The sequence below is a fragment of the Salmo trutta genome, chromosome 28 (genome assembly GCF_901001165.1).
Source record: "Salmo trutta chromosome 28, fSalTru1.1, whole genome shotgun sequence".
In the NCBI taxonomy this organism is placed as follows: domain Eukaryota; kingdom Metazoa; phylum Chordata; class Actinopteri; order Salmoniformes; family Salmonidae; genus Salmo; species Salmo trutta.
Window position 1 is genome coordinate 15,641,971 of NC_042984.1, and position 55,894 is coordinate 15,697,864.

The 55,894-nt window shown below is 43.3% G+C and overlaps 2 protein-coding genes across 4 annotated transcripts; both read right to left on the reverse strand.

Annotated features, from left to right (window-relative positions):
- Nucleotides 1-324: 324 nt before the first annotated feature.
- Nucleotides 325-2,014, reverse strand: LOC115166414 (iroquois-class homeodomain protein irx-3-like). The gene is made up of 2 exons (XM_029720317.1): nucleotides 1,635-2,014; nucleotides 325-1,401 (listed from the first exon to the last, which is right to left on the reverse strand). The coding sequence occupies exons 1-2, from the start codon at nucleotides 1,839-1,841 to the stop codon at nucleotides 628-630; spliced, it is 981 nt and encodes a 326-aa protein (XP_029576177.1). The 5' UTR covers nucleotides 1,842-2,014; the 3' UTR covers nucleotides 325-627.
- Nucleotides 2,015-3,794: 1,780 nt separating this feature from the next.
- On the reverse strand, nucleotides 3,795-48,353 carry LOC115165603 (ankyrin repeat domain-containing protein SOWAHA). Of its 3 annotated transcripts, XM_029718814.1 has the most exons (16): nucleotides 48,062-48,353; nucleotides 45,708-45,769; nucleotides 45,064-45,345; nucleotides 37,026-37,124; nucleotides 34,383-34,442; nucleotides 33,983-34,084; nucleotides 33,749-33,760; nucleotides 33,558-33,560; nucleotides 31,801-31,803; nucleotides 30,014-30,100; nucleotides 29,411-29,413; nucleotides 25,300-25,302; nucleotides 25,047-25,119; nucleotides 18,561-18,662; nucleotides 17,972-18,163; nucleotides 3,795-3,917 (listed from the first exon to the last, which is right to left on the reverse strand). In XM_029718814.1, the coding sequence occupies exons 1-15, from the start codon at nucleotides 48,183-48,185 to the stop codon at nucleotides 17,976-17,978; spliced, it is 1,203 nt and encodes a 400-aa protein (XP_029574674.1). In that variant the 5' UTR covers nucleotides 48,186-48,353; the 3' UTR covers nucleotides 3,795-3,917; nucleotides 17,972-17,975. The 3 variants fall into 3 exon arrangements, with proteins under 3 accessions (XP_029574674.1, XP_029574673.1, XP_029574675.1); XM_029718813.1 differs by lacking the exon at nucleotides 3,795-3,917 and having other exon boundaries at nucleotides 17,787-18,163; XM_029718815.1 differs by lacking the exons at nucleotides 3,795-3,917; nucleotides 37,026-37,124 and having other exon boundaries at nucleotides 17,787-18,163.
- Nucleotides 48,354-55,894: the final 7,541 nt, after the last annotated feature.

Here is a 55,894-nt window from a genome sequence, read left to right on the forward strand (position 1 = left end):
GAGTTAACCTAATACATGAATTTTAACAGATCTAGGTTTGATATGTAAATTCTATAATGTTTTATCAATGAAATTATAACCCACTTTTTGTAGATGGTTGTTAATCAACAACAGTCAGCTTGCTTAAACTTCCTAACATTAGATATATTGGCAATATGCATGGTTACATGCGTCTGAAACTACAGTATAATAAGCTACACGAGAATGTAAAATAATGTAACATTTCATAACTCGAAATCAGACTGTGGCTTTACCAGACCTTTCCCAACCCAAATAGCCTGCTGTAAGAACTGATCCTTGAAAATAGTGGAACACACACGAACATTGTATTTTATATTTTGAGGGATTTTATTTTACCAAAATATTTTTGGGTGATAAGACAAATGAAATACGAATTTACAGATTGTTCATCGAAAATATATATACACATATGTACACAAAACATAACATGTTCTGTAAGAGTCTTTGGTCTTACAAGTAGCCTAACAGACATATACCCAGCATTTTCCTAGCAAATTAGTCCATGTTTAAACGTCAAAAAGTAGACCCACACCATGGAATTTGGTATTGTAAAGTGCATAAGATGTAAAAATGTGTCCTTGACTGTTTTAAATAGTAAATGCTCTGTTAGAGAATGTGGTGAGCAGGGTATACGGGAATGTACAGTCCGTTCCTTGATGCCCATTCTGCCCAGAATTTGCCAACTTGTGTGCCAGGATGACAAGCACTGTACTGGGGCTTTTTCCCCGTTTCCGATGTCGCCGTTTCTGCCAAAGACCATATTTTGGGTTTTTGACACTCAACGTTATCTTTACTTTCCAGATTAGCTGGAAATGATTTGCGTTCTGTGTCATTCTTTACCACATTTCCCGCGTGCGCCGCGAGCCTACCAGCTCTATTGTCGTCGTTTGACTGTTTCACAAGGCGCGCATCCACCGGCTCTGTCGTTGAGTTGGATACTCTATGTCCAATATCCTCATTGTCATCTACGGTTGGAGGATCAATCTCATCTTTGTCGTCCAAACGGCTTTTCTGAAGAGAGCCCTCGCCCTCCTCGTCGTCGCTCTCGCCCTCCTCGTCAGATTTCCCCTTGGACGCCCAGTTTACCCTATTATCCTTCTTCAGTCGTCGCCTGGCGTTGGCAAACCAAGTGGAAACCTGCGTGAGGCTCATCTTGGTTACAATAGCAAGCATGATCTTCTCACCCTTCGTAGGATACGGGTTCTTAAGATGCTCGTTCAACCAGGCCTTGAGCGCGCTGGTGCTTTCCCGGGTAGCCACCTTGGCGACTCTGATCAGGTCATCGGTTGCGCCTGGTCGGTATTGCGGGTAGAATGGACCTCCTCGGCCGAGAAGCGCTTGATGATATGGAGAGACAGCTTTCAGGTCGAAAGAGTTGTTCTGGAAACACAAGAGAACATGATTAGATTATATGTTTAAATTCGTGCGTAACTGACCACATTGATTTGTTAAGTGTGTCATTACGCATTACATTTAATTGGTGTTAAAAAGGTCTGTAGAATGCTTTCTTTTCCCGACATTGATATGATAAATGATGAATACATTTAGATTATTAGCTGGAAATGTTATTGATTAGGTATACAATAGAGAAAACATATTGTCAAATAACTTACCATGTTCGCAATGTATCTGTGGTGTGGATAGGGGATGAAGTTGTATCCCTGTAGTCTGGAATATGCCAAAGGTACCCCAGCCATCGCAGCAAGATAAGGGGCTTGTTGCTGTTGTACCCCAGCTGGACCTCCCAAAAACGGTATCTGATATCCAGCGGGCATGTTGATATTTCTCTCAAAGAAGTTGCCTGTTTGTGACGCAGGCATCCTTAGGTCCTGGCTATTAGAGCTTGAATGACAGTAATGTGCACCCTCACCACCTCTAAATATACCCCTATCCAGTCATGGGCGGTTCTTAACCGCGGTGATTGACAGTTACGTTCAAAATACCTCGCTTTCCCTCGCACCAAATCCCATCAAAGGAGAACTCCGCTGTTTCTTTTAACGGTTTCTTAGAGGCCTGTGTAAAACGTATCTCAAACCAATAATTTCTATGGTGAGAGACGAATAATGAAATTTCATTTGAATTTCACAGTTTTGTTCTGATGCGGAGGATACTAGAAACGGGAATCTCTCATAATTCACTTAGCCTACTATTTGTTGTCACAATACCAGCTATAATGTTAGGTTCTTTATAGATCCTTAACTATTAATTTATTGTAGGCCACCAGTTTTATCAATGCCATCACCCGTCCTCATACATATTTTTTCAGTTACAAATATGCCAAAAAGTAAATTACTTTATTTAAAAAATCTAATTGAATTAAGTGCATTTCAGGCAAAAAATAAACAACTGCATTTACAAAATAAACAATAATATTGGAAAGTTGAGAGAAACTGTTGTAAACGTACATTCATTGTTAATATAGCCTAATAGCATATTACATCTTAATATCGATAGTTTCCCATCGAATTTGACATTATGTTTGTGCAACACTCACTGTAGGATAATAAAATGATTTAGGATTAACACCAGGCAGACCCTATGTCTCTTGTCTGACGATCAGACTTCTGTTTGAAATTGAAGTCTGAACATGTAGCTGTGAATTGAATTAGACAACTGAATTAGCCTAATGACATTAACACATTTCCAGGCTTCTTTCCATGACCATTGACGGAAACTGTGATGTCTTCAATATAGTTTTATTTAGATTTGTCCGAGGTTTCATCTAATGTTTTTCGATTGAATTAGGCTATTGGTTTCTGTATCCTACATTTCCCTCAACGGAAACAAAAACATGTAGGCGTTATGCTGATATTTATTAATATAACATCGAAAAAAATCGAACATATTTTGTAAGATACCAATTTACTATTCCTATTTAACAACTGTGGGGTGGTTATGTTTTGGCTGTCATTGGGGCAATGGGTTACCTGCCTTAGGCTGGCGATACCCCAGAACTATTTTGTTAATGTATTGTGATTGAACAATAACAGACCTCCCTTTACATGTCGGATGGTTTTGTTGTGGCTTCAGCATATCGTTTCAATGGGGCTAATTAAAAGCTGTTAAGTAAAACAGGTGTTATTAATGTATATGATAATTACGAGATAACAAATGGTAATGTAGGGAGCTTGAAGGCTTGTTAAAGATACGAGAAAAATATTACAATTCTTATTCCACTGCCCTTTCATCTTCTCCAAAGGGACATTGGTTGAAGAAGAAGTTTTTACTTGACGATGGTCGTATTATGTGGTGGTTTGGTTTCAACCTTTTGAGCGTAGCTCCCGCTAAGTAGGTCTCTCTAGGTCATTTCTAAAAGGGTGAATTGTTAAAGTATAAAAGAATCAGAGGAAAAGTGTAGCCATGCATAAAAGTCTCAAATAAATTAACAATCCATAGACTAACTACATACCCTATGACTTCTTTATTTATCGAAATAATTTAATTAACGTAAGATCAATTTGAAACAGAAGACTTGACCGGCATCTGCTATTAGCAGAATGCACTTCACTCATCATCTTGATTTACATTTTCACATTATGCTGAACGTGGATATCCAATATTTCACAGATTTTGTTATAAAAATATGTTTTTTATTTGTGTGTGTGGGGGTGGTGGGGGGGGGGGGGTGAGAAGATATGTATAACTGGTACAATGGGTTGACTGGAGAACAAAGAGTCAGAGGCTTAGCTAATGTCATCGGTACATCTCAGGAGACAAACAGCTCAGGGCAGTGGCTTTTGTCTGACTTGTAGACTCTTTCAAATATTTTCCTCTTTTGCAGCTACAACGCAGGTTTTGGTCTCCTTCTGACAGGTTGGATAGGTATTGTTTGCTCTCAGGATGTCCCTCGATTGCGCAGAAAAGTGTCCAAATGGAGGAGGATTGTCCTCAGTTCCCTGTGAGATACAGTATACAAGATAAGATTGATGATAGTCTATTGTGAGCGTTAAATGACCAGCACATGCAACTTTTGGCTGCTTACAAGATCAGGTGAATGGAAATGTTTCAACCTCTGTCCTCTGTTTCAACCCCCTTTAGACAAGACAAGTACCTTAGTCCATCAGAGATGGATTGAGGGTTCCCCTCTAGTCGACTGGAAGCCTCAATGATGCCTTTAATTTCCTATTCTCATACACACACATAGTTATATATATATATATATATATATATATATATATATATATATATATATAACTGGTACAATGGTTTGACTGGAGAGCAAAGAGTCAGAGGCTTAACTATGTCACTACAGTTAACAGTGGGTCTAAACCGTGGGCCTCTGATTGAGGCCAGTTGAAGACCCATGCAGGACAACAGTACGAGCCCCCTTTCTCTATTGGAACTCTCAATGATGCCTTTAATATCCCATTCTCATATATAAAGTATCCTATATCTGTGTTCAGGGTGGAAGGTATCCTAGCTGTTAAGAGCGTCGGGCCAGTAACTGAAAGGTTGCTGGTTCGAATCCCCGAGCCGACAATGTGAAAAATTGGTCGATGTGCCCGTGAGCAAGGCACTTAACCCTAATTGCACCTGACAGTTGCTCTGGATAAGAGCGTCTGCTAAATAACTGAAATGTAAATGTCCTCCTCAAGGGCGGCCTCTGATTGAGGAGAAGATTGCGGACCATGACAACAGTGCGAGTCCTGATCAGCTGGTAACAACAATGGTCTTAGGTGTGAGTTCAACTTCTGGCTATCACCTCCTGCTGAGTTGACCCAACAAAAGGCCTACAGATGTAGGATCTTAATTTGACCAGTTTCTCACAGCAAGAAAATAATCCTCCGGCAACTGGAAATGTGGATTATAATTAATGGATATTTTTGTAAGGGTTGATACATTTTTAGTTAGGGCAAATCAAGTCTGAAATATTAAAGTGGAAATTACAAAATGTAGAACCCTTTTTAAACCTTGAATACACTGCAAGTTAGCATTTCCTGCTGTGCAGGAAATTTCCTGCAACAACAGGGTGATCAAATTAAGATCCTATATCTCTGTAAGTATGTCAACACAACAAAAGCTTGAAGGGAATCCACAGAGTATTCAACACCTAGTCCTTGTTAGTTTAAAAAAAAACATCCAGATACCTGTACTTCTTATAATGGAGAGGGAAAGTGGTAAGTAGAAGGTAAATCTGGATATTTGGCATTAAGAGGGAATGGAATACAATTATAAAATGCTTTCTATTTGAATATAATTAACCCAAATACAGAATTAATCACTACTGATATAATCTAATCATAGGAGGCAAGAGACACTTCCTCTTCAAATCTGACTCAATAAAGTCAGTGTATGAATATGCCCATTCCAGGTCCATTCCATTTCCAGGAAATTAAGTGAATGTCAACCCATGACATGTAAAAAAACTAATATAACAATACATTCTCTTCTAGTTGATAAAGAATCACAACAATTGTTACCAGAAATCTTAAATGGAAATGTTGAAACTAATTGTTATTTTGGTGTGAAAAATCAAAAATCAAAAAGCACCAGTACAAATTGACAACAACCACATAACAACCCCCCCCCCCCCCCCATGAGATTCTATTCTAAGCCAAGCATGAAAGTTACCAAGCTCTCCCACCCACTCCCAGCTATCAACCCCCCCTGACGACCCTCATCCCTCCTAACCCTTTGTCATTACTGTTATCAGCTCCACTCCATCATTATTTTAATAGAGAAGTGGCGCTGAAACCGCTTGCAACTCTAAGTATGTCTTTGTTAGTATCTTGGTGGTGGGCCGGTGTCCCGCCCCTCTGTTCCCTCCTGGGTGTGCACTGATTGACGGCCCTCTGCTGGGTGAGTGACAGGCCACATTCGTTAGGCTGTGACGGACAAGCCGACAGCTGGGGGACTGAATAACTGCTGGTGGTGCTGGTTGGGCCCTCTGCTGCATTGGACATTGGGGCCCTCTGGTCTGCTCCACCACCACCACCCCTTGGGGGCCTCAGTTGGCCCCCAGGACCCCAAGCTTGCCCAGCCTGTCTGTCCAGCAAGGGTAGTTCTCCGGCGGGCTTGCTGTACCAGAGCAGCTCGTTAGCTGTAAGCCACTCCTCCTCAGTGACAGAATCTTGACTAGAACCAAAACATTTGATCATATTACTCCAGTGCTAGAGACTGCTGCCCTACGTACATACAGTCATTGAATACTGGTCATTTTAATAACGTTTACAGACCCACTTTACAGGTACAGTGGGGGAAAAAAGTATTTGATCCCCTGCTGATTTTGTACGTTTGCCCACTGACAAAGAAAGGATCAGTCTATAATTTTAATGGTAGGTTCATTTAAACAGTGAGAGACAGAATAACAACAAAAATATCCAGAAAAACGCATGTCAGAAATGTTATAAATTGATTTGCATTTTAATGAGGGAAATAAGTATTTGACCCCCTCTCAATCAGAAAGATTTATGGCTCCCAGGTGTCTTTTATACAGGTAACGGGCTGAGATTAGGAGCACACTCTTAAAGGGAGTGCTCCTAACCGCAGCTTGTTACCTGTAAAAAAGACACCTGTCCACAGAAGCAATCAATCAATCAGATTCCAAACTCTCCACCATGACCAAGACCAAAGAGCTCTCCAAGGATGTCAGGGACAAGATTGTAGATCTACACAAGGCTGGAATGGGCTACTAGACCATCGCAAAGCAGCTTGGTGAGAAGGTGACAACATTTGGTGCGATTATTCGCAAACGGAAGAAACACAAAAGAACTGTCAATATCCCTCGGCCTGGGGCTCCATGCAAGATCTCACCTCGTGAAGTTGCAATGATCATGAAAACGGTGAGGAATCAGCCCAGAACTACACGGGAGGATCTTGTCAATGATCTCAAGGCAGCTGGGACCATAGTCACCAAGAAAACAATTGGTAACACACTACGCCGTGAAGGACTGAGATCCTGCAGTGCCCGTAAGGTCCCCCTGCTCAAGAATACATATACATGCCCATCTGAAGTTTGCCAATGAACATCTGAATGACTCAGAGGACAACTGGTGAAAGTGTTGTGGTCAGATGAGACGAAAATGGAGCTCTTTGACATCAACTCAACTCGCCGTGTTTGGAGAAGGAGGAATGCCGCCTATGACCCCAAGAACACCATCTCCACCGTCAAACATGGAGATGGAAACATTATGCTTTGGGGGTGTTTTTCTGCTAAGGGGACAGGACAACTTCACCGCATTAAAGGACGGGGCCATGTACCGTCAAATCTTGGGTGAGAACCTCCTTCCCTCAGCCAAGGCATTGAAAATGGGTCGTGGATGGGTATTCCAGCAGACCTTAATCCCATAGAAGGTTGGAGTTGCCAAACGTCAGCCTCGAAACCTTAATGACTTGGAGAAGATCTGGAAAGAGGAGTGGGACAAAATCCCTCCTGAGATGTGTGCAAACCTGGTGGCCAACTACAAGAAATGTTTGACCTCTGTGATTGCCAACAAGGCTTTTGCCACCAAGTACTAAGTCATGTTTTGCAGAGGGGTCAAATACTTATTCCCCTCATTAAAATGCAAATCATTTTATAACATTTTTGACATGCGTTTTTCTGGATTGTTTTGTTGTTATTCTGTCTCTCACTGTTCAAATAAAACTACCATTAAAATTATAGACTGATCATTTCTTTGTAAGTGGGCAAATGTGCAAAATCAGCAGGGGATCAAATACTGTTTTCCCCCACTGTATATATATAATGTTTTCTAATCATGGCTCACCCTAGATCACTACTGCTGTACACACCTTTTCTATTCGTATACTGTCCATACTGAATGATGGCACTGCATTGGATAGCAGCCATTTTACAGGCTGCTGAACAATTCTGCAAATTTGTTTTTTACGCTGATAAAACACAAATACAATGTCTCTACCATCATTTCCAGTGACAGAAAACGTTTCCATACATTGTCAAGACCGGTCGGCAGCCTCGTGTAACATTGGGGGCGGGGGGGGGGTTCTCTTTGTAATCAACAGATGGTGTGTGATCTCTAATGTTAAGGACGTCTGGAGTTGAATCTCGCCTGAGCTAGAAAACCTCATTATAAACTGCAGACCATACTATTTACCAGGAGAATTTATCTATATTTTTCATAGAAGTCTATTTACCACCCCAAACCAAGGCTGGCACTAAGACCACACTTAATGAGCTGTATAGGGCCATAAGCCGCCCAGAAAACACCCAGAGGCGCGCTTCCGTGGACGGTGATTTTAATGCAAGGAAACTGAAATCCATTTTACCACATTTTTACCAGCATGTCACCTGTGCAACAAAATTATAGATCACCTTCCCTCCATACACAGAAATGCATACAAGGCTCTCCCTCACCCCCCCTTTGGCAAATCTTACCATAACTCTGTCCTCCTGATTCCTGCTGACAAGCAAAAACTAAAACAGGAAGTACTCAATACAGAAGTGAAGTGGATGTTAAGCTACAGGACTATTTTGCTAGCACAGACTGAAATATGTTCCGGGATTCATCCAATAACATTGGAGGCGTTTACCACATCAGTCACCAGCTTCATTAATAAGTGCATCAACGACGTCATCCCCACAGTGACCATACGTACATATCCCAGCCAGAAGTAATGGATTACAGGCAACAGCCACACTGAGCTAAAGGCTAGAGCTTCCACTTTCAACGAGTGGGTGTCTAATCCGGACGCTTATAAGAAATCCCACTACGACTTCCAACGAGCTATCAAACAGCCAAAGCGTCAATACAGGACTAAGATTGAATCCTGCTATGCCGGCTCTGACGCTAGTCAGATGTGGCAGGGCTTGCAAACTATCACGGATTACAAAGGGAAACCCTGCCACAAACTGCCCAGTGACACAAGCCTATCAGACAAGCTAAAATTCTTCCATGCTCGCTTCGAGGCAAGCAATACTGAACCATGCATGAGAGCACCAGCTATTCTGGATGACTGTGTGATCTCACTCTCCATAGCCGATGTGAGTAAGACCCTTAAACAGGTTCACAAGGCCACAGGGCCAGATGGATTACCAGGACGCGTACACAGAGCATGTGCTGACCAGCTGGCAAGTGTCTTCACTGACATTTCAACCACTCCCTGACCCAGTCTGTAATACCTACATGTTTCAAGCAAACCACCACAGTCCCTGTGCCTAGGTAACCTGTCTACATAACTATCGCCCTGTAGCACTCACATCTGTAGCCATGAAATGCTTTGAAAGGCTGGTCATGGCTCATACCAACTCCATCAATCCAGACACCCTGGACCCACCCCAATTTGCATACCGCCCCAACGCATCAAAAGATGATACAATCTCTATTGCACTCCACACTGCCCTCTCCCACCTGGACAAGAGGAACACCTATGTGAGAATTCTGTTCATCGACTACAGCTCAGTGTTCACACATCTGCCACGCTAACCAAGTCTGGAACCAACAGGACCCTGAGGACCCTGAATAGGACCCTGAATAGCTTCTACCCCCAAGCCATAAGACTGCTAAATAGTTCCATATTTTGTTGTGTTACAGCCTGAATTCAAAATTGATTATTTTAATTTGACCCATCTACACGCAATACCCCATAATGACGAAGTGAAAACATGTTTTTAGAGATTTCAGCAAATTGAATGAAAATGAAATACAGAAATATCTCATTTACATAGGTATTCACACCACTTTGCTATGGCACTCCAAATTGAGCTCAGTTTCATCCAATTTCCTTTGATAATCCTTGAGACGTGTCACGTCCTGACCAGTATAAGGGGTTATTGGTTATTGTAGTTTGGTCAGGACGTGGCAAGGGGTATTTGTTTTATGTGGTTCGGGGTTTAATGGGATATGTATTTATGTAAGAGGGGTGTTTGATTTATGTGTTCCGGGGCTTTTGGGTAATGTTCTTGTTTTGTATTTCTATGTTTTTCTATGTTGTGTATTTCTTTGTTTGCCTGGTATGGCTCGCAATCAGGAACAGCTGTACATCGTTGTTGCTGATTGAGAGTCATACTTAAGTAGCCCTGTTTTCACCTGTCCCTTTGTGGGAAGTTGTTGTTGTACTTCTGTGTGTTAGCCTGCAACACTGTTCGTTCGATCGTTTTCTTGTTTTGTTTGTTACGTGTTCTAATAAAGTTAAGATGAGCACTCAACCCGCTGCGCCTTGGTCCATGACGTACGACGACCGTTACAAGACGTCACTACAACTTGGAGTCATTCTGTGGCCAATTCAATTGTTTGGACATGACTCAGAAAGAAACACACCTGTCTATATAAGGTCCCATAGTTGACAGTGCATGTCAGAGCAGAAACTATACCATGAAGTCCAATAAACTTTTTCCAAGAGCAAAGTGGCCTCCATCGTTGGGAAATTGAAAAAATATGGAACTACCCAGACACTACCTTGAGCTGACTGTCCAACCAAACTGAGCCACCGGGCAAGAAGGACCTTGGACAGGAAGGTGACCAAGAACCTAGTGACCACTCTGACAGAACTACAGAGTTCCTTGGCTGAGATGGGAGAACCTGCCAGAAGGACAGGTCTCTACAGCACTTCACCAATCTGGGCTTTATGAGAGAGTGGCCAGATGGAAGCCACTCTTGAGAAAAAATGTCATGACAGCACGCCTGTAGTTTGCAAAAAGGCACGTGAAAGACTATGAGATTCTGTGGTCTGATGAGACAAAAATGTTACTCTTTGGCCTGAATGCAAAGCGCAATGTCTGGAGAAAACACCATCCCTACAGTGAAGCATGGAGGTGGTAGCATAATGCTATGGGGATGCTTTTCAGTGGCAGGGACAAGGAGACGGGTAAGGATAGAGGGTACAATGAATGGAGTCAAATACAGGCAAATTCTTGATGAGAACCTCCTTTAGAGTGCAAACGACCTGAGACTGGGGGCAAAGATTTACGTTCCAACAGGACAATGACCCCAAGCATACATCCAAAGCAATGCTGGAATGGCTTCAGAACAAGAATGTGAAAGTCCTTGAGTGACCCAGTCAAAGCCCAGACTTGTATCCCATTGAAAATCTGTGGAAAGACTTGAAGATTGCTGTTCACAGCCACCCCACCTCTAACTTAATAGAACTTGAGAAAATTTGAAAAGAAGAATGGGAGAAAATCCCCAAATACAGATGAGCAAAGCTGATACAGACATACCCAAGATGACTCAAAGCTGTAATCGTCAACAAAGGTGCTTCTACAAAGTGTTGACTCGGGTGTGAATACTTATGTAAATTAGATATTTCTGGATTTCATTTTCAATACATTTGCTAACATTTCTAAAACATGTTTTCACTTTGTCATTATGGGGTATTGTGTGTAGATAGGTATGAAAAACATTTATTTAATCCATTTTGAATTCAGGCTGTAACACAACAAAATGTGGAATAAGTTAAGGGGTATGAACACTTGCTGAAGGCAATGTCTATAGCCAAGTTATCGTTACTCATTTGTGTAATTTTAGGTTGTTTTTATTTTTTCTCTCTGCATTGTTGGGAAGGGCCCGTAAGTAAGCATTTCACTGTTAGTCTACACCTGTTGTTTACTAAGGATGTGACAAATACAATTTGATTTACTTTATATTCCGGGCTCTGACATTGCTCGTAACACCTGCAATAACATCTGCTAAACAGGTGTATGTGACAAATAAAATTTGATTTTTGATTTGAGATCTTAATTTCTTGTTATTTATTTATTACTTTTGAATGCATGTGTGCATTGTTATTATATTTCTAGATATTGCTGCATTGCTGGAGCTAGATACATAAGCATTTTGCTACACCTGCAAAACTGTGTACGCAACCAATAAACTATGATTTGGTAAGGTGGCCCCCACCACGCATATGCAAGTCAACATGCCCTGCTGCCCAGGAGTGTACATGGTTTACTCATTAAAGTCAGGATTAGCAATGTAGACACAGAATGACATATTATAGAAAATGTTATAGTGAACTCCCAGACACACATTTATTTGTATTTTTTTATTGAACCTTTATTTAATTAGGCAAGTCAGTTAAGGACGACGCTGGGCCAATTGTGCACCGCCTTTTGGGACTGCCAATCATGGTCGGATGTAATACACCCTGGATTCAAACCAGGGACTGTAGTAACACTGAGATGCAGTGCCTTAGACCGCTGTGCCACCTGGGAGCACATATTCTACTATACAACAGTAGCTACAGTAGAACATATAACGTCACATGGGAGTACTTCTTCTACATGCTACAAGATTCAAATTATTATCATTAGCAAATAACCATCCACAATATGAGAAATAATTAATTGCTAACATACACACATTTTTGTGGCAAATCATTTCACTGCTACTCGATGTGCATGGGCATGAAACGCTACATTTAAACCATAGTGGAATATGTTTCATTCATTGTAATATCTATAATGTTGCTCAAAATAATGTAAGATTGTTTTGTTAAAGCATTAGGAAATGGAGGAAGCGGAAGAAAGCAGCTCTTCTAAATGTAACAAACTGAAGTTCATGCAGCTCCAGATTGTTTTTACTATACCCTCACAGACAGCATAATGAGCTTGTAAAGCATCTGTGACGTGACATCTACATTTCGGACGATTTGTAAAACAAAGGCTACAAGGAAGCCGGGGGCACTGGTTCTCTGTGTTTCAACCCCTTGATAACAATAGCAAGCAGGCGCTGGTGGGAGGCAGTGCTCTCATGGAAATGAGCAACCAAACCAACAATGTAGCTCCTAATCTCTTCAGAGAGGGGAATCGGTTACACAGCAGTATGCACCCCTGAAAGCTTTTCATTAGAAACAGTGTGCTATTGAAACGCTAACCCTAAGCCCCTCCCCGCTACCCCCCCCCCCCACGCTTATGAGCACACACACACACACACACACACACACACACACACACACACACACACACACACACACACACACACACGTGTGTAGCTACAGGGTCTCCTCATAGATGGGCCAGATACAAGGTAGCCCCTACAACAGAAGGGTAGATGTAAGTGGGGTAAGGGGTAGTTATAGCCGGGCTAGGTGGTGGTATGGGGGGCTAGGCAGTGGGGCAGGAGGTGGTATCGGGGGGGTGGGGTATGTGGGCAGGGGATTGGTATGGGGTGCCTAGGCCTCAAAGCATGGGATTAGAGTTAATGTGCCCTCCCTGGGTTATAATCTCTTCAGAGGGGGACTTTGTTTGAGGGCTTGAGGGCAGTAAGATAAGTATCTATTACAGAAACTCCCCTCTTATCCCACCCCCCAACAACCTCCCCTTCTTCAGAATTGAAGCACAAAACACTTGCCTCTGTGCCTCCATGTCTTCTGATACCCCAAACCCCAAAAGCAAGTGCTGCTGCCCTTTTCGACTAATCTGGAATTAAGGGCTAAAGCCTTATGGAGAGTAACCAGGACCAATATTTACTCCATCTGTAGGCTGCAAAGTGAGGAGGTTGATGTAGATCAAAGGAGGCTTAGAAAACAAGTGAGGATATTACCATTAAAAAAATGTGTTCTCACAAGTTGAATTTCTTGTTGTTGGGGAGGAGTGAGAGATGAACTATGGGGTCCAAAGCTGAAGATTTAATTAAGTGTAATCTTGTTATATTACCCCTATGTATAAGGAACATATTTTATTATGCATTGAGTAATCTTAAAACCATCCCCACAGCTGATATAAGTACCCATTTAAGAACCAAGTTAACTTGGTAAATCTCACCCTACTGTTGCTGTCAAAAAGATTAAAAAGTGAAGATACAACATTTGTAGCACAAAATGGCAGTTTAATATCAAAATATTTACTAAAATATAAATAATGTGCAAAACAAAACAAGCTTGATCAGAGGCATGTTCAGACTGAGGCAATACTGACAACTTGAGAAAAACACGATGCAAAGTCATGGCACATCAATTAACTTGTTTCAAAATCTTAGAAGACAGCCACTTCATTGTGAACTGACTATTCTATGCCAATAATATGTTATTGTTTTGTCCTTCAATAGAAATACAATGTGAATACTGAGGCTGAACTTATACAAAACAACATCCCGTATTAACCAACTGACAACAATGAAATGCAATCAACATATAAACATGGCACTTCAAATCTGGAATGTCACATCAGCCCTTGCAACGAGAAATAATGTTTGCATTCCACCTGCTTGTTAAATTTGTTCGCTTCCATAATAAAACACGGTGTGAGAAAAAGGCAAGTAAAATTCAAACACAGACTAAATTGAAAGAACAAGACAAAAATCAATGCTGCATGCAAAATAGCTCCATATGTAAAGTTTTTGTAACATTTTGTCTCTCTAGAATAAAATGACACTTTTTAAATTGAATAAAATGACAATCAAATAATGTTTGGAAATTGCTACAATAGCGATAAACAAAAAAAAAACAGGTCAATAGTTAGAGCTCTCTATGCCATAAAAGCATACATACAGTGCCTTCAGAAAGTATTGAGACTTTTTCACATTTTGTTACATTACACTGATTAAATAAATAAAAATCCTCATCAATCTACACACAATATCCCATAATGACAAAGTGAAAACAGGTTTTTAGAATGTTTGACAAATGAAAAAAAATCTTAAATAATAGGTATTTACAGTTGAAGTCTGAAGTTTACATACACGTTTTTCAACCACTCCACACATTTCTTATTAACAAACTATAGTTTTGGCAAGTCGGTTAGGACATCTACTTTGTGCACGACAAGTCATTTTTCCAACAATTGTTTACAGACAGATTATTTCACTGTATCACAAATCCAGTGGGTCAGAAGTTGACATACACTAAGTTGACTGTGCCTTCAAACAGCTTGTAAAATTCTGGTTAAATGAAGTCATAGCTTTAGAAGCTTCTGATAGGCTAATTGACATAATTTGAGCCAATTGGAGGTGTACCTGTGGATGTATTTCAAGGCCTACCTTCAAACTCAGTGCCTCTTTGCTTGACATCATGGGAAAATCAAAAGAAATCAGCCAAGACCTCAGAAAAAAATTGTAGACCTCCACAAGTCTGGTTCATCCTTGGGAGCAATTTCCAAACGCCTCAAGGTACCACGTTCATCTGTACAAATAATATTACGCAAGTATATACACCATTGGACCACGCAGCCGTCATACCGCTCAGGAAGGAGACGTGTTTTGTCTCCTAGAGAGGAACGTACTTTGGTGCGAAAAGTGCAAATCAATCCCAGAACAACAGCAAAGGACCTTGTGAAGATGCTGGAGGAAACAGGTACAAAAGTATATTTATCCACAGTAAAACAAGTCCTATATCTACATAATCTGAGAGGCTGCTCAGTAAGGAAGAAGGCACTGCTCCAAAACCGCCATAAAAAAGCCAGACTACGGTTTGCAACTGCAAATGGGGACAAAGATCGTACATTTTTGGAGAAATGTCCTCTGGTCTGATGAAACAAAAACAGAACTGTTTGACCATAATGACCATCGTTATGTTTGGTAGGAAAAGGGGGAGGCTTGCAAGCCAGTGAAACACGAGGGTGGCAGCATCATGTTGTGGGGGTGTTTTGCTGCAGGAGGGACTGGTGCACTTCACAAAATAGATGGCATCATAAGGCAGGAAAATTATGTGGATATATTGAAGCAAAATCTCAAGACATCAGTCAGGAAGTCAAAGCTTGATCGCAAATGGGTCTTCCAAATGGACAATGACCCCAAGCATACTTCCAAAGTTGTGGCAAAATGGCTTAAGGAAAACAAAGTCAAGGTATTGGAGTGGCCATCACAAAGCCCTGACCTCAAACCTATAGAAAATTTGTGGGCAGAACTGAAAAAGTGTGTGCGAGCAAGGAGGCCTACAAACTTGACTCAGTTACACCAGCTCTGTCAGGAAGAATGGGCCAAAATTCACCAAACTTATTGTGGGAAGCTTGTGGAAGGCTACCCGAAATGTTTGACCCAAGTTATACAATTTAAAGGCAACGTGACCAAATACTAATTGAGTGTATGTAAACTTCTGACCCACTGGGAATTCGATGAAAGAAATAAAAGCTGAAATAAATCATTCTCTTGTCACGATTCCTACCGACGGTGGCGCCCCCTCCTGCTCGGGTGGCGCTCGGCGGTCGTCGTCACCGGCCTATTAGCTACCACGGATTCCCTTTTTGTTTTTCCCTTTTTTTATGTTTTCTCACCTGCCCTGAGTTAGTAAATTAAGAGGGCTATTTAGTTCAGCTGGCCCGCTCCCTATTGTGCGGGATTGTCCTTCTGTGTGTCGACTGCGTTTTGTTCGACTGTGCTTGTCAAGTGTATTTTCCCCTGTTGTTGGGAGACCTTTTATTTTGTACATGTGGTTTTATTAAAATTACCACACAGTGTTCGCTGCTTCCTGCGCTTCTTTCCGCCACACCACAGACAAGCCGTTACATCTCTCTACTATTATTCTGACATTTCACATTATTAAAATAAAGTGGTGATCCTAACTGACCAGAGACAGGGAATTTTTACTAGGATTAAATGTCAGGAATTGTGAAAAACTGAGTAAAAATTCCCTGTCTTAGGTCAGTTAGGATCAGCCCCTTTTCTATGATGCTATGAGACTCGAAATTTAGTTCAGGTGCATCCTGTTTCCATTGATCATCCTTGAGATGTTTCTACAACTTCATTGGAGTCCACCTTTGGTAAATTCAATTGATTGAACATGATTTGGAAATGCACGCAATTGTCTATATAAGGTCGTTGACAGTGCATGTCAGAGCAAGAACCAAGCCATGAAGTCGAAGGAATTGTCCGTAGAGCTCAGAGACAGGATTGTGTCGAGGCACAGATCTGGGGAAGAGTACCAAAAAAGTCTGCGGCATTGAAGGTCCCCAAGAACACAGTGGCTTCCATCATTCTTAAATGGAAGATATTTGGAACCACAAAGACTCTTCCTAGAGCTGGCGTCCGGCCAAACTGAGCAATCGGGGGAGAAGGGCCTTGGCCAGGGAGATGACCAAGAACCTGATGGTCAATTTGACAGAGCTCCAGAGTTCCTCTGTGAAGAATCTTCCAGAAGGATAACCATCTCTGCAGCACTCCACCAATCAGGCCTTCATGGTAGAGTTGCCAGATGGAAGCCACTCCTCAGTAAAATGCAAATGACAGCCCACTCTGAGTTTGCCAAAAGGCACCTAAATACTCTCAGACCATGAGAAACAAGATTCTCTGGTCTGATGAAACCAAAATTGAACTCTTTAGCCTGAATGCCAAGCGTCACATCTGGAGGAAACCTGGCACCATCCCTACGGTGAAGCATGGTGGTGGCAGCATCCTGCTGTGGGGATGTTTTTCAGTGGTAGGGACTGGAGACTAGTCAGGATCAAGGCAAAGATGAACGGAGCAAAGTACAGAGAGATCCTTGATGAAAACCTGCTCCAGAGCGCTCAGGACCTCAGACTGGGGCGAAGGTTCACCTTCCAACAGGACAATGACCCCCAGCACACAGCGAAGTCAACGCAAGAGTGGCTTCAGGACAAGTCTCAGCCAGAGCTCAGACTTGAACCCGATCAAACATCTCTGGAGAGACCTGAAAATGGCTGTGCAGCAACACTCCCCGTCCAACCTGACAGAGCTTGAGAGGATCTGAAGAGAAGAATGGGAGAAACACCCCAAATGCAGGTGTGCCAAACTTGTAGCGTCATCCCCAAGAAAAATCGATGCTCGAGGTGCTTCAACAAAGTACTGAGTAAAGGGTCTCAATACTTATGTAAATGTGATATTTTCATTAAAACATTTTTTTTTTTTAGCAACATTTCTAAAAACCTGTTTTTGCTTTGTCATTATGGTGTATTAGGGGGAAAATCTATTTAATAATTTTTTGAATAAGGCTGTAATGTAACAAAATGTGGAAAAGTCAAGGGGTCTGAATACTTTCCGAAGGCACGAGACATACAAGCATACAAACCATAAAAGCATACATTCAAATTCAAATAAACATACACTGACTGAACATGTACTTATAATGTCATCATTGCATGCTGGGGCATTTGGTTACCTACTTTCTCAGCGTGAGAATTTCCTGGGTCTGAATGCGGGGACGATGAGTTGATGGGGTGCTAGTGCCACCCTCTCCTCCTCTACAGGGGCTAGCTCCTCCGCTGATCCCCACTTCTTCTTGGACTGGAACAATGAGGTCAACTTCCTGTTCCTGCTGCGGTCTCTGGCCTGGGCCACATGGAACTCAGGGAATTCTGATGTAACAAAATACGGACCACCATAGCTGTATAATACAAAAAGTGCTATCTATAACCTAAATGGGTTTTTCAGCTGTCCCCATAGGAGAACCATTTTTGTTTCCAGGTAGAACTCTTTTCAGTTCCATGTAGAACCCTCAGTGAAAAAGGTTTTACATGGAACCCAAAAGGGTTCTCCAAAGGGTTCTCCTATGGGGACAGCTGAATAACCCTTTTAGGTCCTAGAAAGCAACTTTTTTTCTAAGAGTGAATGTAAGGCTGAAACCTAACTGTAAGAGTGACCTTTTCGTGCTCTGTCTAGATCTTAACAAAGCCACATACGCTGTTCATTTCTGCATTTAGACAACATTTCAGAGACATTGGAGTCAAAAAGAAGAGAGTAAGAGACACTCACGTATCTCCTCTGGAGCTGCTCTGTCATCCTCTGTAGGCTCCCTGATGTTCAGGTACTGGCATGCAAGATGGCCACTGTAGTCCCGGAGGTTCTGCTTCGCATCTGAGTGAAGAGGAAAGACATGTCAAACATTGACTCAGAAATGTCTTAATAGCTGACCTGTTGCATTGATACCCCATTGTCTCACGTCAGATGGCGTCACTCCTATACAACGCTCGTCCCTCAACCAATCTATATTGTAGGACGTGGAACTCATCTCTAAAAATCACGATTATGCTCATCCGCCTAACACTAGTTACTAATTCTGAAAATCACTCCGCTCTCAGTAGCTATGACGCACTGGCTACTATGACAAACCATGCTCGATCAGCTGAGCAAACTTGCTCCAGCTAGCAGCTAAGTGCAAGCTTGTTTGAATAACCATATGGTAGCTAGTTTGTCAGCTTGTTGATGAAGTTGTACGGCACCAAAGTTATGGAACTGTTCTCAGAAATCACCATGTATCTCACTCTGACAGCTGGCACTGTATCTCGCAACTTTATAACATTTGTCCAACGTGATAAATCGCAGAGAGCAGTCAGCTGTCCTGTAGAACTCAGCACACTAATCACGGGAAAACAGGGTTATCATGAAAACGAATTTGTCCATTAGCTAGAACTTCACTAAACTAGCTAGCTAGCGGAAGTACTCCATGTTTAGTGTGTTAATGGGCGTTGTTAGCATCCCTGCCTTCCATTTTATACGGATTGATTGGTATCATGGTGCAGGAGAAGATGGCTGATGTTTTTCGTGCTCCTAACCAACTGTGTTTTTTGTTAGTATTTTTTGCGTTGTTTGTAACTTATTTTTTTCACTTATTCTGAACATAATGTTGCTGCTACCATCTCTTATGACTGAAAATAACTTCTGGTCATCAGAACAGTGATTACTCACCACTAACTGGCAGAAGCTTTTTCTTCCATTAATAACCTGTTGGGGCTAGGGGGCAGTATTGAGAATTTTGAAAAAAATATGTGCCCATTTTTAACTGCCTCCTACACCAACTCAGAAGCTGGGATATGCATATTATTAACAGATTTGGATAGAAAACACTCTGAATTTATTTTCTAAAACTGTTTGAATGGTGTCTGTCAGTATAACAGAACTCATATGGCAGTCAAAACCCTGAGACAATTTCTAACAGGAAGTGGGTATCTGATGTGTTGAATTACTTTTAAGCCTATGCCATTGAAACACACAGGGACTTATTAATCATTGAGCACTTCCTACGCCATCCACTAGATGTCACCAGTCTTTACAAAGTGGTTTGAGTCTTCTACTGTGAAAACTGACCGAACAAGAGACTTGGAAAGTTGGTCATAAGCGGATGGCCTATACTACTCTGGCGCGCGAGTGCATGTTTGGGTACTCTTGTTCCAATATGTTTTAAAAGAGAATGCAATCGTCCGCCTTGAATATTATTGAAGTTCTGATTGAAAAAGGCCCTAATGATTTATGCTATACAACGTTGACATGTTTGAACGAACGTAAATATTTATTTCCCCCTCTTTGGTGAAGACAAGTCCGGCGGGCGACGTTCATGTTTTTGAGTAGCCTACAGGACGCGCTAACAACACGGAGCTTTTTGGACATAAATTATGAGCTTTTTCGAACAAAACTACATTTGTTATGGACCTGGGATTCCTGGAAGTGCCTTCTGATGAAGATAATCAAAGGTAAGGGAATATTTACATAGTATTTTTGATTTTAGATCTCTCCAACATGGCGCCTTGTCTGTATCGCCAAGCCTATTTTTCTGAGCACAGGACCTCGTTTATTGCAAAGTGTGATTTCCCAGTAAAGTTATTTTTAAATCTGGCAATGCGGTTGCGTTCACGAGATGTTAATCTATAATTCTTTGAATGACAATATAATATTTTACCAATGGTTTCGAATAGTAATTATTTAATTTGTTGTGCTGATTGACTGGCAGTATTGGAGGGAAAATATTTTCTCAACATCAACGCCATTGTAAAATGCTGTTTTTGGATATAAATATGAACTTGATAGAACAAAAAATGCATGTATTGTCTAACATAATGTCCTAGGAGTGTCATCTGATGAAGATTGTCAAAGGTTAGTGCATAATTTTAGCTGGTTTTCTGCTTTTGGTGACGCCTGTCTTTGCATTGACAAAACATTACACACAGCTAACATAATCTAACTTTATGCTTTCGCCTTAAAGCCTTTTTGAAATCGGACAACGTGGTTAGATTAAGGAGATGTTTATCTTTCAAAGGGTGTAAGATAGTTGTATGTTTGAGAAATTTGGCGCTCTTGATATTTCACCTGCTGTTGATAGGGTGTACCAGGGGTGGGACGCTTGCATCTAGCCCATAGAAGTTAACGAGTCCGATGAGCCCGACGTGAAGGACTGCTTTCCCGGGAACAGGCCCAAATACCCGTCATTTGCGGGAAGAGAAGACAAAGAAAAAGAGGACGGAGGTCGGGCTGCCTTCTGAGAATTTGTAGGCAATAGCATAAACCCCCACTGCCTTCCGTTCTACTAGCTAACATGCAATCATTGGAAAATAAATCGATGACCTACGAGGAATATTAAACTTCCAACGGGACATTAAAAACTGCAATAGCTTATGCTTCACAGAGTCGTGGCTGAATGACGACATTATCAACATACAGCAGGCTGGTTATACGCTGTATCGGCAGGATAGAACAGCGGCGTCTGGTAAGACAAGTTGGGACAGACTATGTACAGTTGAAGTCGGAAGTTTACATACACCTTAGCCAAATACATTTAAACTCAGTTTTTCACAATTCCTGACATTTAATCCTAGTAAAAATTCTCTGTCTCTGGTCAGTTAGGATCACACACTTTATTTTAAGAATGTGAAATGTCAGAAAAGTAGTAGAGAAAATGATTTATTTCAGCTTTTATTTCTTTCATCACATTCCCAGTGGGTCAGAAGTTTACATACACTCAATTAGTATTTGGTAGCATTGCCTTTAAATTGTTTAACTTGGGTCAAACGTTTCAGGTAGCCTTCCACAAGCTTCCCACAATAAGTTTGGTGAATTTTGGCCCATTTTTCCAGACAGAGCTGGTGTAACTGAGTCAGGTTTGTAGGCCTCCTTGCTTGCACACTCTTTTCAGTTCTGCCCACAAATATTCTATAGGTTTGAGGTCAGGGCTTTGTGATGGCCACTCCAATACCTTGACTTTGTTATCCTTAAGCCATTTTGGCACAACTTTGGAAGTATGCTTGGGGTCATTGTCCATTTGGAAGACCCATTGGCGACCAAGAATTAACTTCCTGACAGATGTTTTGAGATGTAGCTTCAATATATCCACATAATTTTCTTTCCTCATGATGCATTCTATTTTGTGAAGTGCACCAGTCCCTCCTGCAGCAAAGCACCCCCACAACATGATGTTGCCACCCCCGTGCTTCACGGTTGGGATGGTGTTCTTCGGCTTGCAAGCATCCCCCTTTTTCCTCCAAACATAACGATGGTCATTATGGCCAAACAGTTCTATTTTTCTTTCATCAGACCAGAGGACACTTCTCCAAAAAGTACAATCTTTGTCCCCATGTGCAGTTGCAAACCGTAGTCTGGCTTTTATATGGAGGTTTTGGAGCAGTGCCTTCTTCCTTACTGAGCGGCCTCTCAGGTTATGTCAATATAGGACTCGTTTTACTATGGATATAGATACTTTTGTACCCGTTTCCTACAGCATCTTCACAAGGTCCTTTGCTGTTGTTCTGGGATTGATTTGCACTTTTCGCACCAAAGTACGTTCATCTCTAGGAGACAGAACGCGTCTCCTTCCTGAGCGGTATGACGGCTACGTGGTCCAATGGTGCTTATACTTGCGTAATATTGTTTGTACAGATTAACGTGGTACCTTGAGGAGTTTGGAAATTGCTCCCATGGATGAACCAGATATGTGGAGGACTACAATTTTTTTTCTGAGGTCTTGGCTGATTTCTTTTGATTTTCCCATGATGTCAAGCAAAGAGGCACTGAGTTTGAAGGTAGGCCTTGAAATACATCCACAGGTACACCTCCAATTGACTCAAATTATGTCAATTAGCCTATCAGAAGCTTCTAAAGCCATGACATCATTTTCTGGAATTTTACAAGCTGTTCAAAGGCACAGTCAACTTAGTGTATGTAAACTTCTTACCCACTGGAATTGTGATACAGTGAATTATAAGTGAAATAATCTGTCTGTAAACAATTGTTAGAAAAATTACTTGTGTCATGCACAAAGTAGATGTCCTATCCGACTTGCCAAAACTATAGTTTGCTAACAAGAAATTTGTGGAGTGGTTGAAAATCGAGTTTTAATGACTCCAACCTAAGTGTATGTAAACTTCTGACTTCAACTGTATATTTGTAAACAACAGCTGGTGCACGACATCGAAGGAAGTCTCAAGGTTTTTCTCACCTGAGGCAGAGTATCTCATGATAAGCTGTGGACCACACTATCTACCTAGAGTTTTCATCTTGTATTTTTCGTAGATGTCTACATACCACCACTGACCGATGCTGGCACTAAGATCGCACTCAATGAGCTGTATTCCGCCATAAGCAAACAGGAAAACGCTCATCCAGAGGCAGCGCTCCTAGTGGCCGGGGACTTTAGAGCAGTGAAACTTAAATCCGTTTCACCAAATTTATATCAGCATGTTACATGTGCAACCAGAGGGGAAAAAATTCCACCTTTAAAATCAAATCACATTTTTATTTGTCACATGCGCCGAATACAACAGGTGTAGAGCTTACAGTGAAATGCTTACTTACAAGCCCTTAACCAACAATGCAGTTTGAAGAAAATCCCCCCCAAAAAGTAAGAGAAAAGAATAACAAATAATTAAAGAGCAGCAGTAAATAACAATAGCGGGGCTAACCACAGAGGGCACCGGCACTGTGTCAATGTGCAGGGGGTACCGGCGTCGAAGCAACCGAGGCAATTATGTACATGTAGAAAGAGTAACTAAAGTGGCCATGCACAGACAACAACAGGGAGTAGCAGCAGCAATGCAAATAATTTGGGTAGCCATTTGACTAGCTGTTCAGGAGTCTTATGGCCTGGGGCAAAAGCTGCTCAGAAGCAACTTGGACCTAAACTTGGCGCTCCGGTACCGCTCGCCGTGCGGCAGCAGAGAACCATCTATGACTAGGGTGGCTGGAGTCTTTGACAATTGTTAGGGCCGTCCTCTGACACCGCATGGTATAGAGGTCCTGGATGGCAGGAAGCTTGGCCCCAGTGATGTACTGGGCCATACACACTACCCTCTGTAGTGCCTTGCGGTAAGAGGCCGAGCAGTTGCCATACCAGGCAACTGTTATGCAACCATTCAGGATGCTCTCGATGGTGCAGCTCGAACCTTTTGAGGATCTGAGGACCCATGCCAAATCTTTTCAGTCTCCTGAGGGGGAATAGGTTTTGTCGTGCCCTCTTCATGACTGTCTTGGTGTGCTTGGACCATGTTAGTTTGTTGGTGATGTGGACACCAAGGAACTTGAAGCTCTCAACCTGCCCCACTACAGCCCCGTCGATGAGAATGGGGTGTGCTCGGTCCACTACAGAGGGTAGTGCGTACGGCTCAATACATCACTGGGGCCAAGCTTCCTGCCATCCAGGACTTCTATACCAGGCGGTGTCAGGGTAAGACCCTAAATATTGTCAAAGACTCCAGCCATCCTAGTCATAGACTGTTCTCTCTGCTACTGCACAGCAAGCGGTACCGAAGCGCCAAGTCTAGATCCAAGAGGCTTCTAAACAGTTTCTACCCCCAAGCCATAAGACTCCTGAACATCTAATCAAATGGCTACCCAGACCATTTGCATTGCCCCCCCCCTTATGACGCTGCTACTCTCTGTTATTATCTATGCATAGTCACTTTAATAACTCTACCTACATGTATATATTACCTCAATTACCTCGACTAACTGGTGCCCCCGCACATTGACTCTGTACTGGTACCCCCTGTATATAGTAAGCATTTCACTGTAAGGTCTACAGCTGTTGTATTCAGTGCATGTGACTAATACAATTTGATTTGATTTGAGACTTGCAGAACTAACTAATAACATTTTCGTGCACATTTCAAATTTCATAAAAACTGACTCTACAACCACAAAACATCTTAACTAGATGTAGAATTAGGTAGTGAAGACTTGCTCATGAAAAAACCCCATCAATATTAGCTACAGGTTTATAATTTTGGGTCAGATTAACTGACTGTTTTGAGGATGAAAGGGGGCTCAGTGGACGAAGTCATCTTCGTATATTTTTTGAATGTGAGGACAGCATATTGTACTCAATTTTATTTTTAGCTATTCCATGAGTGTTTGCGAGTTATCAGACAGATCAGTGCAGACAGCCGTCGCGGTATCTGACGTGAGACAATGATTGATACCCTTCATTCCACACCCCAAAGACAAAAAGCAAGTGAGTTAACTTTCTCTGTCATTTACCATATGTTCCAATGAGCAGCTCCAAAATGTTTCGATGGCCATGCAATGCTGCAATATGCAGGGGTGTATAGCCCTGCAAAACAAAAAGGGCAAAATCATGCAAATGTGTCTATACTGTATGTTCCCCACCCAAAAAATTGGGGGAAAATGCAAATGGAATTACACAGCTACTTGAACATAACCTCTGATGTCTACTGTGTGCAGGGTTCAAGGTTCAACCATGGAAAAATATACAAGGCGTTTTAATACCTACCCCCTAGAGTTTCCCATGGCCCCAACACAGCCATTGAAAACATGAAAGGAGAGAATATACAAATTACCAGAGGTTATGGAAACAAAACCTAATGACCAAATACATAATTGGCTAGTAATTCTCTGAAAATTGCCATAGTTGTGAGTTTGGCACGGTAATACATTCAGACAGTGTTTTGGGGAAAGAACATTATGTGGCTTGATTTATTAGTAGTGTGTGTGTGTGTGTGTGTGTGTGTGTGTGTGTGTGTGTGTGACTACTGTAATGCATTCGCAAAGCGGTATCTTCACAGGAACCATTATGATGCAGCATTACATCTAACCCGGCTGCAACCCAGACGCTGCCTGGCCAGCCTCCAAATAGTGTATACAGACAACAACATACAGTACCTATTTTACCAGATCACTTCCTGTGTATGATACACTTAGATGAAAGAGGAGTTACTCACATGCTGAAAGAAAATAAAAGCAGGAGTAATGTTATTACCTGTACAGTAAGACAATATTTTGTAACAGACCATTCCAATTTCTGATACAGAAGAATGGGAGAAACTCCCCAAATGCAGGTGTGCCAAACAGGAGTCATTCCACAAAACAATAACCTGTCCCGGGACTGCAGTTGAAAATGAGCCGGCTTGCTATTTTACTGAAATGTTGATTAATGTGCACTGTCGTAAAAATAAAAATGAACTCAAACTCAAGTCCCTTTTGAGTAGTGCAACAACTTTTTATTTAACTTAGTTTTAAGATTTTGTCATGAAGAGCACATGTTCAACTTAATAAAAAAACATATTTTCCCATGCCTATTAATTACCGAATAAAATAACAGGGTTGACAAGTTCATTTTAAATCAGCAATAAATCTTCTTGTGACAGGGGGAATGGAAGCTTGTTGTGTGCAACACAACAGGAATTAAATGCATGCTTCACCAAAAATATTGAAATTGTTGATTTTTAGCCTGTCTATATATGTCTAGCCTGTCTAATATTGAAATTCTTGATTTTTAGCCTGTCTAACATGGTTGACATTGTCACGTCCTGGCCAGTATATAAGGTTAATTGTTTGTAGTTTGGTCAGGGCGTGACAGAGGGTATTTGTTTTATGTGGTTCAGGGTGGTGTGTTTGGTTTAAGGGTGTTTGTTTTAGTAATTCCGGGTGTTGGTTTGTTTAGGTATTTCTATGTGGAGTCTAGTATGTCTGTTTCTATGTCTGGTGAATTGGTGTTGGGACTCTCAGTTGAAGGCAGGTGTTTTCTATCTGCCTTTGATTGAGAGTCTCATAAATGAGGGTCTGTTTGTGTTTGTGTTTTGTGGGTGATTGTTCTGTGTTCAGCCCTAGGCTTTGCCAGACTGTTTTGTTGTTCGTTTGTTAGTTCTAGTAGTTTTGTTATTTTGTATTCAGTTGTTTTTTGTAAGTTAATAAATCTAAATATGAGCATACACGTACCTGCTGCATTTTGGTCCTCATTCACCAACGACAACCGTGACAGAATCACCCACCACCAAAGGACCAAGCAGCAGAGGAAGGAGCGGAGGATTTTCGAAGAGGACAAACGAGAGAGATGGACTTGGGAGGAGATCTTGGAGGGAGAAGGCTCCTACACTTGGGAGGAGATCCAAGCAGGGAAAGATCGCCTTCCTTGGAAACAGGTGGTACGCGAGAGAGAGGATAGGAGTAAGGCTGGTATGGACCGGGAACGTTTCCGAGGGACAAGACTGGCGTTGAAGCACGAGAGGCACCCCCAAGAAAATTTTGGGGGGGGGCACACGGGTAGTTTGGCTAGGCGAAGGAAGAGCCGGAAGCCAGCTACCCGTGGTTATATGGAGGAGCGTATGAGGTGGGGAGCGCCATGTTTCGCTGAGAAGCGCAATATCTCACCCATACGCACGCACAGTCCGGTGCGAGTTATTCCAGCCCCTCGCAGGTGCCGTGCTAGAGCGGGCATCCAGCCTGGTAGGAGGATGCCTGCGCAGCGCATCTGGTCGCCGGTACGCCTCCGAGGACCAGGCTACCCAACTCCCGCTCTACGCACGGCTACCATCAAGCCCCTGCACAGCCCAGTCTGCCCTGTACGAGCACTCCGCTCGTGCAGGGCTACTAGTTCCATCGAGCCAAGGCGGGTTGTGCAGGAGGTAAGATCTAGACCGGCTGTGCGCCTCCATAGCCCTGGGTTTCCAGCTCCTGTCTCTCGTGCGGACCCGGAAGTGCGTCCACCCAGTCCGACTCGTCCTGTTCCCGCTCCCCGCACTAAACGGCAAGTGCGTAAACCCAGCCTCGCCAGTCAACAGTCGTCGGAGCTGCCCGCCAGTCAACAGTCGTCGGAGCTGCCCGCCAGTCAACAGTCGTCGGAGCTGCCCGCCAGTCAACAGTCGTCGGAGCTGCCCGCCAGTCAACAGTCGTCGGAGCTGCCCGCCAGTCAACAGTCGTCGGAGCTGCCCGCCAGTCAACAGTCGTCGGAGCTGCCCGCCAGTCAACAGTCGTCGGAGCTGCCCGCCAGTCAACAGTCGTCGGAGCTGCCCGTCAGTCAACAGTCGTCGGAGCTGCCCGTCAGTCAACAGTCGTCGGAGCTGCCCGTCAGTCAACAGTCGTCGGAGCTGCCCGTCAGTCAACAGTCGTCGGAGCTGCCCGTCAGTCAACAGTCGTCGGAGCTGCCCGTCAGTCAACAGTCGTCGGAGCTGCCGTCAGTCAACTGCCGGAGTGGTCAGACTGCGCTGAACTGCCGGAGTGGTCAGACTGCGCTGAACTGCCGGAGTGGTCAGACTGCGCTGAACTGCCGGAGTGGCCAGACTGCGCTGAACTGCCGGAGTGGCCAGACTGCGCTGAACTGCCGGAGTGGCCAGACTGCCCTGAACTGCCGGAGTGGCCAGACTGCCCTGAACTGCCGGAGTGGCCAGACTGCCCTGAACTGCCGGAGTGGCCAGACTGCCCTGAACTGCCGGAGTGGCCAGACTGCCCTGAACTGCCGGAGTGGCCAGACTGCCCTGAACTGCCGGAGTGGCCAGACTGCCCTGAACTGCCGGAGTGGCCAGACTGCCCTGAACTGCCGGAGTGGCCAGACTGCCCTGAACTGCCGGAGTGGCCAGACTGCCCTGAACTGCCGGAGTGGCCAGACTGCCCTGAACTGCCGGAGTGGCCAGACTGCCCTGAACTGCCGGAGTGGCCAGACTGCCCAGACTGCCCCGAGCTGACAGACTGCCCAGACTGCCCCGAGCTGACAGACTGCCCAGACTGCCCCGAGCTGACAGACTGCCCTGACCTGCCGGAGCTGACAGACTGCCCTGACCTGCCGGAGCTGACAGACTGCCCTGACCTGCCGGAGCTGACAGACTGCCCTGACCTGCCGGAGCTGACAGACTGCCCTGACCTGCCGGAGCTGACAGACTGCCCTGACCGCCCAGAGCTGATAGACTGCCCAGACTGCCCCGAACCGCCAGACTACCCAGACTGCCTGGAACGGCCAGAACCTGAGCCGCCTCCAAGATAGGTGGGTTGGGGAGGGGGGGGTGTAGCACAGTGCCGTCGTTGACGGCAGCCACCCTCCCTTCCCTCCCTTTAGTAAGGGGGAATTTTTCTTTTAGGTATTGTTTGGGGGTATTTTTTTGTTTGTTTTTAAGGTGCTTCTGGGGTAGCACCTTTAAGGGGGGGGTACTGTCACGTCCTGGCCAGTATATAAGGTTAATTGTTTGTAGTTTGGTCAGGGCGTGACAGAGGGTATTTGTTTTATGTGGTTCAGGGTGGTGTGTTTGGTTTAAGGGTGTTTGTTTTAGTAATTCCGGGTGTTGGTTTGTTTAGGTATTTCTATGTGGAGTCTAGTATGTCTGTTTCTATGTCTGGTGAATTGGTGTTGGGACTCTCAGTTGAAGGCAGGTGTTTTCTATCTGCCTTTGATTGAGAGTCTCATAAATGAGGGTCTGTTTGTGTTTGTGTTTTGTGGGTGATTGTTCTGTGTTCAGCCCTAGGCTTTGCCAGACTGTTTTGTTGTTCGTTTGTTAGTTCTAGTAGTTTTGTTATTTTGTATTCAGTTGTTTTTTGTAAGTTAATAAATCTAAATATGAGCATACACGTACCTGCTGCATTTTGGTCCTCATTCACCAACGACAACCGTGACAGACATGCTATGATCGACCCACTCAGTTTTCCACCACAAAACACCGGCAAATTGCCAAAAAGAATAGAATCAGCTCACCTGATTTTACACTATTATTTGACTATTAGATGTTCAATGTTTCTTTTGAAAATAAAATATCTTTTAAAACGAGAGTTCAGTTCACATAACAGGGTTGACCTTAAAATGAGGGCCATCGTTATTATTTATTTATTTGTTATCAATATTAACATGAAATAAATAATCTTCAGAAATTACTTTGTCACAGCAACAAAATAACTAGGGCTTTACAATTATATTGAAAACTTGCAGAAATGTTGGGATTAAGTGGGTTAAAATCTTCCTAGAAGTCACAGAGGTGCACAGAAGGACATTTCAAAATGCAAATTTTGGCACTTTAGCAAACCTTTATTCATATAGAAAATCTGATTTATTGAATTCTCCATGTGGTCTGTATTAATGGGCACTTCATTTAATATAACAGGCTTTTAAAATTAAATATTGGTACACAATGTCTACTTAAAATATGAAAGGGATGCAAAAGGAACTCACTTCGTGGAATGACCCACTGTGTACCTCCTATATTTACAGAAGACAAGGGCATACTCACAGATTTAGTGTTGACGTCAGCCCCTGCATTGGCCATCATGGTGGCCATGTCCTCTTTGCCATGTTTGGCTGCCCAGTGTAGAGCTGTCTGTGGCCAAAACAAGGAGGGAAATGTTTACATTTACATTTAAGTCATTTAGCAGACGCTCTTATCCAGAGCGACTTACAAATTGGAATGTAAGCCATTTACAAAATACAGACGAATTCCCTATACTGTACATAACAAAAGCACTTTACTACAACACTGACACAGGAGTTGCCATTTTATTTTTAAGTATACACAGATACTTGTATTGTATTGGCATATACACAAATGCTTGTAGATACATGTACATTCCCAGTGGTGGTTATTTAGTAGATAGTAATTAGCATAGTGTCATTACTCCTCTAACAAGGAGTTTAAACAGAGTGAATCAGATCAGGTTGAGAGCTCTGATAGGCTGGCTGAGGCAGTGGCCCAGCTGTGCACAGGAGGAGTAGAGCGATGGAGGGAGAGGTGGTGGGATGGTTTCCTGCCATCTGACTGAGCCTAATTACAAAACAACACTGCACTGTGCGCACAACAGGGGTGCCCAGCCGCCTGTCACGGGGGGGAAGATTGATGGTGTTGGTGTGACCCGCAGAGGGGAGAGAGGGAGAGAGGGGAGACCCACCCAAGCATCGCCCCACTGTCAGCATGCAGCCGTCAGAAGAACAGCAGTGGGGCCCCTCCGTGCTGTGGGCCTACCACACACGCTTAGAGACAACACGCACACACATACATACTCAAAGACACACACACACAAACTCTCACATAAAACATGCACACACAGACATGCACACACACAAAAAACAACACACGCACACACATGAAAACTCCCATGCACACCACATCCACCTGTCTGACATAGTGCTGCTGTTGTGATCAACTGTGTTACTCTTGTCAATGGGTCTCTGAGCACTTCGGGCTGTGTAATAACAGGCTATTCAGCAGGTGAAAACATGGGCTTGCTACAGATGTCAGCCTGTTAACTACAACCTGTGTGTCTGAGTCTGACTCCAGACATGGAACAGGGAAAACAAAAGTAGGTTTCCTATGTCAATCAAAATATGTCAATCAATCATCTCCTTTAATTTGTTAGAAAGTATGAGCTTACAATCTGTGATTAGTATTCATGCTTGTTAATGGCCATAATGGTTATTCTTTGTCTCCTGCATTGTGCACTATATACCACAACCTCAGTGAACTATACCAAAACCTCAATATCAGTTCTCATAGAAGCATGGGAGAAGATATACCTCTAGATGTCCAAAACCAGCCTGGGAGACAGATTGTGATAGATGAAGTCTGGCTCTGAGTATCTCTATCTCTGTTGTCTGCCCTGTCACACGCTGAAGACGGATTGGTCGGATGGGTCGTTTGAGTGGCTGCTCGGCGGGTCCCCTAGTGGGCAGGAGTGACGGACGAGGTTGGACAGGATGTGGCCTCAACCCCTCCACGTGCCTCTCGTTCCTGTCCTAGCCCGGTGGGGCCACCCCCCCGCATGCCTGCCTGCTTGACTGATGACCAACTTTAAGTGTGTGTGTGTGTGTGTGTGTGTGTGTGTGTGTGTGTGTGTGTGTGTGTGTGTGTGTGTGTGTGTGTGTGTGTGTGTGTGTGTGTGTGTGTGTGGTGGTAAGTAAGTAGTGGCCAAAGGGCCGAGGGTTGGTCAACTGGAGACACATCTGACAAAATGACCTATGGCCTGTGTGACACCTTGCTGTTCATAGTGAGACCACTGAGGAGTGATTGGAGAATGATATACTTACAAACTACAGGACAGGGTAAAAGGAAGTACATCCCAGTCCAACATGGCAGGAGGGGGGAGCCCATGTCACATGTAGATGAAGAAAAAGAGAGAGATGGAGATCATGAAGGAATATGATACAGGTGTAGGATCTTAATTTGACATACAGTGAGCCCCAAAATAATTGGGACAGTGACAATTTTTGTTTTGGCTCTGTACTCCAGCACATTGGTTTGAAATGATTCAATGATTATTAGGTTAAAGTGCAGACTGTCAGATTTAATTTGATGGTATTTTCATCATTTGTGGGTTAACCGTTTAGAAATTACTTTTAGTACATAGTCCCCCCCATTTTAGGGTACCAAAAGTATTGGACAAAATGCACTTAAAAAGTTAAATATTTGGTCCTATATTCAGAGTACACAATGATTACATCAAGTTGGATGCATTTGCTGTTTGTCTTGGTTGTGTTTCAGATTATTTTGTGCCCAATAGAAATGAATGGTAAATAATGTATTTTGTCATTGTCACTGTCCCAATACTTTGGAGGCTATAAGCTAGCTAAAAGTTGGTAACATGAAAAGTGCAATACTGTCAAATCAAAGTCTAATTTTATTGGTCCATATTTGTACACATATCTTTCAGATGTTATTGCAGCTGCAGCAAAACGCTTATGTTTCTGTTAATATTACCGTGTGTTAGTGTGGGTTTTCAGTGAATTTATGTAAATCACAAATCTCATCTGCATTTCCTGCAGGGCTAGAAAATTCTCAGCAACTAAAGAGTGATCAAATGAAAATCCTACATCTATATGTTAGATGTGGTTAACATATGTTGGCCTTTGAATAAGCAAGTCTTAGTTAATGACAGTTGAGGGGGAGAGAAAGGCTACACAATGCATCTGTGAAAGTCAAAGTTTATGAATGGTCTAATCTTTGTAGGTCACAGAGTCAGTTACAACCTCAGACCAAGGAACAAATGGCACCCAGACCTCCTCAAACTCAGGCCCTAGGTAAGGGGGACTTCACCGCCGAAGGGTGGTGGTTCGGTGGGCATCAAAGCCGTCCGAGGGAGATTTAGCATCTTCCCGAGGACACAACCAAAATTGTTCTTCAATTAATCCCAGCCTGCTCTATAACTTTTAGATTATCTTTAAGTGGTTGAAGTCTTTGTGGAGCATTAAGAGTCTCTCTCTAATCCCCCCCTCCCATCTCCCTGCACTTCAATGGCGACCCTGGTATCTTTTCCGGGTGGGTATGGTGATGGCAGGGGCTTAGGGTTAGGTCTTAGAAGGTGGTCTGAAACAGGACAGTGTGAGAACCCCAACAGAGGGGAGGGACAACAAACATAAACCCAAATCTCTTGAGCGCACAGAGAGACCAATAAAGGGATTTGGGTTGCGGGGCGGGGCAGGGCGGGGCGGGGGGGGGTTCAAGAGTTAAAAAGCTATCTTTCATAATCCTTTTGATAGTAGCACCTTTGAAATGCATGATCTGATGTTTTTACACCACAGGGTTTTTAAAATACAATTAAGTAAAACAAAAACTATGGAATGTTGACTATTTGCAATTGGTACAAATGGAATTGGGAGTTAGGGGCAGGTTTTACACTGCTTTTTACCTGTTGATAATGATGAGCAAAAAATATGAGCAATCATGACCAAATGTTAACACGTAATATAGGCTATTGTTGTTAGGCACTTTTAAGTGGTCAAGAATTCAGAGACAGAACATATAAAGACTGCCCATACAGTGGAATATCAATAGTCAGTCTACTTACCCCCTGAGAGAGACAGTCATGGTCACAGACAGGAACAACATAGCAGATTCCAACCAGAAAAGAAACAATATTAGTCAAACTAACTACTTAGTTCATGCAGGTCATAACATACACTCTTCTATGTAGATCCACTTACGCTTATCACTCATGCAATTGAAGTATACATATTTGCTTGGAGAAAGTATACTCACCGAGGTGAAGTCCTTTTAAAGCCAAATGAAGGAAAGAAGGAAAAAAACTCTATATCAGTGTGGTGCTCTGACATAGAGTTAAACATCTTAGAATACTTTTACCTGCATCCCATTAAATAATGGCTACTTATTCATCCACAACATTTATATTGCAATGGCATACAGAATGACGAGGGTGACTCTTATAACACATTTTTAAGGGCCACGTTGGGGTGGGGCATGTGGGGGGGTTACCTTCTTGTTGGCCAGGGAGGGCTCTTGTTGTAGCAGCTGGGCGAGGTCAGAGAGACGGCCACACGCAGCAGAGTAGATCCATTCCTTCTCCACAGGGTCCAGCTGTAGGACAGGGAGTGGATGAGCTAAGTAAATGGCCAGCACAGACATCACAGTACTGTGTACATTAACGTGTAGTATGAATATATGATTGTATACATTTACATTTTAGTAATTTAGCAGACGCGCATATCCAGAGCGATTTACAGGAGCAATTAGAGTTAAATGCCTTGCTTAAGGACACATCGGCAGATTTTTCACCTAGTTGGCTTGGGAATTCGAAGCAGTGATGCTCTTAACCACTAGGCTGCCTGCCGCCTCTGTATATTAATGCTACCTGTATATTAATGAGGAAACTCACAGCCACCTGGGTGGAGCCCATACTGCCCGTACACTCCTCTTCCTGCTCTTCGGACTCTGACTGAGAGACATAGACGAATCAGAGAATGGTTTATTTCAATTTAATAAAGAAAGTATCAATGGCAGCTAATGCTGACTTTTGTTTTGACACAATTCACAATAGTCATAAATACACAATAAAACAATCAATACAATAAAATCCACAACTTTAAAATACATATTTTCTGAAAAAACGTCAGTGCTGGGTTAAGGTACATACATAAAGGTCACATTTAGACAAAAGTGGCAGTCCATAGATCAATAGTTGGGCAGACTTATTATGAAGGGTACTGCTCTATTTTGGTAGCGCTTACTTCAAGTAAATTATCATGGAATATGATGAGTATGTGCTAAGAGCCTAATTCAAACACACACACACACACACACACACACACACACACACACACACACACACACACACACACACACACACACACACACACACACACACACACACACACACACAATTATTACAATCACACTGTTTGTATTTATCACCTTAAACTTCAGAGATCAAAAGGGATGAAGTGATGCAAAAAGAGTGAGACAGACATACAAACAGACAGGATGGCAAATGGAGCCACAGAGCAAACACAGTTTTTCACACCAAGGGTACAATGTAATAATAACTGTGAACACCCACCGTTTTACAGAGGGTCAAAAATGATCAGATAATAAAGCACAGAATTCTCTGAATGCACAAAAGTGTCATTCTGGCTGATTAAAGTGGGGAGAAAATTGCCGTTTTCTTTATGTTTTGTTTTGTCAAGCTCTTGATTGCTAATTGTTCTCAGATCATACAGAGAGATGGTGTAAAACACACAACTCTTTCATGTTGCTGTCATACATGCCTTGTGTAACAAGAAAAGTGGAGGCCTATTTATTCAACCAATTCCACACTGGCACATGTCCACTTTTTTCTCTGCTGGAAAGAAAAATTACGGGGGAAGAAAAATACACTATATATACAAAAGTATGTGGACACCTCTTCAAATTAGTGGATTCGGCTATAGGTGGCAGGTGTATAAAATCGACCACACAGCCATGCAATCTCCATAGACATACATTGGCAGTAGAATGGCCTTACTGAAGAGCACAGTGACTTTCAATGTGGCACAGTCATAGGATGCCACCTTTCCAACTTGCAACCGAAAGGTCAAATCCCCGAGCTGACAAGGTAAAAATCAGTCGTTCTGCCCCTGAACAAGGCAGTTAAGCCACTGTTCCTAGGCCGTCATTGAAAATAAGAATTTGTTCTTAACTGACTTGCCTAGTTAAATAAAAGGTAAAATAAAAATTACAAACATAAATAAAAAGCTTGACGCCATTGGACTCATTGGAAACTCGTTCTCTGGAGTGATGAATCACGCTTCCCCATCTGTCAGGCCGACGGACTAATGGTTTGGCGGATGCCAGGAGAACACTATCTGCCCCGATGCATAGTGCCAACTGTAAAGTTTGGTGGAGGAGAAATAATGTTCTGGGGCTGTTTTTCATGGTTCGGATAGGCCCCTTAGTTCCACTAAAGGGAAATCTTAACGCTACAGCATACAATGACATTCTAGATGATTCTGTGCTTCAAACTTTGTGGCAACAGTTTGGGGAAGGCCCTTTCCTGTTTCAGCATGACAATAACCCTGTGTACAAAGCAAGGTGCATACAGAAATTGTTAGATGAGATCGGTGTGGAGGAACTTGACTGGCCTGCAAAGAGCCCTGACCTCAACCCCATCGAACACCTTTGGGATGAATTGGAATTCCGACTGCAAGCCAGGCCTAATAGCCCAACATCAGTGCCCAACCTCACTAAAGCGCTTGTGGCTGAATGGAGCAAGTCCCCGCAACAATTTTTCAACATCTATTAGAAAGCCTTCTAGGAAGAGTGGAGACTGTTATAGCAGCAAAGGAGGGACCAACTCCATATTAATGCCCATGATTTTGGAATGAGATATTCGACGGGCAGGTGTCCACATACTTTTGGTAAATGTAGTCTATTTGTTGGACAGAATTTTTTTATCGTTGAGTTCTGAATTATTACAATAATAAGAGCTCTGAGCACTTTTCTTCTCCCTGTCATGTAATTCCATTCCCTTTGTCTAGGTTCAGAACGAGGGATTAGAACACTGTTCAGAACCAGGGATTAGAATACAGTTTAGAACAAGGGATAAGAACACAGTTTAGAACCAGGGATTAGAACAACGTTCAGAGCCCGAGATTAGAACACCAAGCTCTTCAAGAGCAAAGGAGAGTAGTATAAACAGAGTGCAAAGAGGAAGTTCAACCTGCCACAGTTTAACAGTATTTTTACACAGGGGAAAATTTGCTGACAACTGGTTCTTTCCACAGACCTTAAAATCCAACATAGTGAAATATGATGAAGTAACATCAGGGGAAAATTCAATCTCAAAAGTATTTTCCTAATTCCTGCGAGCTGCTCTCCTCACCTCCCACTGACATTTTGAGAGGGATGTGAGGAGAGCATTGGAAGATATCTTCTCCTCAGAACTCTCTCTCCAACCTTATGAGGAGACGAGGCAAGGAGAGGGGACGCAAGGAATTGAGGAAAATACTTTTGAGATTTAATCCTGCTGTCACTAGCCTCTCACCTTTGACCCTGAGTCTCTGTCTAGCTCATTCTCCCCGTTGCTGTGCACAAGGGGTTCCTCCGAAACAGACGGTGAGGGTTTTCTCTCAGTGTGCTGATCCTGGAAGCACAGCGACATAACATACAGAATGACGCCATTTCTCCATTCTCCATTTAATACGAACATTCTCGATTTACCCCTGGTTACTGTAGCTCTGCCAAAGTTCTAGCCACATTATACTGCATGTGCAGTGCACAGGGTGTAAAATGTGCTCTGTTAACGGCTTGTTGAGGTGATCAGCTACAATTCACACTTTATGCAGTAACTACTTGTGTTGTGCTGTTGATCTTTTCCTGCCTTCAACAACAGTGTGAGTAAATACCGTTGGAGCTTGAACGCTTCATACATACTTCTGTGGACAATAACACTTTATTGGCTTAACATACAGTACCAGCGAAGTTGGGACACACCTACTCAACGGTTTTTCTTTATTTCTACTATTTTCTATATTGTAGAATAATAGTGAAGACATCAAAACTATGAAATAACACATATTGAATCATGTAGTAACCAAAAAAGTGTTAAACAAATAAAAATATATTTTATATTTGAGATTCTTCAAAGTAGCCACCCTTTGCCTTGATGACAAATTTGCACACGCTTGGCATTCTCTCATCCAGCTTCATCCAGCTTCACCTGGAATGCTTTTCCAACAGTCTTAAAGTAGTTCCCACATATGCTGAGCACTTTGTTGGCTGCTTTTCCTTCACTCTACGGTCCAACTCATCCCAAACCATCTCAGTTGGGTTGAGGTCAGCTGATTGTAGCATAAATTGCCCTTACACAGCCTGGAGGTGTGTTTTGGGTCATTGTCCTGTTGAAAAACAAATGATAGTCCCACTAAGCGCAAACCAGATGGGATGGCGTATCGCTGCAGAATGCTGTGGTAGCCATGCTGGTTAAGTATGCCTTGAATTCTAAATAAATCACCGACAGTGTCACCAGCAAAGCACCCCCACACCTCCTCCTCCATGCTTCATGATGGGAAACACACATGCGGAGATCATCCGTTCATCTACTCGGTGTCTCACAGAGACACGGTGGTTAGAATCAAAAATCTCAAATTCGGACACATCAGGACAGATTTCCACCTGTCTAATGTCCATTGCGACACCATTCTGTATACTTCTGGCCCTTCTTTGGACACTGTGTTAACAACCCTCCAGACGAGCTTCAATGCCATACAACTCTCCTTCCGTGGTCTCCAACTGCTCCTAAATACAAGTAAAACTAAATGCATGCTCTTCAACCGATCGCTGCCTGCACCTGCCCGCCTGTCCAGCATCACTTCTCTGGACGGTTCTGACTTAGAATTTGTGGATAACTACAAATACCTAGGTGTCTGGTTAGACTGTAAACTCTCCTTCCAGACTCACATCAATCATCTCCAATCCAAAGTTAAATCTAGAATTGGCTTCCTATTTCGCAACAAAGCTGTAACGCTCGTCGTCGGGTGATAAGGAAGCGGACCAAAACGCAGCTGGGAGCGAACACATGTTTATTTAGACACAAATAAACACGTTACCAAAACAGACAAAGAATAGACGAAACGTTAACTTGCTCAAACAAAAGAGGCAACAACCCACAAACATCGTGGGGGAAAAGGAACTTAAATGTGATTCCCAATCAGACATAACAAGCGACAGCTGTCTGATTGGGAAATCACCCCCGAGCCCAACATAGAAATAAAACAAAGAAAGGCTATAACCAAAACATAGAAAATAAACCATAGAAATGCCACACCCTGACCAAAATAGCAGAGTTCACCTGGTCAGGGCGTGACAGTACCCCCCCTCCAACGGTGCGTACTCCCGGCGCACCAACCTAAAGTCTATTAGGGGGGGGACCCGGGTGGGCGCCTCACCCTCGGTGGAGGCTCTGGCCCCGGGCGTGTTTCTCCCCCTGCCTCCACCATAGCCCTACCCCTCTGGCCCGGACTGGACCACGGTGGAGCGGCATGCTCAGGCTCCGGAGCGGAGCGGAGCCGCCGACCGGAACAGGACTGGTCACCGGTGGACCGGACACAGGCCGTGCCGGACTGTGGACACGCGCCGTGGGCCTAGTGCGGGGAACAGGAATGGGCCGGACAGGACTGGGGACACGCACCACTAACCTGGTGCGGGGAGCAGGGGCGGGCCGGACTGGACTGGGGACACGCACCACTGGCTTGGTGCGGGGAGCAGGGACGGGCCGGACTGGACTGGGGACACGCACCACTGGCTTGGTGCGGGGAGCAGGGACGGGCCGGACTGGACTGGGGACACGCACCGTGGGCTTGGTGCGAGGAGCAGGGACGGGCCGGACTGGACTGGACACACGCACCACTGGCTTGGTGCGGGGAGCAGGGATGGGCCAGACAGGACTGAGGACACGCACCGTGGGCTTGGTGCGAGGAGCAGGGACGGGTCGGGCCGGACTGTGGACACGCACCACTAACCTGGTGCGGGGAGCAGGAATGGGCCGGACAGGACTGGGGACACGCACCACTAACCTGGTGCGGGGAGCAGGGACGGGCCGGACTGGACTGGGGACACGCACCACTGGCTTGGTGCGGGGAGCAGGGACGGGCCGGACTGGACTGGGGACACGCACCACTGGCTTGGTGCGGGGAGCAGGGATGGGCCGGACAGGACTGGGGACACGCACCACTGGCTTGGTGTGGGGAGCAGGGATGGGCCGGACTGGACTGTAGACACGCACCACATTCGCCCGGCAAGGGCGAGGTGCTGGCACAGGACGTGCTGGACCGTGACCGCACACCGGCGACACAGTGCGCCTAAGCGGCGCCGGATATCCTGGACCGAGGAGGCGCACTGGAGGTCTGGAGTGCACAGCTGACATCACCCGTTCTGGCTCAACGCCCACCTTAGCCTGGCAAGTGTGGAGCGCTGGCACAGAACGCACTGGGCTGAGCAGCCGTACCGGAGACACAGTGCGCGTCCTCGGCGCAGGATACATCGGACCGAGAAGGGGCACCGGAGGCCAGGAGCGCTGAGCCGGCACAACACGTCCTCGCTGAACACTCCCCCTAGCCCGGCAAATGTGGGGCGCTGGCACAGAGCTTACTGGGCTGTGCAGGCGCACTGGGCTGTGCAGGCGCACTGGCGATACCGTGCGCACCTCTGCCACCCAAGGCTCTTCCTCCACGCTGTCCCTACGCAGGTCCTCCAGGACCTGCCACATCTCTGCCTCCTCCTTCGCCGTTATCCCCCACGAGAGCAGTGGTCTGGGCTCTTCCTCTGCCCTTCCGGACCACCCCATTAGCCCCCCCCCAAAATTTTCTTGGGGGTGTCTTCCAGGCCTCCTCGACCGCCGCCTGCGACTCCTTCCACCGGCTGGCATCACCTCCTCGACCTGGGAATCCCTCCGCCAGGGTCCTTTCCCCGACATGATCTCCTCCCAGGTCCAGAACTCCTTTCCCTCGCGAGCCCATCTCTCGCGCTCCTTTTCCTCCCGCTGCTTGGTCCTGGTTCGGTGGGTTGTTCTGTAACGCTCGTCGTCGGGTGATAAGGAAGCGGACCAAAACGCAGCTGGGAGCGAACACATGTTTATTTAGACACAAATAAACACGTTACCAAAACAGACAAAGAATAGACGAAACGTTAACTTGCTCAAACAAAAGAGGCAACAACCCACAAACATCGTGGGGGAAAAGGAACTTAAATGTGATTCCCAATCAGACATAACAAGCGACAGCTGTCTGATTGGGAAATCACCCCCGAGCCCAACATAGAAATAAAACAAAGAAAGGCTATAACCAAAACATAGAAAATAAACCATAGAAATGCCACACCCTGACCAAAATAGCAGAGTTCACCTGGTCAGGGCGTGACAAAAGCATCCTTCACTCATGCTGCCAAACATACCCTCGCAAATCCTACCAATCCTCGACTTCGGCAATGTCATTTACAAAATAGCCTCCAATACCCTACTCAACAAGCTGGATGCAGTCTATCACAGTGCCATCCGTTTTGTCACCAAAGCCCCATATACTACCCACCACTGCGACCTGTACGCTCTCGTTGGCTGGCCTTCGCTTCATAATCGTCGCCAAACACATTGGCTCCAGGTCATCTACAAGACCCTGCTAGGTAAAGTCCCCCCTTACCTCCGCTCACTGGTCACCATAGCAGCACCCACCTGTAGCACGCGCTCCAGCAGGTATATCTCTCTGGTCACCCCTAAAGCCAACTCCTCCTTTGGTCGTCTCTCCTTCCAGTTGTCTGCTGCCAATGACTGGAACGAACTACAAAAATCTCTGAAACGGGAAACACTTATCTCCCTCACTAGCTTTAAGCACCAGCTATCAGAGCAGCTCCCAGATCACTGCACCTGTACATAGCCCATCTATAATTTAGCCCAAACTACTACCTCTTCCCCTACTGTATTTATTTATTTTATTTATAATTTTGCTCCTTTTCACCATATTATTTATATTTTAACTTTGAACTTTCTTCAAATTATAATTCTACCATTCCAGTGTTTTACTTGCTATACTTTATTTACTTTGCCACCATGGCCTTTTTTGCCTTTACCTCCCTTATCTCACATCATTTGCTCACATTGTATATAGTCTTATTTTTGTCTACTGTATCATTGATTGTATGTTTTTTACTCCATGTGTAACTCTGTGTTTTTGTATGTTGTCGAACTGCTTTGCTTTATCTTGGCCAGGTCGCAATTGTAAATGAGAACTTGTTCTCAACTTGCCTACCTGGTTAAATAAAGGTGAAATAAAATGTTTCAAAAAATTGCTCGTGTTTCTTGGCCCAAGCAAGTCTCTTCTTATTACTGGTGTCCTTTAGTAGTGTTTACTTTTCAGCAATTCGACCATGAAGGCCTGATTCACGCAGTCTGCTCTGAACAGGGAAAGGGGATACCTAATCAGTTGTACAACTGAATGCATTCAACTGAAATGTGTCTTCCGCATTTAACCCTTCTGAATCAGAGAGGTGCGGAGGGCTGCCTTAATCGACATCCACGTCTTTGGCGCCCGGGGAACAGCGGGTTAACTGTGTTGCTCAGGACAGTTGATTTTGAGATGTGTCTGTTACTTAAACTCTGTGAAGCATTTATTTGGGCTGCAATATCTGAGGCTGGTAGAGTGCTTTGCAAAAGTATTCATCCCCCTTGGCATTTTTCCTATTTTGTTGCCTTACAACCTGTAATTTAAATTGATTTCTATTTGGATTTCATGTAATAGACATACAAAAAGAGTCCAAATTGGTGAAGTGAAATGAAAAAAAAACATTTTGATTTTTTTTTAAACAAATTTAAAACAGAAAAGAGGTGCGTGCATATGTATTCACCCCCTTTGCTATGAAGCCCCTAAATAAGACCTGGAGCAACCAATTACCTTCAGAAGTCACATAATTTGTTAAATAAAGTCCACCTGTGTGCAATCTGTGTCACATGATCTGTCACATGATCTCCGTACATATACATCTGTTCTGAAAGTCCCCAGAATCTGCAACACCACTCAGCAAGGGACACTACCAAGCAAGTGGCACCATGAAGACCAAGTCATGGTCAGGGACAAAGTTGTGGAGAAGTACAGATCAGGGTTGGTTTATAAAAAATATTAGAAACTTTGAACATCCCACAGAGCACCATTAAATCCATTATTAAAAAATTTTAAGAATATGGCACCACAACAAACCTGCCAAGAGAGGGCTGCCCACCAAAACTCACGGACCAGGCAAGGGGGGCATTAATCAGAGAGGCAACAAAGAGACCAAAGATAACCCTGAAGGAGTTGCAATGCTCCACAGTGGAGATTGGAGTATCTGTCCATAGGACCACTTTAAGCCATACACTCCACAGGAGCTGGGCTTTAGAGAAGAGTGGACAGAAAAAAGCCATTGCTTAAAGAAAAAAATAAGTAAACATGTTTGGTGTTCGCCAAAAGGCATGTCGGAGACTCCCCAAACATATGGAAGAAGGTACTCTGGTCAGTTGAGATTAAATTGAGCTTTTTGGCCATCAAGGAAAACGCTATGTCTGGCGCAAACCCAACACCTCTCATCACCTCGAGAACACCATCCCCATGCTGTGGGGATGTTTTTCATCGGTGGGGACTGGGAAACTGGTCAGAATTGAAGGAATGATGGATGGAGCAAAATACAGGGAAGTTCTTGAGGGAAACCTGTTTCAGTCTTCCAGAGATTTGAGACTGGGACAGAGGTTCACCTTCCAGCAGGGCAATGACCCTAAGCATACTGCTAAAGCAACACTCGAGTGGTTTAAGGGGAAACATTTAAATGTCTTGGAATGGCCTAGTCAAAGCCCAGACCTCAATCCAATTGAGAATCTGTGGTATGACTTAAAGATTCCTGTACACCAGCGGAACCCATCCAACTTGGAGCTGGAGCAGTTTTGAAGAATGGGACAAAAATCCCAGGGGCTAGATGTGCCAAGCTTACAGAGACATACCCCAAGAGACTTGCAGCTGTAATTGCTGCAAAAGGTGGCTCTACAAAGTATTGACTTTGGGGGGGGTGAGTAGTTATGCACGCTCAGTTTTCTGTTTTTTTTGTGTTATTTCTTGTTTGTTTCACAATAAAAAATATTTTGCATCTTGAAAGTGGTAGGCATGTTGTGTAAATCAAAATGATACAAATCCCCCCCAAAAATCAATTTTAATTCCAGGTTGTAAGGCAACAAAATAGGAAAAATGCCAAGTGGGGTGAATACTTTCGCAAGCCACTGTAACTCTACTGAACTTATCCACTGCAGCAGAGGTAACTCTGGGTCTTCCTTTCCTGTGGCGGTCCTCATGAGAGCCAATTTCATCATAGCGATTGATGGTTTTTGCGACTGCACTTCCATTAAAGTAATGATGGACTGTCGCCTCTCTTTGCTTATTTGAGCTGTTCTTGCCAAAATATGGACTTGGTCTTTAACCAAATAGGGCTGTCTTCTGTATACCAACCCTACCTTGTCACAACACAACTGATTGGCTCAAACGCAGTAAGGAGGAAAGAAATTCCACAAATGAACTTTTAACAAGGCACACCTGTTAATTGAAATGGATTCCAGGTGACTACCTCATGAAGCTGGAAGAGAGAATGCCAAGAGTGTGCAAAGCTGTCCTCAAGGCAAATGGTTGCTACTTTGAAGAATTTAAAATATGAAATATATTTTGATTTGTTTAACACTTTTTTGGGTACTACATGATTCCATACGTGTTATTTCATAGTTTTGATGTCTTCACTATTATTATACAACGTAGAAAATAGTAAAAATAAAGAAAAACCCTGGAATGAGTATGTGTGTCCAAACTTTTGACTGGTACTGAATATTCTCTTCGAAAGCTAGGATTGTAGACACACTACTACTAAGATTGTTTTCCATGAACAATATGTAAAATCACTTCAGCCAGATTAGCGTGTAAATTGAAGAGCTGAATAATGGGTTTTATTGAGGTCAAATATCATTGTGCAAATTACCCTTACATTTATCACAGGGGCACTGGGCTGGTCCATTTTTAGCCCAGTGGGCCTGTCTAACTTGGGTTTTTAGCATTAAATGATAATTATCTGGCTAATAAGAGGGGCCTCAGGGGGAGGGGGGGGGGGGGTGAAAGAATGGGCTGGTCCCAGTCCACCCCTGATTTATCTGGAAATATAATTACAATTTTGCAGCTCAAATATAATGGGAATGACAACCAAAATTTGGTTCTGAATAGCTACACCCTTTGAGTAAAGATACAGCCATTGGAACAAGTTGTTTGACTTTCTCATCATTGAACCCGTCTGTGCTTCAACTCTTATGCCCAGAATGAGGTCTGATGCCAGAATGAGAGAGCAGTCATACTTAACTCAATTCCATGGGAAATGGATAAGACTTATAGTAGTGGCAAGTCTTATTTTCATACAGATGTATTCCTCTCTAATGCTGTCATGGCATTTATATTTTATCAAATGTGCAGACTTGAGCAGACTAAAGGGCACACACAAGTATCAAGGACAGAGTCTAGTGAGCCAACATAGAGCCTGACCTCTTGCATGTGCTCCTGCTCGGGTGCCTCTGTGACAGTAATGCTGGGGCCTCTTCCACACCACGTCACCTGGGAAGGCTTCCTCTCCTCTGCCCCCTTGGCCGGTTCAGGCTGGAGGTCTGGTTCCATCTGGGGGCTGGAGAGAGAAGAGACCCCTGACCCATCCCACTGGGCTGAGGCCCATGGCCTGGCAGGGCTGGCCTGTCTGTCTGTTCCAGGCTCTGTCTCACTGTCCTGCTTCTGCTGCCGGTATCTCTTCTTCAGAACTAGGTACTTCTCACCCTGATGGGGACAGACAGCAGGCCGGCAGGAGATGAGGGTAAAGGCCTACTGTATATGAGAGGACAACTTTGACCTAAAAGTAAAGTAATTATTGTAAGTTGCCCTTTCTAATTACTATGTAACTGAATGGTAACAACACTGTATATAACCAATAACACAACAAACTACATAGTAAACAGACCCAGCAAAGAAATGCCATATCCTTTTTTTGTTTCATACAATTTAACTACCATGGCTGACTCAATATTGTGGAAAGGGAACTTGATTTGAGTGTGGAACATTAAAGAATTATGCACACTGATTTTATCACAGCTTTTCATGGCACACAATCCACAAATGGTCAAAAGCTCTACTTCACTTACATTCTCTGATTTCACAACAGCAATCCTGTCAATGATCTGTTTGAACTCCTCTCTGTATTTGGCTGGGGAAAAGAAACAACGTTGGCATATCCACTTTCAAAAACCTGACATCAATTTTTGTTCTCTCCCAAAACCTCAGACTTTCATTTTCTGAGGGATTTAGAGAAAACATGTCAAAGGATGACAAGGAAAACAAATATCATTTGGTCTAACAATACTTTATAACAAGTGTAGTAATAGATTTCTTATGGAATAATAACCACTAATAGGATCAAGTGTTATCTTATGATTGATTAGATTTATCTGAAACGGAATGTTCTATTTACTCTAAATAAGGCTGTTGCATCACCCTGGCATTCCAAGATGTAGACCTTTTGAACCAGAAGAATGCATGATGGCTATTTGAGATTATTGTGTGGCCTGTGAAGGCTGGTGGTTGATCTCCCCTCCCTGTTATTTCACCATATTCCCCCTGCCTGCAGAGACCAGGGTTCTGTCCCAAATGACACCCTATTGCCAATTTAGTGCACTACTTATGACCAGGGCCCATAGAGCTCTGGGCAAAAGTAGTGCACTATATAAGGAATAGGGTGCAATTTGGGGTGAACCCCAGGGGCTCCAGGAGTGAGGGGCTTTCATTCTTCATTCCTCTGCAGGCCAGGCACTGCTCCAGTTGCAATACAATCATCTCAGAACAAAGTCACTGACTGGGAAAAGGGACAGAGAGGAAACCAGACCTCTCACTGCCAACATGAGAGGCAGGCAGATTTAAAAAAAACTTGACTCACGCATCATCTCCAAAAATCCCAACCCCAACCTATCTGTCTATTTCCGCAGTATTAAAGCTTTCCTATGGGAACCCAAACCAACTGCAGATGGATGGCTTTTACAATAGTTAACAATTTAACTCCTTCTCTCACAGATACAACTGAGTTTGTGAAATTATATTCAGACTTGACGCTGAAAGACGTTGGTTTATATAGGCTTTCTGAGAATTGATCCATTACTCCAACAGCCAGACCACTTAATTAACATAGACCATCCTAGTTCAACATACAAAATACTAATGGCAGAAGCCCTGTGTTTGAAAGAATGCTTAGGTATGAAAGAATATATAGACCTGGACAATTGACCTCTTTCCTGACAGCAGAGTAAGGAAATAACATTTCAGAATGAGACAGTAGTTCACAACTTCACATCCACAAAAACAGGAAATCCAGAGGAAGTGGCCACTTACATCACATCAACAAAATAATTCCTGACTTAGTAACATAGGGGTGACACAGTTACCATGTTCAGTTATTCATTAGCTTGAGGTAGACAGATAACCATAGCAACTGGACAGACACAGCAATGTTAGCTATCACTTTCCCACAATGTCCCCATTTTGTTTCATCGTAATAAAAGAGCACTCCATTAGAGATCTAGCTGTGCTGGTACATGTGGCCTCATTTATTGCATTATGATTAAAACACTATTATGGTGCAATAGTGCCCATTAAAGAAGGGAACACATGTTGTTATAACAGACTTTAAGTACTGTATGTACTGAAAATCATTTCCATAATTGTACACTCGAGCCATGTCAGATGGCTCAGTAAAGCAGCTTTCGTTGGAAACCTCTGTCAACAACTGTACCACTGAGATAGCATCTGGACAGCACAAGCGGTACAACTGTAATACAAGGTCACATTGGATCATCATTTATCTAGAGCCGGTCAAACATGTTAAGGCCTAGTTATTTTATCCAGTACCAAGCAGGGATGACGCTGTGGTGTAGTGCATGGGAAATGATTGGTAAAGCATAAGAACATATTTGACTTGGGTTCATGCTGACTTGGGTTCATGATTCAGGGGCTGGTATCAATTAGAGAAAGGCAGCACCATAATCACACTGTTTATCAGGGTGAAGCATTGTTGTAACGTCACAGCAGAATACCGCAGTCCAATGGTGAAAACGGTTCGTTGGAGTGCTCTGGATCTGAGGCTTGGGTAGCGGGCACTGGAGAATTCATGCAGCTATAACTGGTCTCAAAGGAAATGACAGAATTCCTGGTGTAATTGTATCTGTTTAAAGGACCTTTAATGTAAAGCAGATGTTTCGTTTAAACTAACCGACTGGGGATTGGGAACAATGAGAAACAAATGGGTTTACGGGAAAACTATATATGAAATTGGAAACCGTTAAATATGATCATATCATGAAAGCTACATGACAGATGTCGCATGAGGCGAGACATGGTACGGTCAGTGACATCGCTAAAAGCCATCCATCACTGAACACATGAAGCTGTTGCTGTTTAGGTTAAATCCTTTCTCAATTCTACATTTTAGATGCAATGTACCGCTACTTACCACGCAGCTCCATGTCCTTGTGACCAATAAAAGGCTTGTATGTTTTCATTAAATCTGAATTTTTTACTTTCCCTCCCGCTGAGTAGAAATAATCCAACAACGATTCTTCACTTACATCACCCATTATCGATATATCTATGGTCGTGTTCTATGATAAAATCAGGTTTCTTTTAGAATTCTTATGGTCTTGCTGCTAAAACATTGTAGCGTATCCTGGCTAATTTGAGAGAAAAAAATTGTATAGTACATCCAACTTTACTCCACCGAACTCCACCCAAACCCAACCACTCACTGCGCCTCCTCCGGTTAACTCTTTCAGGACTGAAACAAAGCTGAGAGGGAGACAGCAAGGGTTTTTGGCAGCATGTTACAACTTTATTACAGTGGCATACAGATTTGTTCAAACAACTCCTAGGCTTCTCTTACAATGTCAAGGTCTTTGGCATAGCACTGAGCAACCCATCCTTTCTCAATGCATTATTAGCCTAGTCTATAGTATAGTTATTTTATAGCCTTTGAGTCAGCATCTTCCACAAAGTCTAGGACCAAGGGACCTATGTTTGCCTTCAATGCTTGTAATTCTACTGCCTTTTAGAGAGATGCTTCATCTTTGATATGACTTTCAGTTTTAGAATAAAACATTTTCCTTAGAATTCTTATAATTTTTTTAACTGTTTATTAGGTTTAGATTAAAACATTTTCCTTAGAATTTCATGACAGAAGTCACCATTAGAATAATACAACTCATGCAGAAGGACTAGTTGGGTTCACATAGGTGAAAGCATCTATCTGGTGTGTAACCTTGCCACAGCAAGAGGGACCATGGTGCTCAGACAGAGCCACATTATAGTTGATGCCAGTGTCAGTTAAGGTATTATCCTACAACACAATGTCAGATTGTGTCAATGCGTTCTGAATATTAATTGTGTTCGATTTACCTCGGTAATCTCACTCGCTCTCTCTCGTTTTCCACTTGTAGCTAGATACTCTTTAAATGAGTTTCCATTTAATTAAGAAATATGCTTGTGATTTCAATTTCATATGTTTTATCATCCTAAAAAATACAATGTTGAGATGACAATAAGCTTCTTATGAGCTGATACAATTACAGTGTGGAGTAGGCCCTAGTAATCTTGCAGTTCATATAAAAAAACGAGACCTTATGCGTTACCATTTTTGAAAACACCCTAACTTTTACTATGAGGATAAAGAATGATGATCCACAGACATATGCCATGTCTGTGTGTTGTAAAAATGCCAGACAGAAGCTGAGAACATATTCAATAATCACTTTGCCATTACTGAAAAGACACAAAGTGGGGGGTAAATAATATGTATCAATCATGTAATAACTTTGCTCACAATACAGTATGGAGCAATTTCGAAAATGATTTTGAAAGTACATCTATCACAGTAATGAAGACACAAATCCTAATATATAAAGCAGGTAGGATTTGTCTGTACAGGCGTGAAGTTGACATATGTCCATGGGGAAACAATTTGAATACAACTATTTTATAGAAATCATGGTAAATAATAACATTTCCAAAAAGTTACTTTTGAAAACAACTGCTCTTCGTCTAACTTCCTTGGTCTAACCTCCTGGATGTGATTGAGATGTGTAACAACAAAGATTCCACCACGAACACAGGGTGACCCATGACCTGATTATTGGGCCAGAGTCTGCCTTGGGGCCTTGAGGGGCCAGATGTTCTGAGAGCTGTGGCCCTCTCAGTCTCCAACAATATGAAGGTCAATTAGTCTAACAAATGGCAGCGCGTGACATGGACTGGTGGTGTCCTGGCTCTGATATAGGGCAGATGTTCACTATGACTAGCACAGTGATCCAGTCCATATTGTTGCCACTTGTCCGTGGGCCTTTTCACAGCACAGACCTTGTGAACACGCTTTAGTTATCTGTTCTCTTTTTTAACCCTCTGTAAAAACACATCCTAAATCCAATCACCTAGCTCTTCTAAAGGGGATGATGTTGATTAATGGGAATCTGTGGTGGCAGTAGCAAGCGGACGACCCATAACATAAGCCCCTGCTGTCAGTACATCCAGCCAGCCAGCCGGCCGGCCAGCCCTGGGCCCATTTAGGCTCCAAGCTATAGAGAAAACAAGTGGAGGGAGAGCGGGAAGGAGGGAGAGCTTAGATTAGAGAGGGGATTGTTTAGACAAACAATGGTGTCTACCTGATTTTAATCCCGGCTCCAAAAGAGCACAGGGATTGGCAGACTTTAATAAATGAAAGTGCTCTCCATAATCGGGATTTGCACAAAGTGCCCCTTTGTGTTAATCTGACATTTTTTACAGCATGCTTTTTGACATCTGTCACAGGGAGGAGTGTTAACCCTCACATTCCCCAGCTGCTTGGAACGAAACAGAACAACCAGGATGATAATACTAAATATTTCAAATGGATCTCATCATAGACAATACATCCACAATCCCATATACAGCACGTCATTGCTGCCACCACAAGAGTTCATGGGAGTATCCCAATGTTGAAAAAACAAAGCAAAAGTGGGAGAGCATAACAATGCCTCATGTCATACTTCTTTTACATACACTAATTTCTGGACAAACCGATTTTGCTGCGACAGTAACATCACATAATCTGACCTGATAACCTGGTTCAAAAACTGTTTCTTTAAACACTTTCTAAGCAATGTCTTTCACCTTTCCGACTATAATTGTGAGGACGTGCACACCGCACTGCAGTGTCCAGTGAGAGTACATTTTATGTACCACAAACGTTACATATTAGGAGAAGCTAATATAGCGAAGGTTGTGTAATTACTTTGTGGTTCAAAATGAAAGCTGCATTTCAATAATTAAAGTCCAGCGTATCAGCGCTAAAGCACAATAAAATTGTTTTAAAATCAAGGATTACAACATTAAATCCCACAGGGCCAGATGTGAGCAAGGGAGGAGACACCGCCCACCGACCGACCGGATTCTGGATCAGATTAAGACTAGGGACAATCCCAGAGGGGCCATGCTGCCTTTTCCACGTGGATTAGGGGCTTGTGTGGAATCAACATGCTGTAATGCACCGATTAGCTGATATAATCACCTGTAAATACACCTTGTCCAGCGCACACTACAGCCAGGGCAAGGCAGGACAGCACAGGACCAGCAATCCATGTAAGTGGATATGTATGTGTGTGTGTGCTTGAGTGCGTGCGCGCTTACGTGCATGCGCGCTTACGTGCATGCATGTTCCTGCTATGCCTCTGGAAGATCTGCCACACACTTGTGGACCATGAACATCCCACTATTCAAAGCTTCCGCATGAAAACAATGTGTCTTGTTATGGGAATATGTGGATGCAGCACTGAAAGGAAATGTTTCATATGCTGAGGAGTAGTACTGAGGAAAAGGAAGGAGAGGTCAGTCAGCCAGATATATATGGTATGATCTCATCATGCATCATGAGTTCATAAAGATGTAGGATCTTAATTTGATCATCCTGTTGCAGGAGAACTTTCCTGAAATATATTAGATGTTTGTAATTTCCACCTTGAAATTTCAGACTTGATTTTCCCTTATGAAAAATTCACATTGACTGTTGCTGCAGGTTCATTTTCCTGCTGAAGCAAACTTGCTCAAATTAAAATCCTACATCTGTACTGATTCAGCAGGAACTGTCTCTGTAAAGGAATATAAAAGATGATCTTGATTTATAAATAACCCAACACTAGCTTTGTCCCCGATCTGTTTGTGCTTTAGCCTACACCATTGTCATTGTCAAGCATGACAATTCCACATACAGTAAGTGGTTGGCAAGACAGCAGAAACAGACAGGCACCCAGACTAAAACCACAAATCCAACAGTCTTCAACCCGTCACACTGTCCAATTGTAAAAAACAGCAACATTAGCCAAACTCTGAAAATACATTAGGAAGCTTTCTGATTGTCATCTTACACATAATAATTCTTATTTTTTATTTAACATTTAACTAGGCAAATCAGTTAAGAACAAATTCTTATTTACAATGACGGCCTACCCTGGCCAAACCCCGACGACACTGGGCCAATTGTGTGCCGCCTAATTAGAGGATCCAGAGTTTGTAGTAAATGGTACACCTACCTCAACAGAAGAGGTATTGTGCTATACACAATAAACTCAATTGAAACATGTATGTAGAGATGTAAACATAAGGATCCACCCATTTTAGTCATTGCTAAAGAGCATAAATATCTTGCTTCTCCCTGGTACTGATATTGGTGAAATACAATGATGAAACACCACAAAGATTTGTAACGCCATCTGCTGGCAGTTTATAAGAACACTAATGTGATGTTAATCGCTAGTCCAGTAACGTTACTAGGCTATGATTGGACTCCATTTCAGACACAGACCACTCAGTACTGTTAAATAAGAAAATCAAAAATTCCTTCTCAAAGCCAGTCAGTGACTCCTCAAACCACGGAACTTTGCTGTTGAAGAGATTCACCCAAATTTCCTTACAAATTCCATTTAAGTTATGGGACCGATATTAGCATTTTAGCGCATTATGTTCAAAACATCTAAGTGACTTTGTTGAGCTTCACAATAACTTTTAGATACTTTCGGATGATTTGGACATGCGCGGAAATGCTAATATCAGTCCCATGCTAAAAAGTTAGCATTTGGAAACTGTGCCAGGGAAACTAAACCAAACCATGGATTGCTGTCATACCTTGTCCATAGACTGCTTACAGTGTGAGGAAATCAATGTAATTTTGTAAATTGGGTACCCAATAGCCAGGTCACTACTCTTTAAAAATGTAAATGTAGAATGTGATATCCATTGTGAACTCCACTACACATGCCATGTACACTATTTAGTCCAATACAAAATGTTTGATGGCCTGTTCAACCAGCTACCATCTATACTGAACAAAAATATAAATGCAAAATATAAAGTGTTGGTCTCATGTTTCATGAGCTGAAATAAAAGATCACAGAAATGTTCCATAAGAACAAAAAGCTGATTTCTCTCAAAATGTGTGCACAAATGTGTTTACATCACTGTTAGAGAGCATTTCTCCTTTGCAAAAATAAGTTGCCTCCAACGTTACTTTAGAGAATTTAGCAGTATGTCCAACCGACCTCACATCAGCAGACCATGTCACGCCAGCCCAGGACCTCCACATCCGGCTTCTTCACCTGTGGAACTGTGGCTTTGCACAACCGAAGAATTTCTGCTCAACTGTCAGAAACCATTTCAGGGAAGCTCATCTGCGTCCTCGTTGCCCTCACCAGGGTCTTGACCGGACTGCATTTCAGCATCGTAACCAACTTCAGTGGGCAAATGCTCACCTTCGATGGCCACTAGCACGCTGGAGAAGTGTGCTCTTCACAGATTAATCCAGATTTCAACTGTACCGAGCTGATGGCAGACAGCGTGTATGACATCATGTGGGCAAGCTGTTTGTTGATGTCAACGTGTGAACAGAGTGCCCTATAATGGCGGTGGGGTTATGCTGTGGGCAGGCATGAGCTACGGACAACCAACACAATTGCATTTTATCAATGGCAATTTGAATGCAGAGAGATACCGTGACGAGATCCTGAGGCCCAATGTTGTGCCATTAATCCCCCGCCATCCCCTCATGTTTCAGCATAATTTAAATGTTTTAATTTTTAACTTTATTTAACTAGGCAAGTCAGTTAAGAACAAGTTCTTATTTTCAATGACGGCCTAGGAACAGTGGATTAACTGCCTTGTTCAGGGGCAGAACGACAGATCGGGGATTCGATCTTGCAACCTTTCGGTTACTAGTCCAACGCTCTAACCACTAGGCTATCTGCTGCCCCTAATAATGCACTGCCCTGTCACAAGGATCTGTACACAATTCCTGGAAGCTTAAAATGTCCCAGTTCTTCAATGGCCTGCATACTCACCAGACATGTCACCCATTGAGCATTTTTGGGATGCTCTGGATTGACGTGTAAGACAGCGTGTTCCAGTTCTTCCCAACATCCAGCAACTTCGCACAGCCATTGAAGGGGAGTGGGACAACATTCCACAGGCCACAAGCAACAGTCTGATCAACTCTATGTGAAGGAGAGGTGTCGCGCTGCATGAGGCAAATAGTGGTCACACCAGATAATGACTGGTTTTCTGATCAACGCCCCTACCTTTTTTTTAAGGTACAATATCTGTGACCAACAGAGGCATATCTGTATTCACAGCCATGTGAAATACATAGATTAAGGCCTAATGAATGTATTTCAATTGACTGATTTCCTTATATGAACTGTAACTCTGTAAAATCTTAAATTGTTGCATGTTGCATTTTTGTTCACGGTAGAAGGCGGAGACAGTAAAAGTGCATCAAAGCTGGGACCGAGAGACAGCTTTCTATCTCCAGGTCATCAGACTGAGAAATAGTAACCACAAGCCAGCTTGCGCCAGGATCCTGCCCTGAACAGTGAAGGTTACTAGCCGGCTACCACCCGGTACTTTACCCTGCACCTTAGAGACTGCTGCCCTATTGTACCTTCAGAAAGCATTCATACGCTTTACTTTTTGTGTTACAGTCTGGATTCAAAATGGATGTTCTTCTACCCATCTTCACACGATACCCCAAAATGTCAAAGTGAAAACATGGTTTTTGAACATTTTGGAAAATTAAATAAAGAAATATCTAATATACATGTATTCACACCCGAGTCAATACTTTGTAGAAGAAACATCCCCACAGCATGATGCTGCCACCACCATGCTTCACTGTATGGCTGGCACCATGTTTCCTCCAGATCTGATGCTTGGCATTCAGGCCAATGAGTTCAGGTCAGAGTTCGATCTTATTTTAATCAAACCAGAGAATCTTGTTTCTCATGGTCTGAGAGTCTTTAGGTGCCTTTTGGCAAACTCCAAGCGGGCTGTCATGTGCCTTTTACTGAGGAGTGGCTTCCATCTGGCCACTATCATAAAGGCCTGATTGGTGGAGTGCTGCAAAGATGGTTGTCCTTCTGGAAGTTTCTCCCATCTCCACAGAGGAATTCTGGAGCCCTGTCAGAGTGACTATCGGGTTATGGTAGAGTGGCCAGACAGAAGCCACTACTACTACAGACAGAAGCCACTACCTTTAGGCGCCAAAAGGCACCTAAAGGACTCTTCGACCATAAGAAACAAGATTCTATGGTCTGATAAAACCAAGATTGAACTCTGACCTGAATGCCAAGCGTCACATCTGGAGGAAATCTGGCCCCATCCCTACGGTGAAGCAGGGTGGTGGAAGCATCATGCTGTGGGGATGTTTTTCAGCGGCAGGGACATGGGAGACTAGTCAGGATCGAGGGAAAGATGAACACAGCAAAGTTGAGAGAGATCCTTGATGAAAACCTGCTCCAGAGAGCTCGGGACCTTAGACTAGGTGAAGGTTCACCTTTCAACAGGACACCGGCCCTAAGCACACAGCCAAGAAATCGCAGGAGTGGCTTCGGGACAAGTCTCAATGTCCTTGAGTTGCCCAGCCAGAGCCATTTCTGGAGAGACCTGAAAATAGCTGTGCAGCAACACTTCCCATCCAACCTGACAGAGCTTGAGAGGTTCTGCAGAGAAGAACTCGAGAAACTCCCCAAATACAGTTGTGCCAAGCTTGTAGCGTAATACCCATGAAGACTTGTGGCTGTAATCGCTGTCAAAGGTGCTTCAACAAAGGACTGAGTAAAGGGTCTGAATACTTTTTTTATTTTTAATAAATTAGCAATATTTTCTATATTACTTGTCATCATGGGGTACTGTGTATAGATTGATGAGGGAATCAAAAAAATCTATTTAGAATAAGGCTGTAACGTAACAAAATGTGGATAAAGTCAAAGGGTCTGAA

What these genes read in the sequence shown, in the direction of transcription:
- LOC115166414 (XM_029720317.1), bottom strand. Translation starts at nt 1,841, where the DNA reads ATGCCTGCGTCACAAACAGGCAACTTCTTTGAGAGAAATATCAACATG. An exon ending in ACAGATACATTGCGAACATG is followed by an intron (nt 1,402 to 1,634) that starts GTAAGTTATTTG and finishes TTGTGTTTCCAG; the next exon opens with AACAACTCTTTCGACCTGAA.
- LOC115165603 (XM_029718814.1), bottom strand. Translation starts at nt 48,185, where the DNA reads ATGGGTGATGTAAGTGAAGAATCGTTGTTGGATTATTTCTACTCAGCG. An exon ending in CTGTTGTGAAATCAGAGAAT is followed by an intron (nt 45,346 to 45,707) that starts GTAAGTGAAGTA and finishes TGTCCCCATCAG; the next exon opens with GGTGAGAAGTACCTAGTTCT. An exon ending in AGCAGGAGCACATGCAAGAG is followed by an intron (nt 37,125 to 45,063) that starts GTCAGGCTCTAT and finishes CTGTGCTTCCAG; the next exon opens with GATCAGCACACTGAGAGAAA.